The 60,948-nt window shown below is 40.4% G+C and overlaps 5 protein-coding genes and 1 long non-coding RNA gene across 9 annotated transcripts; 4 read left to right on the top strand and 2 right to left on the bottom strand.

The window, feature by feature from the left end:
* Positions 1-323: 323 nt before the first annotated feature.
* LOC139454156 (uncharacterized) lies at positions 324-17,395 on the top strand. Of its 2 annotated transcripts, none has more exons than XM_071235693.1 (9): positions 324-604; positions 1,811-4,023; positions 8,572-8,695; positions 10,079-10,243; positions 11,032-11,116; positions 12,487-12,618; positions 13,068-13,172; positions 14,529-14,708; positions 15,077-17,395. In XM_071235693.1, exons 2-9 carry the CDS (start codon positions 1,814-1,816, stop codon positions 15,265-15,267), a joined length of 3,192 nt encoding a protein of 1,063 aa, XP_071091794.1. In that variant the 5' UTR covers positions 324-604; positions 1,811-1,813; the 3' UTR covers positions 15,268-17,395. The 2 variants fall into 2 exon arrangements, with proteins under 2 accessions (XP_071091794.1, XP_071091793.1); XM_071235692.1 differs by having other exon boundaries at positions 11,005-11,116.
* On the bottom strand, positions 14,918-20,456 carry LOC139454157 (uncharacterized). Its single transcript, XR_011652443.1, has 5 exons — positions 20,426-20,456; positions 18,025-18,091; positions 17,271-17,368; positions 16,200-16,281; positions 14,918-15,310 (listed from the first exon to the last, which is right to left on the bottom strand). It is a non-coding gene; the product is annotated as an uncharacterized lncRNA (long non-coding RNA).
* A 6,607-nt stretch (positions 20,457-27,063) lies between these two features.
* Positions 27,064-35,270, top strand: LOC139447694 (alpha-protein kinase vwkA-like). Of its 3 annotated transcripts, none has more exons than XM_071229154.1 (2): positions 27,064-27,145; positions 32,146-35,270. In XM_071229154.1, the coding sequence occupies exon 2, from the start codon at positions 32,185-32,187 to the stop codon at positions 32,914-32,916; it is 732 nt and encodes a 243-aa protein (XP_071085255.1). In that variant the 5' UTR covers positions 27,064-27,145; positions 32,146-32,184; the 3' UTR covers positions 32,917-35,270. The 3 variants fall into 3 exon arrangements, with proteins under 3 accessions (XP_071085255.1, XP_071085246.1, XP_071085237.1); XM_071229145.1 differs by lacking the exon at positions 27,064-27,145 and adding an exon at positions 27,260-27,596; XM_071229136.1 differs by lacking the exon at positions 27,064-27,145 and adding an exon at positions 30,398-30,674.
* A 5,818-nt stretch (positions 35,271-41,088) lies between these two features.
* Positions 41,089-43,954, top strand: LOC139447685 (uncharacterized). The gene is made up of 3 exons (XM_071229124.1): positions 41,089-41,262; positions 42,866-43,557; positions 43,588-43,954. The coding sequence occupies exons 2-3, from the start codon at positions 42,871-42,873 to the stop codon at positions 43,726-43,728; spliced, it is 828 nt and encodes a 275-aa protein (XP_071085225.1). The 5' UTR covers positions 41,089-41,262; positions 42,866-42,870; the 3' UTR covers positions 43,729-43,954.
* A 3,862-nt stretch (positions 43,955-47,816) lies between these two features.
* LOC139447678 (alpha-protein kinase vwkA-like) lies at positions 47,817-50,603 on the top strand. The gene is made up of 2 exons (XM_071229111.1): positions 47,817-47,994; positions 48,977-50,603. The coding sequence occupies exon 2, from the start codon at positions 49,011-49,013 to the stop codon at positions 49,770-49,772; it is 762 nt and encodes a 253-aa protein (XP_071085212.1). The 5' UTR covers positions 47,817-47,994; positions 48,977-49,010; the 3' UTR covers positions 49,773-50,603.
* Positions 50,604-52,336: 1,733 nt separating this feature from the next.
* On the bottom strand, positions 52,337-55,744 carry LOC139453380 (uncharacterized). Its single transcript, XM_071235064.1, has 3 exons — positions 55,723-55,744; positions 54,660-55,207; positions 52,337-52,348 (listed from the first exon to the last, which is right to left on the bottom strand). Exons 1-3 carry the CDS (start codon positions 55,742-55,744, stop codon positions 52,337-52,339), a joined length of 582 nt encoding a protein of 193 aa, XP_071091165.1.
* Positions 55,745-60,948: the final 5,204 nt, after the last annotated feature.

The raw sequence follows: 60,948 nt of genomic DNA, 5'->3' as shown, positions 1-60,948 counted from the left end.
CGGGGACAAGAATCGGCTTCTTTACTACTCTTAATTCGTTGACACTCGAACCATGGTGTTTTGCGAGACCAAGAACAACACTAATGATTATTATATATTCAAAAACAATATTGATTTGATAAACAAGTAATTTCTCTGCAAATATACATGTTATAAGTACAGTTGTCATTCTGATAGACGTAGGTGTAAACACGGTTAAGTAAGACTAAAATAAACCGCAGACGACATATTCAACGGTGACAGTAATGGAGCGCTTTCTGTTCCATCAGTCGATTCCCATTTTGGCAGTAACCACACTTACAGTGCATTCTGGGATACTTGTCAAAATGGAGGAGGTTGTTGAGGAGGAAGAAGGCAAACACATTCGGCTGACTTGACCGCACATGACGCTGTACTCACAAAAAGACAGAGACAGCATTCATTGACACTGTTTAAATATTTACACGATAGTCTTTTTGAAAATGGTACTAAGCAGTCCATTGTTGACACAGTGGGACGAAGTGTCATGGTGGTTGACAAATCTCGTCCTCAGTACAGAATGTCAGTTTACGTCTTTGGATACAACGGTGATGTAACTCTTCACACTTGAGGCTGATGGTCTCTGGTAAGAACTATGCGGAGTAGTTCCATAATTACTTATTGTGTTTTTTGTAACAGAATGTTCATTGGAACATAATACACCAAAGAATAAGAATATTGACTCGTATTGTGACCTATCGACAAATCTTTCACAAAGTTTACACTTTTCGCTAAGTTTGAGTGCAAAAGGTGTGTTTTCTTTTGTATATTTTCATGGAAGTAGTGATAAATGATGCAATAGCCTTTGAGGTATTGGTCTAAGTTCTTGATATAAACATGATGCAAGCCCATTATCAGGTCCTACATGCTATTTTGACACATTCGAAAGTCTATCGCTTATCAAAAATAACTTCCAGACAGGTCCAGGAATACCTTGTGAAATGGCATACTTCATCAGGACACTAGTCATAGCAATCATATCAATTTCAAGCTAATGATTATGTGTTCACAAATGTCATGTAAAAAGATGACAACACCATTGTTTTATGACATTTGTGAACCATATATATATTGGTAGACTATTGATAGAAATGTCAGTTTGCAATGAGGAAAACATTCAGTTTATAGAAGGATTTACTGTTGACTCAAATGTTAAGACATGCTAACTATGCCATGATGTTTTTGTCCACTAATTATGAGTCAACAGGAATTAATCAAAGACTTCTTGCTAACATATTAGAACTTGTGGAATAACATTACACAGCTAGTTTGAACAAGGTGTATGTTATAATGTTTGATCAAATGAAGTATGCATTGTGATTGTGTATTGACTGATAGTAATACATTGATGACAAGTTGAATATTGATAGTTGTCACCAATAATACTTGACTTTATCAATGGTATCCAGTATGTGTTACCTCCAACAAGATACTCTGCAATACTTTCTATGTTCTGAAGGCAGGGTTAGACTTAACCATGTTGACACAATGTTTACTACATAGTAAAGACATGAAAGATGCTTAACTATTGATAAGTCTCAATGGTGCTTTAGATGACAAACCTATAATCTATGCTTATAATAACACGAATCTTTAGTTTTTGGTTTGAATCTAAAAGTTGTGAAGTAATTTGCACTTTGTTATTGGAAATGAATATCATCAACATGATAAATATCATGAATACAGACAGGATAGAAGTTAAGGAACTTTACAATTTCAACATGTTAAATAATATAATTTACTTTTTATTTACAATTTCTCCATGCTTATCATTCTTATACTTTTTCTTTAGGAAATGTCCAGTGGTGAAAACATTTCAAGCATGTCTGAGAGGGATTCCAGTGATGAAACTAGGCAGAACAGGAACTGTCTTGGCCACCAATTTGATCCAGGTTCAAATTCTAAACCCATCACCAGCCACATGAATCTTGTTGATGGATCACAGATGCCGTTGGGTGTTAATCTTTCTGACAACCACCAAGCAAATGGTTATGGGAGCATGTCAACATCCAGTGAAGACGATGATTATGTTGATGCAGTGGTCAATGGCAGTGTGTGCAATGGTTCAGTTCATGAGAATGAAAACCACTTGAACAGCAGACCATTAACTATGCTAACAAGTGAACCCAATTCTCAGTTGGAAGAACCAACAGATCATCGCTATCCAAATGGAATAGAAAGACATGGCTATATGTCTGCACCTAGTAGTGCTATAAGTGCTTCTTTTACAACATCTAATGGCAGGGACCGGAGTGTTAGACCTAAACAGCCAATACCACCTAGGCCGAAATCTGTTCAGAAAAGCAAGAAATCATGTGAGCGAGAAACATTGCAGAGTTTAACTGAGCCTACCTTCCAGAGTGGACACTCTCCCAGTCAGTCTATGCAGCAACATAATGTAAATCTGCATAATACCCACATTCGACCTCCTGTGTGCATGCTTTCTGATGTAAATAATCAACAAAATGGTTGTGTGGGCCATCCCACATCTAATGGTGTTTATCACTCTCCTTACATGCCCTGTAGCAGACCTCAGAGTCTTATGTTATCACACATACACATGGAAAATAGACCGGCTAATATTTGTGGCAATGGTGAGTTTGATGAACCTGACTTGTTTGATATGGTTGATGAAGGTGCTGTCTGTGATTATGATAAACTTCTATTAAGTGATGAACATAATTCTCCCTCCGAGAATAGTCGGAGCGAGGAAGCAGACAGTGAGTTTTTGAATTACCACTTTCCCAACACCCAACTGGACGGCATGGCTGTGAATTGCAGTCACTGTAACCATGGTACCGCAACTGAACATTGCCAGTATTCCACAGACTCCCAACACGGAGAGTCATTCCATAATTCTCAAGGACAGTGTATGTGCAGGTCCAATCTTTCAGCGTCAGGTGAAGTAGATTTTGACAATAGTGATTACTTGAAGCTGTTCGATGAGATGGATGGTGAACACTATTCGGCAGAGGATGAGGCACAAGAAACCTGGGAGGATACAGGGGACTTCATTGACACAGACCTTCCAGCACAAACTCCCGGAATGATGTCAAGTTCGGCTGGGTCCTCCTCCTCTTCTCTCAGTGAGGATGAAGGTGCTGGAGGTCTCTTTCATCAAGTGAGTCGAGATTCAAAAGAAAATGACCTCTCGAGCAACAGACTCAATTCAGACATTGTTCCATGTGGAATCCTTGGTGACAGGATGTATGGACATCTAAAGAAGGGAGGCAATTTGTGTTTTCCAGTTGATGCTTCCACGTGTCCTTCTCAAAGATTGGTCATGGAGTCCAGTCATCACCATGGTGTCAACAGTAGTGAGAGTGAAAATGGAGATGATTATCAAGTGGACATGGTTCTTAACTGTGATGCAAATGAAGTGTTTTACGAGGAAGGAGCAGCAAGCTTAGAAGCTGCTGCAAGTTCCCGGAACATTCGGCCAGCAGGACTTCATAATGGTGCTGGGAGTGGGTACTGTGTTCATAATGACAGTGTTAGACTTGAGCCTACAGGTCCTGTACACCATGAGCATGTTGGCGGTGTGACTGCTGACTGCGGTATCGGGCCATCGCTGTTGTGTGCAGATGAAACTGTTCCCCCAGGGTCAGCCAGCTGCCAGCATAGCTCCTGCCCTATGGCCGTCCCGGCTGGCTTGTGTGTGAACAACCTGAGCAGCAACTCGCCTCCCAATGTAGAACCATCGGCAGGGGGTTACCATGTTCCAGTGTCCAATTTCCAAAATGACAAAAGTAACAATCACCAAAAAGTGTTTATAAAATTTAATGTGACAAACCAAGAAAGGAAAAGAACAATAGGGCACATAAAGAGAGATTCCTCTCACCTTGGTTCCCCCATTTCCCCGGATGATCCGGAGTCTAGTCAGCTGGAAGATGAGGATGGGGACCTCGCTATAGATCAATATGAGTACCAGCATGTACCAGAGTATTTCCAGGAGCAGATGATGATGATTGCAGCCGAGATGGCCAGGACTCGAGTCAATGCTGAGTTAGTATTTACTTTCTTATACTTTGTAATCTGCACTGCAGTAAGACCATCTTACGCAATGGTTATGCATTATCTGTGGACTAATTTGTAGAATACTAAAACAGAGCTCAAGATAAGCTTTTGGTTATTTGGGTATTTTGCCCAAGGGTTTGATTTTGATTGGGTATCCACAATTTTTAGAGGGTATTCAAAAATATTTATACACTCATTTCTTGACATAAGGGTATTTTTACCTTTTTCCCAACAATCCCTGTAAATCAGTTAAAAATAAATGAATAGTATTAATACTAGTATACTGTCTGCATCTGCTTACAGCTACCTCTCCGGGAAACCTTTTTTTTTAAACACCTAGCATTGTAAGAAAGGCACTACTTTTTTAATCATGATAATCACAAATCTGTTTAAGATACATTGACTAGGCATGATGGGCTTTTCAATTGAAATCTATCTTTATTCGAGTTAGTTTGTTGCACAAGCTTTTCCGAATGTAACTATAGGTAGGTGAATTTCACGATCGGCTGATACACAATCATATATTCTAACAATTGGAATATACATGATATAATCGTCTCATATAGTTGTAATATACACATAACTTTTATTTCAAAAGCATATTAAACTGCATATTTCAGTTTATTTAATGCATATTTTACTCAAATATGTAGCTTACTTCGAGCTCTGCTAGAATGCTGATCGGTTGTCACAATGTGTGGCTGTGTGTGTGTGGTACCTATGAAGCCTGGATTGTTGCTTGTAGTATCAACTGTTGGTTTGCCCAGTCCACACTTGATTATTTACCATGTTTCACGGCTGCCATGATACAGCTTGAATATTGTTACCTACCATATAAACCAACATTTCGTAACTCAGATTATTTAACCATGTTAACCATGTTAACAGGTGCTCGATTTAACATCTTTAAGGAACTTGATTTAGAATAGAAACTGACCATTTTTATCCACTGGTCCTTATTGGGCATTTTGACAAGGACTATACGCAGTGATAGGACTAGTGCAAATTCTAACTCTGATGTTGCAACCTGGCCCCGTATAATTTACACACGTTAAGGCATAGACAAGACAGTTTGCTGCCAGTGTCACATAAATTGATGAAGCATTGCTGTAAAAGGCAATAGGCACATATACAGAACTTAAAATACCCTGTTTGATTACGTCAAACCCAATAAAATATGACAAATTTCATGTAACACAGGGATTAGCAATGAAGTATGGTAAATAAACTTCAGAGGTATTGAGTGTGTTCAAAGGTCAATTTTGTATAGACACATACTTGAAATTGTTTGACATGCACTTGGTGCATATTAGGTTGCATTCTTCAATAATAGGTTGCAATGGTGCATGTTTTATATTGCTAAACCAAGCTCTGTTTAAGCATGTTAAAGTTTCACAGTGTTAATAGGTAAAGTTGTACAGATTTGAAAGCAAACTGTGATCATGGCGAATGGGCCAAATGATTAAGGTAATTTGTTTCAAAATCAGCTGACCCTAACCTGTCTGAGACATAATCATGATGATAATTGTCAGTAGAGTTTAACATTGGACTTAAGGACTAGATGAGCTGACCACACTGGACATGCTAAAAGTAATAATTAGTAAACAGAAAAATGTAACTTGTCAAGGGCTTCAGGGTAGTAGCCAGCATGGGTGGCCCAGTTGTCTAAAGCGCTGTGATTCGCTGAGCAGAGTTGCGTCCCTTGGTTGCATCAGAGACCTATGATTGTGGGTTTGAATCCTGGTTTTAGCTGAACATCTCAGACCTGCATCACTTGAGGCTTTCCCTCCAACATCAAGCTGACACACCATGATGTAACATGATGTAACTGGAATACTGTTCAAAGTGGTGTCAAACCCAACTGACTCACTAGTGGATTCAGACCCCTGGCCATGCTGGGTGTTGGACAGAAATATTACCCAGCGATTGTCATGATTGCAGCCCTGATTAGGCCATCCACATATTTTTGTGTGTTTCTCATCTCCATCCTCAACCTGAAAATGTTTTTCACGAATTGTGCAACTTATTCCATGAAATTTTAGAGTTTAGAATACTTGCTTACAGCTCTTAAATTAATTTATGACATTGGAAATAAAGTTTAAATAGATATAGTCAAGGCAAGATCAAGCTGACCTGTTCTTTTTTAATGTGCAATTGTAGGAGTAATATTTTTTAGCACATTGGGACATACATTTCCACAGTGGCAGGGAAAATTGAGATAAGAAAACTTTTGATTAGATGGGGAACAGAAAGAAATATGGACAACCTTACAGTCTTGTTCACAGTCATGATAACTGGAACCATTTGATGCAGTTATCATGGTAATGAATGAGTAATGATGAACATCATGTAACTGATAAGCATGATAATATATCAGTGACCACAACCTTTCCTAATGTCACCATTGTACTCGGCATACGCAGGTTGTACCTGATATGTACTTGATGTATGGCACACATCAGCATGTAACTGGTGGTCAGTCAACATAGTACATCATAGTACATGATGTGATGAACAATGATAGATTAAATAGGAGATAAACATATTATGGTTTCAATGTTGAGCTAGGTTACCTGTAGGTTTAACCGCGATAAATTGAACTTGTAACTGAATGCGCATAAACATACAAGCACAGCAACTTGGTAAGCTAACAGAGGTGGGCACCCCGAAGCAAGACTGAGCAAGCTTTGCAAAGCTTTCGTTCTACACATCATGTCACCATTATCCTGATTATGGTTGGCTAAAAAGATAGATAATCGGAGTTATCGTCGATAGGAAGAAATAAGAACGATTATCAATAAGAACACTGAAGAAGTTGTTGTCATCAATAAAAATTCACGCAAACTATTGTGATGATAAATAGTTTACATCTGAGGGCTTTTATTGTGATTTGACAACCTCTGACCAATCATTTTACATAATTTCCAAATTCATAGTAGAATTAACATTCATCATGTTGATTGGGCTGATCATGATGAATCAATTGCGTAATCCTGTAAATGAAATGAAACGAAACTAAGCATGCTAAGTGCATGTAAAAAAAATTCTTCACTAACACTTCATTGTCAACACAACATCGATCTTTGAACACACTTAATACCTCTAAGCTTCATTTACCATAAGGGGGCACGGGTGGCCCAGTTGTCTAAGGCACCGTGATTCGCTGTGCAAAGTTGCGTCCTTTGGGCGCACCAGAAACCTGATTGTGGGTTCGAATCCCGGTTCGCCCTGATTATGTTCCTACATTTGTCAGCACCATACCCGTGCTCGTGGGTTTCACCGAAGTGGTAAACGTCGGAGACCTGCATCACTTCCAGCTTTCCTCCCACATTAAGCTGACATGTCCACACGTAACTGGAATACTGTTAAAAGCGGCGTTAAACCCAACTCTCACACTCACTCATTTACTATAATACATCACTAATCCCAGTGTTGTAATTTGTCTCGCTTTTTTGGGCCTGATGTCACTAATCTGTGGGTACTTCAAGATTATGTACTGGACTGTAGCTTCATCTTTCACTGAACTCTGTGTCGAGTATTTTAGTTCCTTAAATCGAGCCCTTGCTATATAGACCTTATTTTTGCTTATATACATGGTATAGTATCACCGAACACACTAAAAAATACTCAACATTATCATGATTATGCTAAGATGTTCAGGCTGTTAGATTTAAAACTTAAGATTGATTATCTGTTCACTAGTCACTAGTGTCGGCGCCATACCATTTTTGGGTTGCAACAGTGCCTCATCTTCCTGAGGCAAGGGAGTTAACTGTCTGTAGAAGTCCAGTTTCCACCCTTGCTGAACTAAGTTGGAATTTTGAGTGGCAATTAACAGTTATGTCCTTCCTATTAACCATGATTAACCAATCAGATTTCAAGTCTCATATCACTTGCAATTTTGTTTGCTTCAAATTGCCCAGTGAAGACCATCTGATTGATAATCAAGATCTAATTTGTAATTAAAGGGGGCTTACTTTCTGCTATTGACTGAAATCTGCGCGGCAGTTTACAACATGTACAAATAGGAGGTTGATTTCGTTACACGATTTTAGATCTGTCGACTATAGACCTGTTCATGCTGTTAGTCCAACCAAATTATAACTCCATAATTCCATATCTCCATACATTTGCCCCTTTTAAGGGTTTTGCTGTATGTTATCACTACAAGGATGAGTGGTATAACTCTGTTAGTTTCTATTTTTGAGCTGCCATGTTGGGTAATAACTTATATACTGCTGAAAGCTTTTCAGACATATTAAACATAACTGATTACCTCAAATTTATGGTTTGTGATGATCATGTCAGGGATACAAATGTCTTTCATTTCAAGTGTGCCACAGGGCACCTCAAGAAGATCTTAATGTGTGCCCTTTAGAATTTGTGCGCCCACACATGTTGGCTGAGTATAGTCAATAGATTACCCAAGTCACCAATTGGTCAAGGAGCCTGAGCTCCCACTTCTCACGTGTTACAGAGATTTTCTCTAACCAGTGCAGCTACCAGCTTTACTCATTGTCGTGTTTATACCTCAAGGTCGGGTGTCTCGGAGCCGATCTACGAGGACATTGAACCGCTGCCTGAGACCGAGGAGGCTGGCAACATGGCTGCCTCGGGCCTCCCGGCAGATGCTCAACAAAAAGAAGCAGCCTACAGAAAGGTTAGTAAACAAAAGTTGAGTTGGCCAGGGCAAACAGACAATACAAGTCACATTGCCTAGCTTAAGATGTGATCAGGATCATGCTCAGTTCACCAAAAAATTGTAAGGTTTGTTCGAGGCTAAATTCTGAGAGTTTGGTCCCTTTTTCATGTTCATTGTAGAATGAAGCGTAGACAAGAAGTCGACATTAGCCAATCAGAAGGTAGCTTTCACAAGCTTTGCAACACTAGTTTCACACTGGGGACTTCGCTTTAAAACTTAGTATGACTAATTCTCAATTAAAAAAATGAAAACTGAACAAGAGAACATTTTGGAATGGCTAATAGATGGCCCAGATTGTCTGGCAGTACTTACCACTGGCAATAAAACGTCTCTTCTGTTCAAATGTTTTTCCCCTTGAAGCAAGAGATAGCCGATGATTTTGACGGAATCAGTCGTAAAGCTTGGAACTGTCGTTCAAACACCCTGTGTTAAACGTTTGAGGTTGCATGATGATTAGAAAACATATTCCAACTGTCCCTTTCCTGATCTGGTAAGCAATGCTCTGATTGGTCGGATGAAAGGTCGTTCTGACGTGACCCGTAATGGGATGTCCTCAGAACTTTGTAAAGCAGTAGCCAGAACTAAGATCTGATTTTAATGAAATTGTGCTTGAGTCTAATTCTTGAGTGTTTATTATGCTTTATTCTACAATGAACTTGAGCAGGAACCTGAACAGTGTCATTTAGTAGCTAGAACTTTGATTCTGTAGATTGAGCCCACTTAGTACAGTGGATGGGTTGTTTCTGGCTCAGGTGTCTCTGAAAAGTGCTCACAGAATTAGGATGCAGTTTTTGTCATAGTGGACATGTCATGCATACCAGCTGAAGGGAAAATACCTCTTCCCAATTACTCATTGTTTCATTGAAAAGGTGTATGTGCAAGAAAAGTATGTTGTATGCATAATCATGATTATCATGTGAATATTTCTTGAACATTTGCTACAATTTGCTTTGATATTTGGCACATCATCATGGGCCTATATCCTGATGGCCTCCATGTTGAATATGTAGATTTTGGCTTCTGCATCTGCAATAATTAGTGTATCACTAGGCAATGAGTGATTCTATGTAAATACAATCAGGCTGTTTGTTGTGCAGAAACATGAGACTCTTTAGTGTTTTCTTGATTCCCCTTATTTGTACCCAACCTTGTTTATGAGGTAATGCTGGCAATATTATATGTGAATTTAGGTAAGCTACAGTGCCTTGTAGCTTTTGTTTTGTATGATTGATGGTCAGCATCCAAATGCTAGAGAAATCAATCATAAGACATCACACTGGAATATAGTACCTCTGCGTCCTGCAGTGCTGCCCAACTCCAGTGAGTTATCATTTGTTGTAGCCTCCCCTGAGATTGACTCCGAGACGGAAGGATCGGCGGTCCAGCAGTGGTGGCAAGTCCGGTATAGAGAAGGTCATGATATGGAATGAGTATGAGGCCTACGTGCTCCAAGTGAAGCAGATAGCTACATCAGCATGTGGGCCCACTGCCGTTCTCAATGTCTTGGTGAGAAGAATCTCTTGAACTTGGACTATCATTGGAAATTCTGTGTTGTTCATAGTGTAATTTTGTTATATGTTGTTATTGACATATATATGTATAAGAGAAATTGCATCGTTCCCCAAATAAGATTAAATCACCTGATATTTTATCAGATAGCTCATTTCTTACTCTTATGCATTTTTTTGAACATGTTGAATGCATGAAAAATTTAGTATGAATTTCAAAATTTGGTATCTGCATCAGCATAAATTTTATGTTTGTGCCATTCACAAGTAATGTGCAGTAGCTGCATATGGATGACAAGTAGTGAAAATATAGTGAGTCATCACTTCTAAGACGTTTGACATTACATTGCACGCCCCCCACTACACAGCTGTATTTTGGGGGAATACTGTGGGCAATATACTCAAGAAACCACATAGATGAGGGGACACAGGCTGACAAATCATCAGATAAACTTTTATGTGGTACATTTTATAGTTTTTATACCAGTAAAACTGGTAAAAATACCAGTATTTGCCCATTCATCTGATCAAATCTACATCAAGGAGAAGGAATCAAGTAAAAGGGGTAGTTAAATGATGCTGGTTTACCACCGATTCACCAAGGTTGGCACAGTCTGTGTTGCCCTTGTCAGATGGTCTGCTGCTGGCCTGGAATACATGTACTGCTTCCATTGCTGTACTAGGGGTTGCGTTTTGTTTGTGTAAGACTAAGAGAGTATTAAGCTGACTGTTTCGATCTATGTCAAAATGCCCTTTCAGAAAGCATTTGATGTGTGTGTTGACAAGGATGAAGTGTGTAAGAAGATCCACACCAACCTGAGAGATGAGCTTGGCTCCATTCCCACGTACTTGTTCTCAAGGGCTGTGGCGGGTAAGGATGCTACTTGGTCTAAGATTTTGTTTAACAGGACTTGATGACGTATTCTGCCTAATGTTTAGATTGCTCATATTTATCTACCCAGTTAGGTGATGTAGTGCAGAGATGCCAGCCATTACAATTTTGTCAGAATCGTTTGCTGCCAGAGCGTTTAAGTGAAATGTCTTACGAAGTTTGTCAAAAACACATCACCTGTAATTAACAGGATTAGATCTAGTTTTGACCTATTAGTATGGTCACATATAGAACCGATTACTAATCACATAATAATTTTTTCGCTTGTGATGGTTTGAGGGATTTTGGGGTATAAAATGCCATGCAGTAGATGATATATTTGTATTCAAATCATGCAGTCAATCATACAAATGATAATTACCTATTTTCAACAAATGTGCCACATATTTCTAATGGCCTCAATTTAGGATTGGCATCTCTTGTTGGTTCTTATATCGCGCAGTTCATAAAAGGCAAGTTTTTGTTCGGATGGCCAAAAATGGCTGCTGAAGATGGCCTTGGTTGATGTGTTCAGACAGCTGGCCAGATGAAGGCCTGATTACACTCTGCAGAAAGCATAGCTGGGATATTGCTGGCCACAATGTGAACATATGTCCGCTCACAAACTAGGTATTGCTATAATGTTTACAGTGACCCCATGGGGATTCTGGGTTAGAACAGTGTCCCAGCATCCTATGCTTATAGGAGGCACCAATGGACTAGGTGGTCATGATATCAACCACTGGTTTGTCTTGTCCAGACAGGAATATCACAAACCGCTATCCCATCGCTGGAGTTGACAGGAATAGCTGGAAAATTGCTGATGCAGCGTAAAGCAACATTTATTCTTCAATCAAACAGCATTCTATAGAATCAATCCAGAGCTAGAGATAAGCTGCATATTTGCATAAAATACCCCCCCAAAATATTCAAAACACAATTACTTTCAATTAACTTGGGTACAGAAACGCATGCATTAAATGAAAAACTCAAATGTATTAAAACGGCATGCGTTAATACCCAATGAAGCATTTCAGCATGCGTACAATGGAGCTAATTTCCGAAACACAATTGCAAGCTAACTTACTTTCCGAGTCAAGCCTTTTGTTAGAACCCTTATATACATCTAAAACATTATTTTATTTTTTTGAATTCTCAAAATGTTGGCTCATTTTGGGAAAAACCCAATAGAGTGATGAATAAATGAGTGAAAAAATATTAGTTACCTAATGAAAAATGTAATAACCCAATTAAAATAGAAATATTCAAGTAAAAACTCAATTGCTCAAAAAGTTATCTGGAGCTCTGCAATCCAATGAGCATTAGACAGCAAACAAACAAAGCTTCTACAATGAATGGTCTGTTGCCAGGCACCACGGCTGAGGATTTGCTGCATGGTATAGAGAGTCTGACTCAGGGCAGGATACGTGGTCGATTCTTCCACTTCTGGCCATCCAGGGATGTGCATCTGCTCAAATGGCTGGGGCAGTGGATGAAGAAAGGTCTGTACATCTCAGCTTAAAGCATACTCTATGTCACCAATTTATTGTCATATTCAGGGCTATGAAAAAAGAAGTACATATAAATCAACAACTTTCCATCCTGCAGCAGTGGGGCTTTAGTCGTTCAGTACACATCATGGAGCCAAAACTTTGTGAGATTGTTACAAGACTGCTAAAATCTGAGTAAAAGAAATACTCATTTTCTAAAAACTCATTCCTCTGTCTAATTGGTGGATATTTTACTGTCTTTCATATTCTCCTCAGACTTGTTTGTAAGGGAACATGTGTCACGGTCCCAGCGGATTGGAAATGTTTCCATGTTAGATTTGAAATCCAAACTTTATGTCTGATTTTCACTGTTTGTAGTAAAGGTGGTTAATTTAGATGAAACCGTATACTTGAAGTATTGTAGATGATCAGGGTGATGATGTGATGTATTGTGAACCTAGGTGCAGTCCCTCTGGCTACTCTGAACCTACAGAAAGGGGTCAAGGCGGGCTGGACGGTCCCCGATGCCTGGCACCATCAGATGGTCTATGGTGTGAGCTCTAAAGGTATTGTGTTAGAGGAAGATATGTGTTTTAGTTTGCTTCTGATTTCTTTTGAATGTGATTGCTCCAAAATGAGACTCCATAGGTCAAAAAGGACTTTACGTCGTTTAGTTTGGATTGTTTTGTTATCACACAGCCATGTTATCTGATAGTATTAAAGTTTGTTTTCGTGACTCAACATAGTTATGTACCCAATATGCAATTATAACCACTCGTCCAAAGCCTGTCTAGTACAAATTCATGCTGTCCAGTTTGCTAAGCTCATCATAGCGTTGGAATAACACTAGTGTATACTGAAATTAATGCCAGAAGATAGGTTTGGGACAGTACATATAGCAGATACAAAGGCCAATGCCTGGGCTGTAAGCCCTTTTAAATGATTTGGATGTTGCTAGGGCCATGTTAACATTGCTTTATGCCATGGACATTGCTTAATGTACAACATGATTTTGGCCTTGTTGGTTTTTATGATGCCATGTTTGCTCCTTTTTCGGGGACTTAGAGATCTAGTGCACTGGGGTGTCGTTACTCGCTGTGCAGAGTTGCCTCCCTTACCTGACTCAATCTTGTCATGGCTTTGATTCCACCAGTCATCCTGACTTAGGAATCTTGGTCTGTCAGCACCATACTCATACACCATTCTTTTTTAACTAAAAGTCAAATTCTACTATGACTTCTGATTGGTCAATCACAGGTTTGAAATCACTATAACAACCTCTGATTGAAACAACTAATTTGATAGGCACATCACCAGGGAAGCTGATACTTATATGAAATAACATTGTACTTCATTCTCATTGATTGTTGGCAGGCATTTTATGATAATATACCAGTATTATATTTGCAACACAAAATGAGGAGTTGCAATTCCAAGAATATTCAAGATATGTGTGATTTTACATTTTAAGCAGGAACTATGATAGAAAATAAGGGGGAATGATTGACATGACATTCATTATGTTACAGTATATGTTCTGACTTTTTATGTGTGCACAATGGAAATTTCACTTCATTTTCTTATGGGTTAAGGACATATTTTGTCCAATGGAAATAATCAGTGATTCCTTAATTCAATTAAGCAGCCTTCTCCAGACATTAGTGTCTCGTCACTCAGTATCTCCTCACCACAGATATAACTATGAGTTTTGTAATGGTAGAATGTAGAAATATATAGATAATATTACAGTGTGTTCGAATGTAGGGCTATTTTACCTGTGGATGTCATTGTGCTGTGTTAAACACTGAGAGCTTGGTTCCACCAATTCAGCACTGTCAAGTCTACAGGTTTCATAGCTCTAAGTTGAAAAGACAGTAGGTTTATGTTGTAATTTGCCTGACCCCTACCATGTTCATGTACAGGTGTGTACCTGACGAATCCCCTGGAGAACGTGGCGGAAGAGACTGTACTCGAACAGTTGGTCAGTGATTCCATTCTTCTGGTAAGACGCCAGGATGTAGTCAACCGTTTCCGTGACAACACTGACCTAGGGGAGATTATTCGACATCCAGACGACAGATGGCGAACTCTAAATGTTCTAGGTACAGAAATTGACTTTATTATTGATGATAGTAAGAATATTAAAATGCTTAAGATGGTTTATTTATTATGTTAAGAAATTTTTTCAATACAATTGTTTTTCCTTGGATTTTTTGTCCTTACTTGATTCAATGGTAATAAATAGTCACTGAACTGCAAAGCAGCCCTGTATATTCATGTGACTGAGCAGCAGTGTATACAATCTCCTAAAGAATTATGAAACCTAAAGATATAAATTGTCATGCCAAAAATATGACTCATTGCATCATGACTTAATCTGACTTTAATAGGGAGAGAGCATGTAGGCATGATAGAATGGGGAGGCACACTTTTTCTATGATTCTTGATGTGAAGTTTTCCACCATTTCAGGACAAGTTGTGAATGTACTGCGTGAGTCCAACATGCCGCACCCCGTGTACAGAGCTCAGTTGACCTCCCACATCTCCATCCCCGCTGTGTACAAGGCTGGCATCACCCTCTTCGTCCAGGGAGAGTCGGATCTGTGGCAGGAACTGATAGCCACATCTGACTTGGCTCCCCGAGATTCCCCACACACTTAACACCCGACAGTCTCCACTACACGTCCGCCTCTTGTAGTACCACCTGTGAATTGAAGGAAATCACTGTTACTTGAAACACTTTCTGATTTCTATAAGCACTTTTGAGAATTGAGTGAATATGTCAAGATGTTTGCATAAAGGAAGAGTATGCATTTGTGAAGCATGGGCCTTCGGAGGGTTAGAAGAATCTGTACCTGGATACTTCGGCATTTTCAGAGTTATCGTAGTCCTTTCATAATAATATACTGACAAGATTAATTCTATCTTAGTGTACATGGGCAATTATGCCAATCTTATTACAGTCAGATATTAGTGCTCGCTAAAACTACACAAAGATCTGAGGACACCCTATTACAGGTCACGTTAAAACACCTTTTGTGAAGTGCCTAACAAAAAGTTAGCCAATCAGAACGCAGCTTTCTCGAGCTTTATGCACTAGTTTCAGACTATGCTTTGAAAAATATTGATTCAAAATTTGTAAACTGAACGAAAGAAAATTCTGGAATGTCAAATAGATGGCTGAGATTCACACGGGCAATGAAAAGTCTCTTCTGTTTCAAATGTTTATCCCATTGAAGTGAGATGGAATCAGTCGACCAGCCGTAACTACTGTCCCTGTGTTAACTTTTTATGGTTGCATGGTTAGAAAACACATTCCAACTTGCAACTTTCCCAATCTGGTAAGCGATGAAAAGCTGGTCTGATATGACCCGTAATAGGATGTCCTCTGATTGTTGTTTAGCGGAAGCGAGAACCAAGATTTGATTTTAATGAGATTGCAATTATGCAAGCTTTAGGCCGGTTCTATGCAGTTCACCTTAAACTGGCATTTTTGCCATTCGTTTAATCTGCTACAAATTACTCATTGGCATGTAGTTGAAGTACATATTGGCTGATTGGTGTTAGGTATGAAATGATATGTGCATACTTGCCTCCTGATTCTTTTCCTGTATAAACCAGGTAAAGTTGCCACTCCATCTGGTGTGGTTGGCAGGAATCGGTCATTAGATGATGCTTAAACGTTCATCAGGATCATCGAGGAGGGAGGCATGGAGATAATTCAGATGGTTAGTAACAATGACAACAGGTTATGAAGCATAATGCTGCTATCGAGGAGGCTTCAGCTGATCTCAGCCTTACAGAGAACTATGTCCTGGGTGATATACATCCACAGCTGTGGCAGAAACAAACCAATGTATATGTACGGAGCAGAGAATACGTAGATAGCTTATGAGTTACTTTGAATGTTCCATCAGTGCACTGTCGGATAAATTGATTACAGAGTAACCTTCTTAATCTGGACCTTGTAATTCTCAACCTCGGCCACTCGGAATAAATTGTCATTTTCAATTTTGATAGAAAGTGAACATTCTGGTTCAGTGTGGTTCCACTGTTTTCCTGTTTGTGTTGGTAGAATAATTGAATAAGGGTGTAAAATGAGGCTTATGTTCTAGCTGTAAGGTCCAGGTTGATGCAGGCACTTGACCAAGGTACCAGGTACCACAAACGATGATAGTGTTTGACTTGAAGAAAATGAACTTTCTGTTTATTTTTTATAAAAACTTGCTTATGTAATGTAGGGCTGGTAAACGGTGTGGAAAAAAACTAATTGTAAAGATTTTGTTTTGTATTTATTTTGAAGGGGCCCAATTGTGAAAATATATACTGGTACCCTTGTGAAACAATAGTCAAGTATGGTTCTGATATTCATATGAATAACAAACTAACAGATGTTTTCTCTTATATAGTTAGTAAACTTGTTCCGATTCGTGTATAACAAATTTGATACTTATGTTGCATTTGTGGCCCATGTGTTTATCATATCCAAACTTGACTAAGCATTGGTGCTGTCTTCACAGAAATCATGGAAAATTATCTGATTGTTGAAGAAAATGTGAGTGATCTTCGGAGGAGGAAAACAGAACCTATTTTATGTGTACATTTGACTTCTGCTACTAGTGTGAATGAGACTTGTGAATGTGCTGTTGTATATATTGTTTTACCCCTGTTACACTGTAGACCTGCTGTTGATCCTCCATGCTGTGCCCTGCTGGATCTGATCACCTTAACTTCTCCCTCACCGCCACCTTTTGTCCTCCGTCTGGTGTAGACAAGAACACTTGACATACTTCTATAACAAATTGGAAATGGAAAATTTAATCAAAAGCACTCCATTTTAATCTGCTGTATGCAAATATACGCTGACCACCAAAACACATTTAGTTAAACAAGAAGACACTAATAGGTTAAAATGACAAGAATTATTTAGTAACATGGAAACACAGTAGGAAGTTAGAAACATGTTCAGATAATGTTTTGAAGAACAAGTGGAAATCTGAAATGTGTTTTGGTTTTGTTATACACCTACTGGCTAGGCTAATAAGTCAACCTCTTTCTTAACCTTCAGAGATATAAGTATTAATATAAAGAGATTATGATATTGTGTTGTATATAACAAGGTATTGAGTTGGTTTCTATCTAGATTTACATGGGCTGGATCATGAAACAAGGAATGTTTTTGGATATTGCAAGGGATGGTCTGTGTTGACTGTCACAGGAACGCGTCACAGGAACACATCACAGAAACACATCACAGGAACACATCACAGGAACAAGCAGCCAATGAGCAACTGTCAACCTTGAATGGTGGAAGATGTCTGTTTCACCTGGCACGTTTAGTATCTCATGAATCTCAACCAAAATATATTTGTCCAATATTTATCTTGAATTCCATCATGATGTATTATGAAAACTTACGTGAATCGAGACCCGATCTTTGCCTGGTCCTTAACAGTTGTTGGGGCTAGTGCTGGTCCTGGGCCTCCTGGAACAAAGCTGTCTTAGTGATACGGCTCTCAAAAGTCAATGTGAAAGAACTGTTATGGTAACAGTAATATCTATCCAGTACATCAAGGTGTCTCTGAGTCCCTGCCTGTGATGCTTTTGCACACTGTTCAGTACAGATGTACCAAGCAGGGTCCCACATGAGGAAGCAGCTACTACAAATGCTTGATGATGAGGTCCTCATAATATTCCGGAGATCTATTTTTGTCCAACTGTGTAACAGACTACAATAGGCCAGTATTCTTTCTAGTGACATCAAGGTCACATTCTTGCTGTACTGAATAACACCCCTTGTTTTATTTATTATGAAAAGTGTTTTTTCCCCCTCACATATATGACTATTTGATGTGTATTTATATCCTACAGTTGAAACTCACTTGAAAAACCATGGAATGAATACTGTGAATGAGTGTGAATGTTTTTATTTGCTTTCTGGAAATGTAGCGAAGTAAATATCCACTTACTGATTCTCAAGGATGCAGCATACGATGCCAAGCGTAAATGTGGTGATAGAACTTAATATGCTACTGTTAGCCTGTGTGGCCAAAAGATGACTATTGCTTTTGTTAACACAATTATTTAGCATAATACTGGTATTACTTCTGTGTGCTTGCTCCAATTGATCACGACTCGTCTGAGCGGAGGCTGGCATTATTCTGTGAGAAAGTGTGTTTAATTCATCACAGATCACATAAATGTGTTAGAGATGTACATTTAATCCAGATACTTTGCTATGTACATTGTGAGATACATAATTGATGGAGTTGTTTGACCTGTGATTTTACTGTTTTGTCTGCAAAAACCAGTGGATTAGAAGCAGTAGTATTCAAGTTTGGTAGTATGGGTATTTTTTCGTCAGTTCAGTAGTTTTAGAAGTTATTCTCAATTTTGTTTTTCAAGGGTCTTGTTCCCTAAACATGCTTAAAGTGATGGAGAGATTCGTTTGACATTAACCATAAGGGTGAAGGTCAAGTGTAATAACCTTCTGAAATTTGCATTTTTCTTCTATCATTTTAGAGATTTTATTTTGAAACTGAAAAATCATGGTACACTGTATTTAGATGGGGGGAGTGGTAGGGAGGTGGCGGGACGAGTTACCCAATCTTGATTAATTATGTATAGCTACCAGGAACACTGATAACTTCTGAGTATTGGTTTCTCAGCAGTTGTGGTTTTCATCAAAGTGGTAATTGTCGTTGACCTGTGTTCAGTTTAACTTTCCTTACACTTAATGCAACAGAAATACCCGTCAAAGCCAGCTCACTCACTAAGTAAAGAAACAATGAACCACCATAATGACTTGTATACTGGTGCGGAGTTTCCTAGGTTTTTGCAGACAAGATACAAGTGTGTATGAGCTACTGAGGAAGTCGGCTGTTGCTGCAGTGGTGTGACCATCTTGGAGATGACAGCATCTTATGTACAGTGTGTGGTAGACAAGGAAGCCGAGAGAATGTGTATAAATATTGGTGGCCTATTTCTTGTTGCTGGGGCAACATCCTCTTGCTTTCAACATAATATGTATTTAACATACATGTAAATGCATTATTTATGAATAAATGATTACCTGAATACCACTACATGCGTTGCTATTTTATACTTGCAATATCCTAAGGCCTACTCACAGACCACCGCGGATCATAACTTCCCCTGTCGTCAAGTGGTCAAGCATGCGCCCTGAGAGCAGTGGTTCTATCCCCAGTATGCATCATACCAAATGGTACATGTTGTTATCCTGCCTGGTGCAAGATGGTACTTGTTGTTACCCTGTCTGGTGCACAGTGACACACACACACACATGCACACACACTGTGACATGTTGACTTAATATCGGATTTCATTTTGAGTAAGGGGCGGTCGGGTAGCCTAGTGGTTAAAGCGTTCGATCGTCACGCGACCCGGGTTCGATTCCCGACATGGGTACAATGTGTGAAGCCCATTTCTGGTGTCCCCCGCCGTGATATTGCTGGAATATTGCTAAAAGCGGGCGTAAAACCATACTCCCTCCCTCCCTCAGTTTGAGTATTCAACAAATGACAAGTTATCACAAAAATGCATGACACTAATTACATAGTTTACAACGAACACCACATATAGCATACCATATCACATTCTCTTATTCCTTTGTGTGCAGTATCTTAGATACATTGAAACAAAACCCATAAAGTCGTATATTTGTAGTGTTTAGTATGTTACAAACTTAATCATAGTTATTTCTGAGGAGTAAGTGAGTGATTACTGCTTAACGCCGCACAAGACGTTGATGTATTGATATTTGATTTTACACAAGTTTTATCTGAATAAGCTTGCTCACTCTCCCAGTCGCGAACGTCCGAAGAACTTGTGAAGGGATTTGATTAAACTGCAGACCTAAGTCAAGTTCATTCTACAAATACCAGTGTGCAAATACATAGAATTTGAATCACATGACATTTTGATTTTGTTGATTGGCGCTATCTGTCCACGTCAGGAACTGCAATAAAGGGACATAACTCTATTAAGCATACCGCACACTCGGCTTGCCACAGCCTGGTTCCCTGGATATGCTGGCGCAGCATTCCCCGGGAACCAGGCTGCAGGGGTATTATGCATTCGTGACTAACTCGTGTTATTCCGGGACAAGCCGAATAGCTCTTCTTGCAGGTGACGGAAAGGGGCGAGTGGTGACGAATGATCTCGGAATGGCAAGATTTGGCCACGAATGTATAACTAGATGTCCATACAATGCTTAATATAGACTCCCTGTTACTCCGTGAGTTATTTTTACAGAAGGTTGACATGCATGAGCTTAATAAAATTCACCTGGCTGAGGCAAAGTCCATTGTCATTCTGTTATGTTTTGATTCCCAAATTGAAACAATATGTTAACCCAAAATCTGTACGTAAAAGAATTTAGTGTGAAACAAACAAACAAACAAACAACAAATGGTATTCAATCAATAATTGTATTACAAAATTAACTAGGTTTATAAATCAATACAATTACTGCACAGAAATGACAATGGCAGTACACAATAGAGTGGTAGTACAATATTCAATGTCAGAGCAGTTGAAATGACAAAGACAAGAATAATAATCAACTCACCGCAACAGTGGTCCAGCTTCCGAGATAGGCCTAGGCTGTCCAGGATGATAAGTGATCTTCACACGAAAACTGGTCTTGATGTAATGTCAGATGAAATATGAGATGAAATGCGAGATGACGCGCCCGCTCCTCCCACATAGTCCATCTAGCCTCCAGCACTCTCCACACAGTGCCTGACCAGCCCATTGCCACCAGAACATGACAGAACACTCCACACGTTTCCACAACGCTTGACATCCATGTCATTCCAGAAGCCCACAGACAACTCGAGCATCCAAACACAACAACTTCCTCACCACCGCCTACATCAAACAGCACCACACTCCCGACAACCAATCATTGCGCAAATACAATCCAACGAACCTCCACCGAATCCCAACAGAAACAATGCAACAGAGCCAAAAGCATTGTTCAACAATAAATCACACCACATAGAACAATGTACACATACCAAGAAGTCTATATGGGTGTTCCGATAATACTTTCTAAATAACCCGTGAAAATGCGGGTTAGAATTGGTCTTCAGCAACCCATGCTTGCCGTAAAAGGTAACTATGCTTGTCGTAAGAGGCGACTAACGGGATCGGGTGGTCATGCTCGCTGACTTGGTTGATACATGTCATCGTAGCCCAATTGCGCGGATCGATGTTCATGATAACAGTGACTGGATTATCTGGTCCAGATTCGATTATTTACAGACCGCCGTCATATAGCTGGGATATTGCTGAGTGCTCTGACGAAGCTTTATAACTTCTATAATTCTGTTAACAATTATAATACTAAATCAAATTCAGGATATTCGAAAGGGGATCAGGGCTAAGAATGGCCCAAATAAGAAACTAATTTATGAGGGTGTGAATGTTGTTTTTACGCCGTAGTTAGTATTACTTTATCTATAGCGCTGCGCCCTGACGTAAAAAACGACACTGGGAGAAATAAACCAGTGGTTGACAGCATAACCAACGAATCGCTGCCAGGGTAGGCTAGTATGACAGTTACGTTACAGTGCCGGATCTTGCGATTTATGTCCTCCAGAATCTTCACTCCAGGGTGATATAATGTACTGTGGATAATGCAAACCGATGCAGGTGATATGGCTTCACAAACGATTTTTTATTACCCACGTGGTGAAGATACAGGTGGTAAGATACTAAATCCGTACGTCACACGTGTGTCGTACAAGGTTGACCTAGTTTTATTCGTTTTGATTGGATAACCGTGACCTCTGTCACACCGGGACTACTTTTTTCATTCATAAAAAATCGCGAGACGTCATTCATTTTGCGATTACAAGGCAGAACTGAAGAAATTCATGAGAACGAGAGATATTTACAAACACTTTATTAAACCAAACAAGATAGTCACACGCATCAAATTCGGTTTGCATTCTATATAAGTTATGCATAGAGCTCCTACAGACATATAATCGAGCTAGATCTATAAATCGATTTACAATGTACGACTGCCGATCGAGCGCGTCCCTTGAGCGTGACGCACCCGACCATTTTCGCAACTTTCAATTTGATTTAACGTAAAAGGATAAGCGTGGTGAAATGAAGTCTGTTTAAACTATCTGGACAGATATCTAGACTTACTTGGGATGATCCGGTTGTGCCATCCGTTCCCCTTTGAAACGTATTTTGTGGCGCTGTTTCGGGAGGTGTTGTTCATGAATGAACGAACACGACAGCACGACCAGATCACTTAAAGTTCACAGTTCCGATACAAATCATTCGAAAACTCCGTGGAAGTGTGCTTGACTTCTGATTTTGTTGCCCCAAACATCCCAAAATGTGAACAGTAACATTCCCTATCTCTAGCGTAAAACGCTGTGAGTGGATCGCGGTTGTCTTTTCTTATTCCGGTGGCGACCTTGCCCTTCGATCGTTCGAAGCTGTCACTGACATGCAAGCAGATTTGAGTTTGTTGATTTTCACGTCTTCAGTATATAGGGTGGTACAGTTACTATGAATGTCTTTGGCGAACAATCTGATTTCCCTCTTCCAAAATGGTACGGACATGATATAAATTCAGCTGATAGATCAAGGAAACCGAACCATTTTGATTGCACAGACGGGACCCCGGCAGTGTGATGCGTGTGACTGATGGTCCGATATTCGGAGCACCTTTAGAATACAATACCACAACTTCTCGTGAGGACGATCTCTGCCGAAGGTCACATGTCACAAGACACGCAACTAGTATTAGTGTGAATCCGTCGGACGCGAACCCGCGACCTTCGAATTGTTAGCCTGACAGCTAACCGACTGAGCTACGTCCACACTATTAAACTTAGTGCAAATTTACCTAGTCATGCCTATGACCTTACGGAACTGAACGAAAAGGGTCGAATAGGTGACGGACACTTACGAAGATTACGGGTGGGCATGGTGTCTCGTGACTTTAGTCTACGGACACTTACGGATGATCCCGTGCCATTTGGCACACTCGTCACATTCCGTAATCTACAAGATACCGGGTGGTGAGGAATGAGCCGATATGCCGCGAACTGAAAACGGCTCCAGGCGTCAGACGTCAGACGTCGAACTCGCGAGTGCGCATGAATGATATGGTATTTGATAATTCGTAGGGTGATTTTTGTGACAGAAAAGTGTGGTAGGGAACACTGTAAGGATGATGTGGATAAAAGTAAGGAACGATGGAGGAATAAGCATGACTAGTGACGACACAACGGTGAGTTCGCTTTTGAATCAGTACTGAAAAATGTAGCCAGTGAAAGTGGCTTGTGTGAATGTTCCGGGACAGTTTCCAGTTGCCAAAATATTCGACACAAAACCATTTCATCCTTTTTACTCGACGTTTTTGTGGGAAGAATATAAGGAGCCTCTAAATAATCTATAATAGCCACTAAACGAGTACCTAGCCCCTAACCCTAATGATCGTAAAGGGGTGATTGATCGTAAAGGGGATCCAAGGGTTAAGGATAGACTTAGGGTAATCTAATAGACACTAAACGGGTTCCTAACCCTAATGATAGTAAAGGGATGAATTATCGTAAAAGGGATCCAAGGGCTAAGGATAGAGTTCGGGGTAACCTACCCTAACACTGGCTACATTTGGATGTATTCAGCACCACTAAATATCCCTAACAAACTACATTCTTTTGCATAATAATGAAAATTAATGCACCGAAAAAATAATATATGTGTATTAGTTCCCATTTATAACCCTTTTAGCCACTTGAATTACGAGAAAAACGAAATAAAAAATAAATAAAAAATAAAAGTGCTTTCGTAAACTAGCGCTTGCTATAAAATGCGCCGCCGCAGGCTAGTAAACAAATATTCAAAACTCTCCACAGCGCTTGGCATATTCAATGACATTTCGTGTAGAGAAGATAGATCACTGGGAGGAGCTTATGCACACTCGATGACCCCTGACGTCACAGGGCATTGTTTCGCCGGTGTGACTGGCAACAAATTACGTCATAGGGTATGATCACGTGTTTGAAAAGTTTGTGGTACTGTATTCTAAAGGTAGATCAATGTGACATTTCAAATTTTCTTATCGGTTTCCTGCGTACTAACAACATGGCGCTTGAATTACCATAAGTTGAAGACTTTCTTCCAAAAGGATCTTGAGCGTCGGTGCTGGGTTGTTTGCAAACAGAACAGCAGGCGCATGTTGTTAATGCGTATGCATAAACATATCAACAATGCCCATATTTGGTCATATATCAATATTCATGCGCAACCAGATTTTGCAACCGGTTTCAGTTTGGTCTGTCAACGAACGAAAGTTGTTATGTATTTACACTTAAATATATATTTAACGTGGGTAATAAATAAAATACCACACTCATTCTCGTTAGATACCATTTTTACGAAACTCGTGATGAGATGATGTCTACACATTGTCTCAGAAAATAAAAAGAAATGCCAGACTGCCGTCAGAACGCACAGGCTTTAGAAGCAGGCCCCAACTAAGCTCTTAAACCCTCATTCAAAACACTGCAGCTTATTGTGACAAATAAATCAACACATAAATGTACTGCAGGTCATAAGGACTCATACAAAATTGAAACGACGAACCCAACACAAGATCTATCTGCCACAGGCCTACGGGCAGGCGCTTTTTTCGAACACTGCTAAGGGTTACATAAAGAATAACCGATTCGCGACTCGTACGAGTTCTGTCTCTATACACATACCAACGTAATTCACCACTTGACATAGATCTATACCCGCACATTCGATGTTAATATGCCTGACGGCGCTTCAATGATCACGCGAGAACATATAAATAGAAACCTACTCCTGGCATTAATGCGCTTACAATTCGTCGTATACATGGGGCTGACTGTCTATATAAAGGCGCGGACACCGATGATGTGCGTAGAGATTATCACCCTCTGTTTTCCATATCATGCCCCGTATCATCTCAAGACATCCTTATTCTGAGGCCGCGAGGCCGAGGTTTAATACTTGTCGAGGGGTGATAAGCGGCATGCTATGGGAAACAGAGGGTCATAATACATGTATGTCACTTAATACTAACCGAACTGTTATAAAAATCTTGCCATCAAGAGTTTTCCTGTCCATTTCCAAAATGTCCCTCTCTGCGCCTTCCATCAGCCATTTTAATATCTGAATCAGTCTTCCTTTTCGTGTCCTCGTCTTTCATACAGTCCACGTGTTTCAAGTCACTGATTTTTCTTCATTTTCTGTTAAAGAATTGAGTTCCATTACTCTTGAGGACAAGGAAGCAAGTGTGCGTTCACGTACATCGTAGATCAAACGAGTCGCCGAAAACAACATGACGTCATCTAATAAATGACGACATCTTTATTGTGACGTCATAAACGTTCCATGACGTTGCGTGCAAAACACCGAGGACTGATACGAGTGGTCAGGCCTGAGGCCTGATATGTCTATATCCTGATGTGGACACTGACGTTTTGTTATTATCTGGGTGGCAAAAAATACATATCAAGACTAATACATAGTGTACTAAGTGATACAATATATTCTCGAACGGACATCATGCAAACAATAGATATACTTTCTGATATATATTGTAAATAGTAGGTGAGTGAGTTGAGCTTTACGAAGCTTAATAGCAGTATTTCAGCAACATCACGACAGGGACACCAGCAATATGCTCGGATATTGTACCCATGTGGGGAATCGAACCTGGGTCTTCGGCACGACGAGCGAACGCTTCACCCTCATAGATAACCCTCTCTAGTCCTCGTTTCACAAAGCGATCTTAGTGCTACGATTGTCAGAAGCCTATGCTCCAGGGCCCACTTGCACAAAGTGATCTTAGTGCTACGACTATTGTAAGCCTATGTTAAAGTATGGTAGTTGCGATCATCTTAGCGCTAAGATCCCTTTGTGCAAGTGGGCCCCTAACGTGATTTACGATAATCTTAGCGCTACGATCGCTTTGTGGAACTGGGTCGGGTTTACATTAAATACCGGTACTGTTAACGGTCAAACCTATTACACCTCTCGACGTCATTTTGGAGGAAATACGGTAATTCTGAAAAATATACATGACTATCTTTTTAAAAATTAGAAATGAAATGACATCAAATCATTTTCCAGTTTGGGTATTTCTGGCTAAGGCAAAGGTATTTCAACAGCTGACGTCGCCCGGGTGGTTTTGACCCTGTGTCAGCGAAAGTGGAAACCCAGGTTGAATCATCACACAGAAAATTAACGCCTATACAATGACCGCACGTACTTCATACTGTGCTTACCATAAGCAAACAGGCGCGTCTTTTGGCAGGTTAGTTTATTTGAAGTCTGACCGTGCCGCTTGGGCACATCACTATAATGACAAGCTTGTCGCCACCATCACGTGACCTCAATCTGTGCTACCCTTTTACATTTGAAACCAGCGTTTTTTTAAAATGAATTAATAATAACGAAAGATCTGGTACGCGAGCCACGTTTGTGAATGGATTATATTCCGCACCAAAAGGTATGTATCCTTGAATTGAATGTCACGCCCCGTCAAACATCCTAGAGTGTGTGCTTCAAGGAATATCAACAATAACGGTATCGGACACGGCGAAGTAGGCTAGTTTGGGAACGTTATCATGAGAGAGTGACCCACTCGTGGTGTCATGCCGCTTGGCTGGGTGTGCTGTGTGTGATCGAAGTGTCAAGGAATGTCATTGAGGCGCCCACCCCCACAAGGAACGCTGGTTGAATGCATAATGTTCTGCTTGGGCACCCGGGGCTGGTCTAGCCTCCAGCTGGTTGGTGATAATATCCTTGGCGGTTGGTGAGATATGCGGAACTCTTATCGTAATAATACTGCGTGTTGCGCCAATCTACTTAACTGCCTAATTAGACTTAACTGCTAGCCGCGTGATTCCGTGGTGTTCCGAGTTGTGAGGGACTTGGTGGGATGTATTCTGGAAAGAAAGGTAAGAAAAGGGTGAAGTTATGACTCTTGTATCTGCTGAATGGGAGGGTAGGGAGGAGGACATTTTCAAAAGGAGATTATTAATACTTGTTTTGAAGCAGCCACGGCAGCCACTTGTATAGTCATGGGAGGTTGTATGTATGGTGTAGTATCAGGTGATGTTTGTTTGTTCGTTGTTGCCACACTCAGCAATAGTCCAGCTATATGGTGGCAGTCTGTAAATAATCGACAGTCCTGTGTTGTATCAGGCGATGTAAGGCATGGGTTGTATAGTGTTGTATCAGGTGGTGTGGTTGTATAGTGTTGTATCAGGTGATGTGGGCTGCATAGTGTTGTATCAGGTGGTGTGGTTGTATTGTGTTGTATCAGGTGGTGTGGTTGTATAGTCTTGTATCAGGTGGTGTTGGTTGTATCAGGTGATATAGTGTGTAGTTGTATAGTGTTGTATCAGGTGGTGTGGTTGTATAGTGTTGTATCAGGTGATATAGGGTGTGGTGTTATAGTGCTGTATCAGGTGGTGTGGTTGTGGTTGTATCAGGTGATGTAGGGTGTGAGTTGTATTATGTTGTATCAGGTGGTGTAGGGTGTAGTTGTATAGTGTTGTATCAGGTGGTGTAGGGTGTGGGTTGTATAGTGTTGTATCAGGTGATGTAGGGTGTGGTTGTATAGTGTTGTATCAGGTGGTGTTGGTTGTGGTTGTATCAGGTGATGTAGGGTGTGAGTTGTATTATGTTGTATCAGGTGGTGTAGGGTGTAGTTGTATAGTGTTGTATCAGGTGATGTAGGGTGTAGTTGTATAGTGTTGTATCAGGTGGTGTAGGGTGTGGGTTGTATAGTGTTGTATCAGGTGATGTAGGTTGTGGTTGTATAGTGTTGTATCAGGTGATGTAGGATGTGAGTTGTATTATATTGTATCAGGTGGTGTAGGGTGTAGTTGTATAGTGTTGTATCCGGTGGTGTTGGTTGTGGCTGTATAGTGTTGTATCAGGTGATGTAGGGTGTGGGTTGTATAGTGTTGTATCAGGTGATGTAGGGTGTGGTTGTATAGTGTTGTATCAGGTGATGTAGGATGTGGGTTGTATAGTGTTGTATCAGGTGATGTAGGGTGTAGTTGTATAGTGTTGTATGGGGTGGTGTTGGTTGTGGTTGTATAGTGTTGTGCTATCAGGCGATGTAGGGTGTATAGTGTTGTATCAGGTGGTATGGGTTGTATAGTGCTGTATCAGGTTGTGTGTGGTGTAGGTTGTAAAATGATGTATGAAGTGATGAAAGGTGTAGGTTGTATAGTGATGTATGAAGTGATGCAGGGTGTGGGTTGTATATTGTTGTATCAGGTGATATAGGCTGTAGGTTGTATTATGCTGCATGGTATATGTCGTATTATATTGAATCAGGTGATGACCCAATCATTTTCATTCACTACCAGATTCATACCAATGTCTCTGGATATCGATACATTCCCTGACTACACCGCTGTTGTCGTCATCCACCAAATGTGGCGTCTAGGTTTAAAGCGTGTGCTGAAGCTGTACAAACTCTTGAAGCAGATGGATGATGACATCATGTTCGCACTGTTCCGCCTTCAGCAGATGTATACAGGAGGCATACATATGATACGTGTGACAAACCTGATAGTGTCCTTGTCCCTTGGCAGTTGGAACACAGTTTATGACATAGGCATGTCGGAACCCAGAGCGAGGTCGATGGCACAGTTCTATTATTTCAAATAAACTAGACATTTAGTTCCCCCCCCCCCCCCCCCTCCCTTAAAATCATATCTACGTTACTGATTGCTGAATGTTAAAGTTAAGTTATTTTAGAAATAATAAGTGAATACTGGTATGTTTTTACGCCGCTTTTAGCAATATTTCAGCAATATCATGGCGGGGGACCCCAGAAATGGGTTTCACACATTAAACCCATGTTGGGAATTCAACCCGGGCCTTCAGTGTGACTTTATAAACCACGAGGCTACCCCACGGCCCCCTTTATAAATAAAACACTATATAATCATGATATACAATACTGCATACACAGCTGTTTTTTACCCTGTCTTATTAGAGTAGACCGAGAATAGAGTAGACTGTAGTAACCAAACAAAATCCAAAAAATATATCTTGAAACAAAATCATATTTCCTTAATCAATTGAACTACGTAGATAAAGACCGGAAGAATAAACGGAATGTGTATTTTTGTCACATGTAAATACAATATTATGAGTGAGTGGGTGAGTTGTGTTTTACGCCGCATTTAATACTATATCAGCCATATCACGACGTGTCAGGTTGATGTGGATGGCAAGCCCAAACAAGTTTCATGTCAAGGGCCCTCTTGTGCACAAAGAGCATAATGATGATGATGATGATGATGATGATGATGATGATAACGATGACGACGGTGATGCTGCTGCTGCTGATGATGATGTGCAATATTTATAATGCGCTTAAAGCGCTAAATTATTACCCCGGTCAATGGATGAGTGGGCAGTCCCCTGGAAGTAATCAACCCAAGCTGCGTTACATTACGTCATTGGTGTCACAACTTTCTGCACTGAAATATACATAACTTTCACAATAAGTTGACAAACATGAATGACCCCTATGAACACAAATCGATAAAAAGTCTATCAAATGTTGTATGTAAATCAGGCGGATGCGACTATCGGTTACATGTAAACAGAACTTACTATTTTCGGTAGTGACTCAGAAAGAGAAACCGAAACGCGAAACCGGCGGATGCGATCAACGGAAAGGTGTTAGCAAGAACATTAACAGTTCGGGCGGTAAATATTTTATGGCATCGAACATACTGCGAGAACGTACAGTTTTATTACTCGTGACAACGGCGTGACAGCTTATCCTCATTTGTGACAGCCGGCCTAGATCGCCAACCCTTAGGTCTTATTTGCATAACGCAACCATTGAACTCGGGAACTGTTGTGCTATAAGTATTGTTTGTAAACGACATGGCACACGTCCAACTTTGAAATCATTCGATCATACAGCTTCAACATTTATGACGCAACAGACATAGCGACACGATATCATTCAAGGACCTGTGCTTTTTAATCTGTTCGTGGTAAGTCTTGGTGGGTTATTTGTTTTTAACGCTTTGCCGTTTATTTTTATGCATGTTAATCAAGACGTTAATAGTTCTGCGTTGTGATGTGACCGCTACTTGAATGTCATATGAGTATTGGAATTACCCGAGCGTGGTTACCCATTCCGCAGGTGCGTGGCTGCGGTTTATGTCAAATGTTATGACTGCTGTATGGTGTGGCTGGCATTGACGTGTAGCAATACATGTATCATAAATGATCTATATTAATTCATATAGCGATATAGGATTTACACAAAAGAATTAACACGACAACAGGGGGGGGGGGGGGGGTTATACTAATTTGTGTAAAGAAGAATTGTTGTGTTCATGTAAATTATTGTTACTTGTCAGTGGCGTTGCTATGTTCGTTTTTTAGGAGTATACTTTTGGATGTATGTTTAGTGTACTGTAATGTCAGTTAGACTTTCACTGTCATTTGCGTGTTTGGAAAGATTTAATTTCGTATTTCTTATAAACAACTGGGCAAAAGAAAGTATGCAGTTGAAAATTGGATTTTACCGAAGAGTTACAATCGTAACCAAAATGGTACTATTGGCAGACCTGTTGTGTGATACTTATCGATATGATGCATGTAATATCGCCTACGATACCCGTATCAAATACATCACCATCGAATAACCATTTCTTGTTTGTTTCATTCTCGCCACCATCAAACATGGGTGTATACTTTCTTTTGCCCATCAGTGTATTATTGAATGATGAGATAACAAAACGTTGTCAGTTCAATTAACAGTTTTTAGACTCGAAATATAAACCAGTTATAATATAAAGCTGTTTTAAGATCGTGAATGAATTTAATAAAATAGATGCAATGATAGTTGTTGTTTAAAACACATATAGAATCTTAAGTATTAAGCTACTTATCGACCATGACCTAGACCTACGACTGCCATTGTGCATGGACTGAAGTCCATGTGACCTTAATCTGATTTCTCTTCCGACAACGGAGAAAATTACACATATAAGCGTTTGACACACTTCCTGTCGTATTTACAGTCATTCAGCTCTGCCGGATCATATTATCATTCCCGCTCACATTGGAGTTGCCTCCCTTCGCTAAGGTCAGCAATGCAGGTTGTGTGTGATGAGATTAAGTTGAAATATTTAGGACCAATACGTCAATCAAAATATGACCTTTATCCGCAGAAAAACTAGCTTGAATAATTGGCTATCTCAAGGCGCGCGTGCACTGCAAGGTTGTTGTCTGGTGTTAATGTTTTATTTGGATTGTCTGACCAGTACATCTTAGGAATTAGACCAGCGCCGAGTTCGATTCCCTGTAAAGGTGTGGAATGAGTAATCTTTTGCTCTGTTTCACTCTGTGGTGTTGACGATGGTTTGTTAAAAGCAGCTTAATCTTTAAACTTTACATAACATATATTCAATATTTTTTATATACAACCAAGTAATATTTTGGATTTCGTTTCAGTCTGGTGCGCATGTGACTAAAAAGTGATCTCGTGACGTCATGGGAAGCGGCGCCACAAAAACTCTCACCACCTCGCCGGACGAGCGCGGTATGGTGCATCGCGTCATCATTGAGGATAACGTCGTTTCGCGTGGAAAACGGAAGTTCACGTGCCCAGGTCGTCTGGTCGGGAGCTGGAGGGCGGGAGATGAAGTCGTAGTGAAAGTGCTGGAAAAATCCGTACCAGATGAACACTATTGGGATGAGGAGATCGAGAAGTGCAGACGGCTCAGAGAACACATCATTTCCTTTGGCAAGACCGTAAACCTACAGATAAAAATTCACGTCGAATACCCAATGACTGCCTACGTGGACAAAGTATCTAAATGGATGAAGGCGAAGATGAAACTAAAAGAAGGTGAATTTGTGCTTGTTGAGGAACCGCTTGGGAAGGACTATGCCGAACTGTTGAACTCGTGTGGTAAAGTAGAACCTAAACTGCCCCAAGCTGTTGCCGACCTTTTGGGCGAGCTGATGCACTTCACCTATCACGAGTCTTGCCGGAAGGAAATATTTTGTGGATTTCAAGGAACAGTTTCAGGGAATGTTGTGTCCCTTTCCGAACCGACTGTCCACTCAGTGGACACCAAATACAGGGAAGCGGACATGGGGCTGGAAGGCATCATAACAGCATTCGAAAGTCACAGGTGCACGGCAAGGTGTCACGGCTGGCTTAAGCCTGGCGGTGTCAATCACGAGTCCAAATTCGAGTCCATATGTACTACGGTGTAGGGCTGTTTTCTTTGCCTATTGTGTCGTTTGACAGGGAACCTGGATACTCACAGATCATTCAGTGTGCAGCTGTAGTCATGGCGTCATGTCGGAAGTGACGTCAGCCAAGGTCAAGGCCATCTGCTTTACGGCAGGTGGCTTCTCTGTATATATATATGTCAATCGTGTTATAAGCTGTTACGTTACTTCAGACTGTTGAATTATGGATTTTTCGAACATTTTGTGAGCAATGTTCAGCAATCGAAGTTGACATTCTTAGTATTGTCATTGTCACTTTATTGCTGAGGTGAAAGATTCACGTTATTTTTTACCACAAATGGCGTACTGTTTCCGCTGTGAATGCGGTGTTGTGAATAGAGCAATTCCATACATTCCAAGGTCATTGGAGTCTGGAATGACCGTTTCAGTCAGGGATGAAGGAAATATGTATTGAAAACACACAGCGTCTGGGAAACTATTAGATCTGGTTTGAATTCTCCGCTTTATAAGATATGATATTGTTATACACGTAGTTCAATTGCATACATTTTCTATACTTACATTTAAACTAACGCCTTTCAGAATTCCAATGTCAGGCGAAGTTTGCAATTTTGTACAGTGCAAAACAGATAACAGATTGTTAATGGATTTCTTTATTAACGAATCATGGGTGGCGTAATGTTCATTTGTTTATGAGGGCACGGGATGCCCAGTCGTCTATGGCGTCGCAATTCGCTGTGCAGAGTTACATCCGATGAACACGCCAGAAACCCATGATCGTGGGTTCGAATCCGGGTTTATGTTTTTAGGTTTGTCAGCACCATACTCGCGCTTGTCGGTTTCAACGAAGTGGTAAACGTCTGAGACCTGCATCACTTCGGGCTTTCCTCCCACATTAAGCTGACACGCCGTGATATGACTGGAATACTGTTAAAAGCGGCGTTAAACCCAACTCACTCACTCACTCTGAGACCTGCATCACTTCAGGCTTTCCTCACACATCACGTTGACACGTGGTATGATTGGAATACTGTTAAACCCAACTCACACATTCATTTGTATTTATCATCCCACACTTATAAGGTTTGACCATATACTTTTACCCACCATGCAAATCGTGGTTCTTTTGAGGTTATATAACACAGTATACATTGGTGCTATGTCATACAAGCCAAAACATGACACAATTAACATCTGGTTTGTAATAAATATATATTGCAATCATATTCTATCCCACCAATCGCCAAGCATGCACCAGATCAATGCACTGTGCACAATAGATTTATCAGCACGATGTTGTAACGATTAACTTTATACTTTAAGATTTATTTCATTATCCCCCGCCTTTGCCATACCGTCACTACAGTAACACAGGCCGAAGTGTACATGAAATATACTTACTATCGCCAATGTTAATCCTACCCCAGTATTACTATGCCTCGTTGACTTCAGTCAGCTCACGGGTTGATAAGTGCAATAAACACTGATCTCAGACTATGTTGTTATTATGTCATATATAGACTTTATTACTTAGAGTATAACCTACACTCTACGGGGGATTATGGAATATCTGTTTTAAGGGAATTAAGATCAGAGTCTTGGCGAGGGACAGTTAATCCGTAATTCCGAGTCAAGAGTAGGCATATTACATGTATATATAAAAATGTACATAAACTGGAGATCCATGGAGACATCAGTTGGCCTAAATGTCCTTTTTGAGGTCATGAACAATAGCTAACGTCAAAATCATTACGTCAATAAATTTTAAATGCTCGGTGTGAATTACTGAAAAGCGCGTCCCTATGGATACTATTTATGAAATAAACGGCGAGAGGGAGCTGTTTATCGTACTATAAAACACACACGTTATTTTTTAGAGGGGAGTGTCAAGTTTGTCGTTCCCATTAGATGTATCTTGGCAACGCAAATAAACGCAGTGGCCGAGCGATCGCATCCAAAAGCGAGGGAGATATGACAATCGTCATTGGGAGAAAAGGTACAGGTAATGGACGTGAGGATTGTGCACGTGAGAATATGCGGGAAATATCCATCTGTGCATAAAATGGACTTGTCCGACTTTGCCGATGTCGGATTCTATTGAGGGAGTCATCATTATTAAAATAAGGATAAATATTATTGAAGCTTGTGTATTTCATCGTGCATTATCCTTAAAGAGGTTGTACATAATGTTGATATCTCATTTAAGAAATAACCGACTCGTGGTCGTTGTTTATCGTACAATAAAGCGTCCCTCATGATTTATTCTACCTGCAGTGTTTTTTTTATGATAAACAACTCCATCTTGTCGTTAATTTGTTAAATAACCCGAACACTAGCTATGGTCATAGCCTTAAGATGATGTATATGTATGTGTTCATCATCTAGATTACGTGTGAGTGAATCCCGCAAAGAACGTATGTTGTACCATCTTCCCGAGGCAAGGGGAGCTGGAGTATTGTCCAATCAAAATCGTGTTGCAATGAATCGACATCCGGTTCATAAACAACATAGCGACTGCTGTGCAGATTTGGGTCGATTGCAGGATTTGCAACGCATATGTACCGTCAACTGGGCGTCGACAGATATTATCCAAATCTTTTCATGTTTTTAATCAAGGTTCCAAAGTGATTTGATGCACTTCGCGAGGTAAGACCCGTTTTATTACAATTTAGATCGTGATTATCGATCGGATCGTCTTGACAGGGGGCCGCAATTTTGTTTGAAACAAATGCAAATGATATGAGAGGTGGAATCTGATTGGTCATTAGGAGGGACACAGAAGGGACATAACTAGTACTAGTACGATCGAGCAACGAAATTTCAGTCTAGTTCGGCAAGGGTGTCTTGGTGGTTGTCACTTGATGACAGGATGTATTTAAGTACTGTGAAATGTATCACGTCAACTGCATGTTTACACAGACGCCAGTAATCTTTGACCTGACCAGCAGCATATGTACTCGCCGTGACACCATGATCACCGTTATGTTGCTAGTACAAGCAGTTATTAGAGAGACAACGTTTCGAGGCTCCTCCTGGGGACGCCGGTTAGCATGCCGTTGCTTTTCTTACGAAACGACAGATTTGGATCAGGTGATTTGGCTGATAGCGTCTCATCGGTGTCGGACGTTGTTGTGAATATCAAACACTGGTTTGTGACTCGATCATTTACAGGACGTCGTGATATACACTTAAATGTATTATGACTGCCGCGTAAAACAAACATCCTTCTCTAAACAAACATGGCTGCAACTCATGTAGCACTATATCATACATGGGGCGTTTTACTCAGGCAGTGTATTCATACGCGGCTCGGAAGTTATTTTAGTGAACGAAAAATAACACGTCTCAAACATCGATTGTTTTAACAATGACTTTATCTGACAGAACATTAAACAACCTTGTTTCAAACAGCACAGGCAATCAAAGAAATCACGGGGTTGTTAAATAGGGTTAATTAATTTACTTAACTGTTTGGACTAGGGTAATGTTATATGTCTCACCCATAAAAGTCACCCATCTCAATTTGTGTATTCACAAAATTTTACACGTTTCGTAAACATTGGCGTTCATCATGTACCGAGTAAGACCAGGTCTATTTCTCTCCAATACCAAAGTTAATGTCAGAGCCTGTATAAGAATAAACACTATGTATTTAGCTCGCCAAGGCTCGCTAAATACAATGTTTATTCCTAATGCAGGATATTTACCATCCCCAAACACACTCGCGTGATAACCTCGATATACATAAAGATAATAATACAGCGCCACTCATATAAAGTTATGAGAAACGATACACAGAACTCGATGATACACCGTATATACAGATACAAAACGTTTTACCCATATAGCAATAGTTATCTGCGTTGTAATATTAAAAAGCAGGTTTTGGCAGTGACATATACCTCATGTTTAAAAAGGACACACAATTTCTCATTGTTTGATAGGTTTAAAAAGTTGGACATTTTAGTCGTTATACCCGTGAATAATGTGGATCTTAGATCATCGTATAGTGGACATTCGAATAAAACACGTTTTTCATCTTCAAGATGATCATTACAATTAAAGCACACTCTGTCTTCAGCCTTTAAATTTATAGAAGCAATGACGTGAGTGTGTTTAGGGATGTACCATAAACATTGTCTAAAGCCAGACTTGGGGAGCTAAATACGTTGTGTCTATTCCGGATATGTACAACCTCAAAACCCACAAGCGTGACAACCTCTTAATATATAATGTCTGTATTGTGTCGTCGAGAAACCTGTTCTCATCTCCCCCCAAACTGTACCTGAACATTGAAAGTTTTCCGACAATGTGCGCATTCATGTCCAACGGAGGTGGTAAAGAATCAGCCATCTATAGACATTTTAACCCGTTTTTACAATGTGATCTTTAAATCAGGTCTGGTCTCCAGTATTTGGAAGAAGGGAGTCATTAATCCAATCCCCAAATCTGGGGCAGGAGACCCAAGATTACCAACTAATTATAGAGGCATCACTCTTCTCTGTGTGACTTATAAAGCATATGCCAAGTCCTCAACAACAGAATCAGCACCTGGCTGGAGACTAATGATCTGCTTACACCTTACCAAAATGGTTTCCACAAGGGTAGATCATGTCAGGATCACCTAGAAACTCTCACTAAAATAATATACAATAGGAAGATGTCAAAACTATCTACTTATGTATGTTTTGTTGACATGCGTCAAACCTTTGATTCTATTCTGAGAAATATGTTGTGGCATAAACTACAACATCAATTTGGAGTTCAAGGATATATTTTGAGATCTATTCAATCTCTCTGCCAGGATGTGCAATGTTCTGTCAAGGTGAATACTGACAAACTGACTGGTTTGATGTTACTGTTGGGGTCAAGCAAGGCTGTTGCTTGTCACCCACACTATTTTCTATGTATGTGAACTTCAGTGTGGAATAAACATTGACTCTTTCAACATTTCATTCCTAATGTATGCGGATGATATTGTCCCCATCGCACCTAATGAAGATAACTTACAAAAGCTACTCGATTGTTTACATCAGTGGTCTACCAAATGGAAGCTAGCAGTGAATAGAGACAAAACAAACATCATGCACTGTAGAACAGCATCAACGCCTATATGTGATATTCAGTTCAAATGTGGAAATGTCAATATCGATTATTGTACAGAATATAAATATCTAGGAATGTGGATCAACGAACATTGTGACTATAGGAAAACAGTTAAAGAAATATGCAAAGCGGCAAACAGAGCACTTGGAGTTATTTTCAGTAAGTTCAACCATTTGGGAGGTTTAAGCCATGCAGTGTACACAAAATTATTTGATAGTTATGTGCAACCAGTTATAGTGCAAGTGTGTGGGGCGTAAATATGTACAAAGAAATAAGTTATATTCAGAAAAAACCCTCAAGATTCTTCTTGGGAGTGAGAAAGAATGCCTCTAATGTTGCCGTCAGAGGAGAGATGGGGTGGAGAAGCCAAGATACTAAAATTAAAATTGAAGTTCTTCGAAGTTTCCATAAAATCATCACCTCCTGTGAAACATCTGTGTGTGCCATAGTCCATAAATGGTCATTTAAAAGAAAACCCTCCTGGGATTATAGGGTGTGTGAATTTGTGAAAAAAATAGATATTCATGGAAATATGGACGTTTTAGATTTTTGTGTCAAGGCTAAACGTGCCTCATTTCTCAAAACATGCCTTGAAGTGTTAGATACAAGAGACATACAAAAGTGGCTCTCGGATATATTTAATGACAAAGGTAATTGAAATGGAAATAAATTACGAACATATAGGAAATATAAAGAAACTATCCAAACTTCTCACTATGTGAAAATGTCTCTACCCAGACAACAAAGAGGTATATTAGCCTCATTACATTGTGGAAACCTTCTGTAATGTAGAAAGTTGCAGGTATACCAAGCCTGTGACTCCTTTGGTAAATAGACTTTGTCAACTATGTCAGGAACAGTTAATCGAAGATGAAGTACACTTTGTTGTGGTGTGCAAATTCTACAATGATTTAAGGAAATGTGCAGTCGAAAGGGTGCACGGGAATCACGCACGTTGAGACGCCCACGGCTAACACCGTATTCGTGCGTGCGTGATTCCCGTGCACCCTTTTGAGTTGAGTTGATTGGTTCAACTGTGTATCCGTATATGACTCCACCGGATACCGTTTTTACCCATTGCTCGTGAAATCTGTGTCTCAGTGGGCTAGCACCAGTAAACCAGCATTTATATGTCCGGACGATACAAGCAGCCACATACACACGTGCAGTCACGTCGCTGATATAAGTGAAAACATCTTGAACGCGATGTTAAACTCCATTCACCTGATCTCAAACTACGAGGGACACAGGTGTGTGTAGGTCCGGTGGGAATAGTAGTTTGTTTATTTGTGTGTTTGTTGTTATACCAGCTATATGACGGCAATCTCGCCTTTTAATGCAAACATGGGTTGCTGAACACCTATTCTACCCCGGATCTTCACGAATAGCTCTTAGGTTTTTTGGGACGGTCTGGTAGCCTAGTGGTTAAAGCGTTCGCTCGTCACGCCGAAGACCCGGGTTCGATTCTCGACATTGGTACAATTATTACTAAAATATTGCTAAAAGCGGTGTAAAATCAAACACACTCACTCACTCACTCAGGTTGTGGAGATCACTCGGTACATGATGAACGCCAATGTTTACTAAACGTGTAAAATTCCGGTGGTGCCCTCAGTGTGAACGTGTATCAGTAACTAGACAGCGGAATGAATAGTTTCAATAGATCACGAGGTTTATATATATATGCCCAGGTGTGTGTAAATTCTTTGAGAAATGAGCGTCTGGAAGACATATTTTTAAAATCGTGATTTGCTTTTGGTTTTAGTGTTTAACGCGGCAGTAAGAATTATCCCAGCTGAATGACTGCGGCCTGTAAATAATCGATTGATTCCTATTGTGAGTAAGTGAGTGAGTGAGTGAGTTATGTTTAACGCCGCTTTTAACAGTATTCCAGTTATATAACGGCGTGTCAGCTTAATGTGGGAGGAAAGCCCGAAGTCGTGCAGATACCTGACGTTAACCACTTCGATGAAACCCACGAGCACGGGTGTGGTACGTGCTGACAAGCCAAGAAACATAATCGGGTCGAACCAGGATTCGAACCCACAATTAGAGGATTCTGGCGCGACCAAGGGACGCGACTCTGCACAGCGAATTGCGGCGCCTTTGACGACTGGATGCCTGTGCCCCCGATTCCTATTGTGAGCAACGACCCACGCCGTCGTGGTTTGTTTGTTTGTTTGTTGTTTAACGCCGCACTCAGCAATGTTCCAGCTATATGACGGCGGCCTGTGAATATACGTGTCGGGACCAGACAATCCAGTGATTGATATCATGAGCATCGATCCAAGCAATTGGGACCGATGACATGCATCAACCAAGTCACCAGGCCTGACTACCCGATCCATTTGGTCGCCTCGTATGACCAGCATGGATTGCTCGGAACTTATTCTCTCCCGAAATGGGACACGGATGGCCTAGGCGTCTTCGGTGCCACAATTCGCTGTGCAGAGTTGCGTCCCTTTGTCACACCAGACACCTTTGATCGTGGGTTCGCCCCGAATATATTTCTATGTTTGTTAGTACTATACGCATGCACGTGAGTTTCACTAAAGTGGTAAACATGCAACACTTCCCCCCACATTAAGCCGACACGTACGCCGTAAGATATCTGAATACTGTTCAAAGCGGCGTTAAATCCAACTAACTCACTCCCACGAGGAAGTAAAGATATTTCTATGTGTATTCTTATAATTAGTATAGATATAGTATCCCTCTAAAGATATTATCACACAATACTCCACTCCTATTCCAAGAAGTGCATTTACTTTTACACGAAACAGAAGTAAGTCAAGGGAGCCCGGTCGACACAAAACATCTTCATTCTCGAGGAAAGCGATGAACAACTGTCACGAGGCCGGCCTGCATTCATTGTCCCACTGCTCGTATGTATGTTTACAGGCTGAGAATGCGAGGTCACATTGTCGTTTCGGCGTAAGTTTTGTACGTTGTAAATACCCAAGCTCGTTCATGCGTCTCTAAGAATCTTACTCCACGACAGCAGTTACGCCCCTTAGGCGTGATAAAATATCTCAAGCTTCATGTAATGTAGTGCAGAATCATTCGAGTTACAAGTTTACACACACCTTAATACGAGGTACCCAAGTCGATGTTGTGCGTCGGGATGATCCGAAAGACATGCGGCTAGTAACATGCATATAGTCCTACACAACAGTGATTTGCACAGGTGGGCTGACTGGTAGACATTGTCGTACTTAAGGAAGTTATCTACGGCAAACCATAAGAATTAACCTCAAACAGGTAAGGCAAGAGGTTTTTTTTCAATGGCTGGCACAATCACGTTATTGTTGGCTGGTACATGACTCATGGCTGGCTTTTCACAGCAATCAACACGTATAAGTTGCATGCGTACAAGTTACATAGATTCCTCTTTAATATTCGATGCTTTGTATTAGAGGACGAGTGACAGTATATTGCCGGATGTAAATAAAACAAGGAAAGAAATTCCGCCTGAAGGACCTGCCATTACAATATGGGAGGGGGGGGGGGGGGGGGAAGGGGGATCAGGGGAGGTCACCCCAAACCATGACAGCTTCTAGGGGAGAGTCGAGTCATTATAAATAATACACATATTTGGGGTGGGTCATGAATAATATGTACAAGCACATGGAAAGGGTCATAAAATGATGACAAGCATTATGGGAGGGTTATTAGGTCATTATTATTTTCAGTACATCAGTGCATCTCACACACGCACGCACGCACGCACGCACGCACACACACACACCAAGCGAGCCCTCGAGATATATTAAATCAAACCAGAAGACGTTTAGCTGGAATAATAGAATCAAGACAGGGAATGGAAGTCCTTATGGTTCAAATCATTCCGCTAGGAATTGAGACGTCTGGAAATGTCGAGCTTAGTACAGACGTCCAGGGTAAATATCACACTAGAATGGAGGGATGATGTACTGGATAATCGAGTATGCTAATGAATGAAAATAATATTTGCTGAAATATTTCATTTCAGTTGATTTTGATTGTCACGGAAAGAGATAGGGTCATCTTTTGTCATAAGACGCCATTTCATTGTTACGTTCTCCCCTCAACTATATTACACTGGACCTCAATCTAGACCCTGACTGAATCTTACATGATTGAATTAATTCAGGACATCTCACACCGCACCTTATCTCGACACCGACTGAATCTTACTTGATTGAACTAATTCAGGACATCTCACACCGCACCTTATCTCGACACCGACTGAATCTTACATGATTGTATTAATTCAGGACATCTCACACCGCACCTTATCTCGACACCGACTGAATCTTACATGATTGTATTAATTCAGGACATCTCACACCGCACCTTATCTCGACACCGACTGAATCTTACATGATTGAACTAATTAAGGGCATCTCACACCGCACCTTATCTCGAAACCGACTGAATCTTACATGATTGTATTAATTCAGGACATCTCACACCGCACCTTATCTCGACACCGACTGAATCTTACCAAGCTGTCTTTTATAACAATGAGTGAATTATTAGTGTCAAACGCCGCTTTAGATAGTAACGACTGAGCTTAAAGATGCCCGGTACAGTCTAGATGTTGTAGTTAGTGCCTTGTGTGAAACTAAGACACTATTTTTGTATGTAACTAGGGTTAGAAGTAACTGCTTTTGATCTACATTATAATATTTGACACGCAAAGTGGGTTCTGAATAATCTGAATCAAACGTGCCAGGATAGCCACTTAACGCAAGCTAATATATCGAAGATATATGCAGGGGAAAAGATGTCGAAGTTTGCACATTTACCTCCTCTGTAAAACTAGTACAGCTTAACGAGTTGTTTTTGCAATACTCCAGTAACTATTCTTGTACTCTCACAGGTACCATGGGCGCCGTTAACACGACCCTCACCTCGGAGGACAAGGATGAATATGGATGCGAGTATTTCGCCAGCTTTGAACACTTTCCCTACTCGGAAACGTCCCATGAATCCTTCTACCTCGGCCGCTATTCCCGTGAAGGCAAATTCAGCTACAAACACGACGACCTTTGCCGCATCCGAGCCAAGAGGCACAAGATTGGACGCCACCGCCACTGGGAGAGTCAGGTGAGGATTGGCCGGGTGGCCCAGGAAGTCGCCAAAGACTTCAACAAGGCGGTGGTCAAGCAGAAGGACACGATCACCATCTCAGTGCCTATCCGAGCCGAGATGTCCAGCGTGTTCAACGAATGGGCGCCAGTTGGGATGTGCCTGAGATGTTGCAAGCCTCACAAGAAGAAGCTTGTGGTTGGGGAGGTGGTTCTTCTGGAACCCTACTTCAGCAGTAGGGAGAACGAGTATTATAGTGACTCCACGGGGTGCTGTGAGAACGAGAACCTTAGTGATGTAGACAAGGATATAACGCAGGCCTTCTCTCATTACTCCTGGGAACACAGTGGTGGGAAGTTTGTCATATGTGGACTAAAAGGAAGGAAGATGGACAAGGAGTATTATTTCCGTGGCCCCACTGTTCACTCCAACCCCGTGGCAGGTAGGGGCCGAGATGAGGGCGGAGATGAGGGCGAGGGCGATGTGGAGGGAAAGGGGGAGGGGGAGGGAAAGGGCGATGTGGAGGGAAAGGGGGATGAGGAGGGCGAGGAACACGAGGATTTCGGAGACAAGGATGAAGGGCTCCTTGGAATCCGGAATTTCTTTGTGAATCACGAATGCAACCAACTTTGTGAGAATTTCTCCAAATTATGAATCAAGACGAAGTCTCATAGGTATATTCAGACTCGAACTCAGACAAGCATGACTCCTTTCGAGTTCAGTGGTAGGATATATTCAGTGGGGCGCACGCTGATGTCAGATATTGACCTCTGAATCATCACATTCCATCACCAGCTCATGTTGTAAATGTGTATTATGTCATCTAAACATCTCGGGTTTCAAGATATCAATGTTTAAAAAATACATGATTGAATTTGTCCTTTTTTTATGAAGTAAAAATACTGTATAACATGTTAGGCTCATAGTTTGAACAGAAAAGATAAGTTTTGTTTCCGTAGTAGAGAAAATATCTAATCTTCAGGCCACCACCACCCCTACCCTAATATCAAAATAGTCGGTACCCTGGGACCATTGACCTGCCACGCCAAGTGGGGATCGGGTGGTCAGGCTCTGTGACCTGGCTGATTGCGCGTCATCGTACTCCCTGTTATGTAGTGATTGATTCACAGATGGACAGCAAGGGTATAACTAAACTGATACCACACTCTTGGCAATTACTGTTCATCACCTATTTGAGACGTCGTCATTATACAACCGAACTCAAGTACTAAGCACTTATTGTTCATCACCTGTTTGAGACAGTCATTATACAACAGAACTCAAGTACATTGTACTAAGCAATTACTGTTCATCACCTATTTGAGACATAGTCATTATACAACATAACTCAAGTACTAAGCAATTACTGTTCATCACCTGTTTGAGACAGTCATTCTACAACAGAACTCAAGTACATTGTACTAAGCAATTACTGTTCATCACCTATTTGAGACATAGTTATTATACAACAGAACTTAAGTACTAAGCAATTACTGTTCATCACCTGTTTGAGACAGTCATTATACAACAGAACTCAAGTACTAAGCAATTACTGTTCATCACCTGTTTGAGACATAGTCATTATACAACAAAACTCAAGTACTAAGCATTTACTGTGCATCACCTGTTTGAGACATATTCATTCTACAACAGAACTCATGTACTAAGCAATTACTGTTCATCACCTATTTGAGACATATTCATTATACAACAGAACTCAAGTACTAAGCAATTACCGTTCATCACCTGTTTGAGACGTCGTCATTGTACAACAGAACTCAAGTACATTGTACTAAGCAATTACTGTTCATCACCTGATTGAGACATATTCATTATACAACAGAACTCAAGTACTAAGCAATTACTGTTCATCACCTGTTTGAGACATAGTTATTATACAACAGGGGCGGTATTCATGAACATTCTTAGAGTGCTAAAGCCGCCTCCGCGGTCTTGTGGTACAGCGTCCGCACGGAGAGCGGAAGGTCCGGGGTTCGATCCCCGGCCGCGTCATACAAAAAGACGTTAAAAGATGGTACTTGTTGTTACCCTGTCTGGCGCTCGGCATTAAGGGGCTTAAACAAGGACTGTCGGCTCGGAGTCAGTATACTGTGTCTGAGCGGGGTATTCATGTTAAACTGCGGCATGGTATCTCAGTGAGCTAGCACTACAAATCGGCCTCAGTCCGGACTAGTACAAGCAGCACACACACACACACACACACGTGCATGCACGTCGCTATATAAGTGCAATAATCTTGGACGCGACGTTAAACCCAATTTCACCTCACCTTAGAGCGATAAAGAAGTCTTAAGTCTGAGAAAATTCTTAGAAATACCAAAAGTTACTCTTAAACCTACAATTTTAATCTTAAATCTTAAATTTTCTTAAGTCATATTCATAAAAAAAACTTTGACCACTAAGCGTACCCTAAAGTTAAGAGTACTCAAGAGGGCTTTTAATTACCTAAGAATGTTCTTAAGTATCTTCATCCGCGACGTAACTCCCGGCCCAAACTTGCCCTTGATGATAGCCTTCCGCTCATCGACAAGTTGGACCAGGAGCAAGGTCTGGTCAGATGACCAATTCGGTTTGCGCTTCACTGCAATCATTTGTGCTGAATCCATCGCGCGAAGTGTTGACAGATGCACGTCTGCGTGTTGACATCACGTGACAGTCACGCGATACTAAATCATGCCTCTTAAACTGAAGAGTGCCCGGAATTCTAAATTTAGCACAGGGATTTCACTGGTTACGACCAATGTCCGACCTAAGAGTTACTCTCAGAGTTTCACTTAATTCTTAGCTAAAAGTTACGCTCAGGGTCATTATGATTACACTCCTAAGTGTAGCTCCTAGCTAAGAATTAGAGTTAAAAGTATTCTTAAGAAAATTCTGGGAATGTTTATGAATACCGCCCCAGAACTCAAGTACTAAGCATCCCAAAGATAATTGCTGTTTCTCTGGGATTCGTAAATATTTTGGACATTTCCCGATGCACAGATATACTTATGGTATACTACATTATACAATGAGTGGCTACATGGCCCAGCAATGAGTACCCTACGTGTGTTTCCGGGCACAGAGTAAACCCATGTCGACAGCCTGTCCCCGGCTTCTACCCCATGTCCGGCACTGCCCGCCAGAACTCATCAGCTGCCGTGACCAGAAAGTAATGTGGTCTCAAACAATATGTAAATTGTCAAACAGATTCACCGCGTTTAACGCCGTACATAATAGTGATTGGCATCATGAGCATCGATCGACGCAATTGGGATACGATGACATGCATCAACCAAGTCAGCGAGCCTGACCCAGCGATCCTTTTAGTCGCCTCTTACGACCAGTGAAGATCCGGGGTAGAATAGGTCTTCAGCAACCCATGCTTGCCGTAAAAGGCGACTGTGCTTGTCGTAAGAGGCGACCAACGGGATCGGGTGGTCAGGCTGGATTGTCTGGTCCAGACTCGATTACTTACAGACCGCCGTCATATAGCTGGAATATTGCTGAGTGCGGCGTTAAACAACAAACAAACTGAAACAAAACAGTCGCCTCTTACGACACGCATAGTAGTTTTTTATGGCAAACATGGATTGCTGAATACCTATTCTACCCTGGATCTTCACGGTCTAACAAAAGAACAATGCTCAAAGCAATTCACTTATTACAACGTGTAATTTAAATTTCTTTCATTTAAGGAGTCCGAAGACAGGATGGCCGAACATCTTTGACCCGAAGATCCTGCTTACACAACGTGTTTTTGTCTGTTCAGCAAAATATATACAGCCATACCAACTGTGCGAGCTTCACGACCGCTTTTGAGCAGTCAGTCTGGAAACTAGCGCTATATAAATACCAAATTAATAATAATAATGTGCATTAACGCTGATATCATACCGATAGTAGAATTTTCATCCCGGGTTTCTGAAGAAATTGCAAGTCGTAGACATTTACAACTCGAATGTAGCCAACGAACCCGGGGGTGGTGCTCATAGACCAAGACCCCTAATATTCGAACCCACGGCCAGAGGATCCTGGCAACTAAGGGAGACAACTCTGTAAAGCGAGTTCCGCGCCTGATATAAATGTGGATTATAATTAATATGTTGTACCGACGCATAACTATAAATTCGTGTATACAACATAGACCTGATCATTTAAAAGACACCCGTGCATAGGTGGAATAGTAATAATTTTGCCGTTAAAAGATAACCGCATTGCAATGTGAAATACAACACACGACAACATTTCAACATTCTAGGTACGTTTTACACAGAGCGACACTTCGATAACTCGAGACTGTAGTGAGACCGACGCAACTAAATCGGGTTATCCATAGATTAAGACACACGGGTGCTAATATTAAACCTTGAGACCGACAAGCATTCTACTTTATCCATACCGTGCTAAACAATATATAGAGTTGAAGGAGTTAAAATATATCTGGCTATTCCGACCAAATCCATAAACCACTACTGTTCATTGACTGTTTCACAATCGTTTGATAATTATGTATTGATGTGTTCAATATATTTTTAGCAAGGGGCTTGCCGCATAACGCCATGTTGGTGCATGATGTGCACCCTTCACTAGGACGTGAACACAGACAATAAACTATAACGTGAGTTGGTAGTATAATGCACGCCACGGCATGTAGGAACATGACACATGCACTACATACACAACCCGAGACAAAATTCAAGGTACTAACATTTCCCTGTTTCGTCGACTCTTTTCCACAAGTGATTTATCTTTTATTAACAGTGCAACGTCATGTGCAGAATATTTCCAGGAAATGTACGTGTTTCCCGGAGAAAGATAATGTCACGCCGTTACGTAATTATTGGTAAGACGATATTTATCCTGACGCTGTAGAGTGGGGCCGCCCGTGCAGACAGTGTGCTGGGACGTCGCATACAGGTAGGGCGGATAACATTTATCATTAATCTGTGATATGCATTTGATTTCTGCAGTCAAGTAACGACGTAGTTGTATTCTGTACAGTAGCAGAAGTAGTTGTAAGTGTGGTACAAGTCACAGGTAGAAGAAGTAGTTGTAGTAGAAGTGGTTGTATTAGAAGTAGTTGTGATAGAAGCAGTGATAGTAGAAGTAGTTGTGACAGAAACAGTGGTAGTAGAAGTAGTTGTGATAGAAGCAGTAGTAGTAGAAGTATTTGTGATAGAAGCAGTAGTAGTAGAAGTATTTGTGATAGAAGCAGTGGTAGTAGAGGTAGTTGTGATAGAAGCAGTAGTAGTAGAGGTAGTTGTGACAGAAACAGTGGTAGTAGAAGTAGTTGTGATAGAAGCAGTAGTAGTAGAAGTATTTGTGATAGAAGCAGTGGTAGTAGAGATAATTGTGATAGAAGCAGTGGTAGCAGAGGTAGTTGTGATAGAAGCAGTGGCAGTAGAAGTAGTTGTGATAGAAGCAGTGGTAGTAGAGGTAGTTATGACAGAAGCAGTGGTAGTAGAAGTGGTTGTGGTAGAAGCAGCAGTGGTAGTAGTCGTAGTTGTGATAGAGGCAGTGTTAATAGTACAGTTGGCAGGCATTCGATAGTAATAGACGTAGTTAATGTATGATCTGTGAAGTGACTGTGGGAATAATATGGTGTCATAGCGGAAACAGCTGAAACAGGTGTAGCAACAGTAGTAGCAGTAGTAAAACAAGTAATCGCCTATACAACAGTAGTGACTGTGGTACTGGTTGTATAAGGAAAATATTTTGTAGTGGTAGAAGCAGTAGTAAGTGTAGTTGAAGATAAAAAAAATGGACGTTTTAGTTTTAATAATCCTCGACGTAGTAGTTGTCAAAGTAATAGTAGTCGTAGAAGTAGAAAGTGAAGTAGAAAACACATGACATTGATACCTGGTTATATAACGCGACCCTGGATACATTGTATTTTCAGGCAGAGAGTCGGGACAAATACATTACCCCCCAAAATGTTTGACGATAACGCGACTTTCCTGACAACGGATAGAGATGAGGATGGTTCCAAATATCGAGCTAACTTTGAGCTGTATCCTTATGTAGAGAGCGAGGAGTATGCTTTGTTCAAGGGAAAGCAGTTCGGTGAACATGGGGAGAAGGGTGCCAGACACGACGGAATTTGTACCGTAAGAACTTTGAGGAACAGTCACCCTCGCTTCCAAGATTGGGATTTCTACATGATGTGTTCCAAGGAAGCAGCTCTTCTTGCGGCGGAGTTCAACAAGCTGCTGATGCCTAGGACTGAGGTGAGGTTTTCGCTTCCTCTACGAGCTGAGATGGACACGGCGTGGAACGCAAATTCTTTAATAGGCTTTATCATTCTGGCTTTTAGGCCCCATCGGAAGCGCCTGAAGGAGGGTGAGGTGGTGGTGGTTGAGGACTTCCTTGGTAAAACCACTTCTCTCTACATAAGTGATTCTGGCTTTGTGGGTCCGAAGGAAAGCGACATTCTTCAAGCATTTGGACACTTTACCTGGAATTTCACCAATGAAAGGCTGGTCATTTGTGGACTAAGGGGTGTCAGGAGAAAGGGTCACTTCCGCCTCAGTGACCCAACCATCCACTCGGTCTCTTCAGAAAATGGTTCTGGTGTTGGGCAGGATTTTGGGCCAAGAGATAAAGGATTGGATGGGATTATATCCTTTTTCAGATATCACCGTTGCAATGACATTTGCAGGAACATGCCCACGCCGACTGCCTTGTATTATAGCTAAACGGTTTTCTACTACTGAGCCACCCTGCCCCCTCTAAACAAGAACACAAGTATTATGCTCATATATAAGCTGTCCGTTTACTTGGTGACGGGGATGTAAATACAACTAATCATGTTATTGCACTTTTATAGCTCCCACACTACACTGATTGAATATCTTCAATGACTCAGATTTCAGACTGCCAGACCCGTGAAGATCCGGGTTAGAATAGGTCTTCAGCAACCCATGCTTGCCGTAAAAGGCGACTATGCTTGTCGTATGAGGCGACTAACGGGACCGGGTAGGCGTGGTTGATGCATGTCATCGTATCCCAATTTCGTGGATCGATGCGCGTGATGTCAATCACTGGCTTGTCTGGTCCAGACTCGATTATTTACAGACCGCCGTCATATAGCTGGAATGTTGCTGAGCGCGGCGTAAAACAATAAACAAACAAACAATTCAGACTGCCTAACATTAGCCAAGTCAGAGCCATGAACACATGTCACTTATATCACTAGGGTGGCAGGACCTAAAATGGGTTTATTGGCTGTGTAAATGAAATATTCCAGAGGAATCGAAGAGTTGATTGGTCATGATCAACATGATGTGACGTGGAATTAAGATTGTCTCAACGATAACACTGGGGCATAATTGTGGCTTTGTTGGTTGATTGGTTGGTTTGTTGTTTAAAGCCTCACTCAGCAATATTCAAGCTATGTCACGTCTGTAAATAATCGAGTCTTGACCAGACAATCCAGTGACTGACATCATGAACATCGATCCACGCAATTGTAAAGACGTCGGGGTTTTCATGTTCATGTTTCCTGTTTCCACCCCTACACAGCTGTGATACCCGTCTTTGTAAGGTACTTAGAAGTGATACACACAAGGAAGAGAAGTTAGGGATGTCAACTTCTTTTTTATGAGGAACACAACGTTTCGGAGTATATGCTCACTCCTTCATCAGGGGAACGAGTAACCATATGGACCGTAACGTTATGTTCCTCACTATAAAGAAGTTGACATCCCTAAATTCTCTTCCTTATATCATACCGTTATGAAAAGCATAACCATCGTATAACCATTTCTTGTTTGTTTCATATTTAACCACAATCAAACATGGGTGTATACTATCTTCTGTCCGGCAGTGTAGAACATTGACCTTCCTTACGGACAATCAAATCATTAATTTCAGAGGAATTTAGTCGTGTGACTTGCATAGCCCGTGGGAAACAGTTTGAAACTAGTGCCGTATAGCTCAGGAAAGCTGCTTTCTGATTGGCTCGTTTGACGTCGACGTCTTGTTTATAATTTCATTTGTCGGTCAAAGTTCGTGAAAGGTCGTTCTGACTTGAACTGTAATGGCATGTCCTCGGATCTTTGTTTAGCCGTAGCGAGAACTGAGATCTGATTTAAAGTATTAATTAGATTGTTATGTATGGAAAAAGCCCGTGTTATGTTGTTGTTACATTGTATTTTGTGATATATGTACACAAATAAACTGTTGATATAGAACGATGACAGTATGTGATTTGTCTGAGTCGGGTATAAACCTAATAGCTAGTCAGTGCGACAATTTCAAGATGTTGACGACTCCGGCGTATTTTATGGACGCTTCTAATGGTAATAAGCTGGAGCCTCCGTATGATATATTACTGACAAGGTCATTCTCCATTCTGGGGTGCGTTGCAAAGCGCCAATCGCTTGGAAGCGATGTACAGAGATGCGCCTTACAACAGTGCGCTAACTTTCAGCCGCTTGCGAAACAATCGCTGGCTGAGGTCGCTTCGTTCTCAAACCCAAATGGCGGCTGACTTTGACAGCAAGATAAACAATTCTTGACTGGATCAACGGGGAATTGAACAAAGGCAGCTAACACCCCTTCATCCTCATCCACATCTTCAAAGTAGTCATAAATTTTATCAGCTCGTCATCGATCCTCTTCTATCATACGTTCTTCATTACGTCAAGGCAGCCACGCGGTAGTTGAGCCGCCACTTTGTCAGAGTGGGCAAGCTCTTCGAACTGTTGCAGACCCGGGATGAGCGATTAATTTGCTTTCTCTTAGCGAGTCGTGGCTTGCAGCGCGCCCCTGATTTGGTCTCTTGCTTACCACTGTTTACGTACATAAACAAAACAGATGACGTGTAACATATTTTATTACATACGTGATATTTCATGTACAAACATGCATGATAATAAAAGGTGTAAACGAATAAATAGTTTCACAAAAACGAAACACATTCTGAACAATATAAAATCCAAGATGATATAAGGCAGGATGATCCAATTAGCACCTTCTGTAGGCATGTGTCTACGCCTGCAGTCTTGTTCATCATGCCCTTAGACAGATCGGCCAGGAACATAGTACGCTTTTGATAGTACATATGGTCGCCAAATTTTGAGATTTAATACCTTTGCCAGTACGATTAGCGATTAGAATATAATGTTAGGATGTCAGGTCTTCCGCATCTTTAACAATAAAACAACATTTAAACATAAAACATGAAAACAACTCATTGAGATTATCCCTATAATTTATTTGGACCCAAATTATGAATTATATGATTCCGGTCCCAGCTCTACTCCAGACCCTAGAGAATAAACCAAAAAAGGAATCTAACTCAAGTCAAGGATGATTTGGCAAGTCTAGATTGCCTAAGCTATAGAAAGAAAGGACTGTTCTGGGCTCCATTTAGATATTATTTTTATCTTATCTTGTAGATATATATATTTTTAAATAAGATAACTTATTTCCGGTAATAAATGTCAGTCTCTTCTCTGGTGAAGAATAAAATAAGGGATTCTCGAATAAATATATAGAATAATATAACACACAGAAATATAACTCATTAACAAAGAGAAAAGCAAAACAATAAATTATTGCACGAAAACGATAAAATAATATGGGTTATACATATTCGTAACTTCATTTTGATTTGCGTATATTATTTTCTCATAAATTACAATGATTTTAATAATTCAACATTTCGAACAAAACACGGTCGTGGATGACATATGTATTTATGAGAAAACATGGTGTAAATATATGATATAAAATATTGGACCCAAACTGTGAAAATATTGTATAACACTCAAACATAAAAACGTGAAGTTTGAAAATGTTAAAAAAATCTAAGAAAATAAGAATGAACATGATCAACAGCCAAATGCCATAGGTAATGAAAACAATAATTAACTAAACGTAAACAAAACTTGAAGATTGTACAAACGATATGAAAATAAGACGTGAAAGTATACCATGAGCACATTCATCCAGCTAGAACCATCGCCATTGTAAACAGTTGAAAAACGATATAATAATGTGATGTAATTCTATAACTATAAAACTTAATTGTTCAAACTCAACTAGCCTTAAATCGCAAGGGCTCCGGCTCTCGATTTCGACTTATCAACTAATGCCTTAATGTCTAATAATTAATTCAACAGCGTTAACACGTTTGTCACTGGGATTGATAAAACTAAACTAGTTTTGAAACACATGTAACCGTTAAGGCATATATATCTTCTCTTATATCACAATACATATACTGCATTAGCGACAACTGTTAAACACACGCTTACACTATCAATTACATATAGTTAAACCCCATTCATCCGGTCAGCTCCGTTCCCAGTGAAATCGTCGGGGAATTACCAAATGCCTGGATTAACGAATCATGGGCGTCGATTATAATGGCTTTTTTATACATGTAGTTCCAGCAATCGTTTGGACGGTGGGAGTCCGGAATAACAAGGTTTCACTATATAAGGAATTCCTGCATCTATAGTTGCCGCAACAATGTAGAATATATATAATAGGATACCTGATATAAACATGTGAAGCAAATATGCTTCCGTTTGACATTTGGAGCTTGACATTTATAACAGTAAATAACATCAACATATAAATATGAATAAATAACTAATACCAACGTGACGTCATGAACGCATCGATACAATACATCGATACATTGACAAATCTTCCTTTTATAGAAGGTCTTCGAGTATCAATAAATACTTCCAGTTATAAATATTGTATAATCTCTGACAAGTAATGTATAAAATACAGGGTCATTCACGCATCAGTATAAATGCTTATTCCTTAATGTGGGTCTTCGAGAATATATAAAATCCTTCCATTTCTGAAAAGAGTTGTACTGTCAAAAAACACAATTATCACTGTAGCGCCATGCATGCGTGAATGCAAACAACCCTTTCTTTAAAGGATGCATTCGATGAGTGTCTATAAAATACTGACAGTTTTCAAAACGTGTATTATGTCTGGTAACATAAGTTAAACATAGCGCCATGCATCAATATAAATCGCTCTTTCCATAAAGGGGGGCTTCGAGGAGTATCTATGAAATGCTTCCAGTTTCCAAAACGTGTATAATGTGTAGTAACACACGTAGTCACGAACACAGCGCGATGCGTGCATCAACTCAAACGGTTCTTTCCATGAAGGGGGTATTCGAGTACGTATAACTTACTTCCAGTTTCAAACACTGCATTCTGTTCGTAACTCATTTATAGATATAGTCTCAAAGAGTAAACCATTAACTCCTATGTGTTTGAATAAAGAACGAGTATGTAATTCACATATTACCCATAATACATGTACTCCCTCGAAGAGCCCCTTTAACATGTATTATATAAGGGTGCTGTCGGGAGCAGAGACTGTGGCGGGTAGGTGTTCGGGAACGGTTGTGGATGACACGGTACTTGTTTAAAGGGGGCGTCCCAGTGGCAGCAGATATTGTTACAAATATGATGAGAGAAGAATTCTGAAATTCCAGGAAATCGACAATCATTATGGCCAAATCGACCGGATAATGAATGGATGGTTGGGGAAGTGAAATGATAGGCGTTGACATTACTAACACCTTGAAGCCCGCAAATCACGAGCTCTCTCGACTGGTGCCACGTGAAGTGAGAGAATGCTTGCGTCATATCCGCTTCCCCCACGTCAGTAGAAGCACCGCTGGCAGAACTGAATCTTTTAAACGTTCCCTCAATGAAATCTTCCAGAAGTACATATTCTTTCAATTTCAGTTTCTTCTCGTGAGGCTGGAATAATTTCATTACTCCACTGAAGTCGGACACTTTGTTCATTTGAGCGACGAGGGGCAGTGTAAAACGTACGACTTGGCGTTTGAGAACCTGGTTGAAGAGTGTCGCCATCTGTCGTCCGGTCCTCGACGCCTCCACGACGCTCCACCAGTCCGCCTCCCTGCCTGTGTGGGTGACACACGCCTTCACAGCACAGAACATCCCACGTTTTGGGCCTGTCCCGTTGAGCATGCCCTTGTAAACCGCATGGTCTTTTCCTTCGTGAAAGGGGAACAACTCGAAGCTTGATCGGTACGAGTTACCTGCCCCGTCGTCAAGTGACTGGAACGTTGTATTGTCCCGTTCGAGACATAAGATCTTCATTGTTGTAGAGTTCAGGTCTGAAATGAGATGAAAAAAGAGCCACATTCATAACAGTTCGCGTTCCACTGAGCCTATACACTCTCAAACCAGATCGTGTATGTAAACGTTAAGGACGAATAAGAGACGACGGGCAACTCTATTTATGTCTGCACATACACATATACACCATTGTTAACCTTGAAGCATCCGTTAACGATTTGATTAAGTAATCTCAATTTTCAAGCATACAAGATATTATTCTATCGACCCTGTACATTAGCTCGGTACAGTCAATGCCTGCATGACCAATGTCTTTTTGTCCAGGTTTGGCGGGAAGAGCCGAAAATGAGATTGCCATCTATCATCCAAAACTGGCTTCAATAGAAGCTATCGCTTGGGGGAGATACAGAGGAGATGTTTTGGGGTGGTAAATATCCAGTATTAGGAATACACATTGTATGTAGCGAGTCACTTTTATGAACAAGGGGGCTAAGTTTGGTACTTCCTGAATATTCTGACAAACACCAAACCTATGGGCGGTCGTTATCTGTACCTTTTCTCAGGCAGATTGCCATATTGCCACTTTTGGATGCGATCGTTCTGCAATTGAGTTTATCTGCATCTAAGGGGAATAACTCATTACCCTCTCAAAAAATAGCGTCGTCCTTGCGACGTCATGAAGTTGCGAATGTAGGTTCGAATCTCCAGAAATGACGTCACGATAGAACAATGTTTTATCTATGTCTTCGTTGTTCTTTGCGATTCATTGCATAGCTCTCTTATATATGAGAACAAGCTATGTATCCTAGGATATATCGCTATATTTTTTTTTTAATGTGAAGTTTACACGATATGCGGCTTTTCAGTTGGACGAGATGTCGGTCACATGACCGCGAAATTGACGTTCATACGATTTCATGAGACCATATTCTTGAAATGAAGTAAACACTTACGAATTACTTCCACATCCCTGGAGGAACCCCTAGGAATTCCCTAGCACGAATACATACAGAAGCGTTGTTTCTGACCATTTAGACCCTTTAATATTGAACTCAGTCTTTCAACATACATTGAGAAACATCAGAGAGTTTGACTGCATGATCGTCCACGATTATATTAGTGAACAAAACGAAGAAACGTACATATCCAAACTAGCGTAGTATCGACTCGGTCCGTGTCTTGACTTAAAGTGACAATCTACAGAAATCTATGAATTTTACCATCTTCATGATCACCTTGAAATGATCGGGCAATTGATCAGTGATGGCTAACACATGTAACCGCCACACGTTCATTAACATCTTCGGAAAGCTCTCCCGTCACGTTTATCGTATCAGACATTTTGGCGTCTTGTACGTGTATTTCGTCGCGCTGTCATTCTGACTGAATTATGGGTACTTGTAAGGCCCATTTCTGGTGTCCTCCGCCGTGGTATTGCTGGAATATTGCTGATAGCGGCTTAAAACCATGCTTACTCACTCACTCTGACTGAATTACTGAGGTAGCTCTTAACACACCTTTCTCATCCAATGATGATATTATTTGAATACATTTGTTGTAAACAACTACAATAGATGTTCCTGTAGATCAAGTACGTTGAGAACAAATATTTTCACGTCACCTCTCTTTTTGAGGAAATATATATTATTCCGCGACACCGCTAGCTGTTGTATGGCTGTCAGTGTAGACATGAAGTCATACGTACTAAATAAAACTGAGTATAGATCTAGACCTACATCCTTCTAGGTAAAAAATAGTGACATATGTTTATGATTATAAGAATTGTCTTTCACTTTGTGTGAGTTCATTGGAGTATGAACCTTCATAGAGAGAGGGCAAGCTCCGACGTTCATACAATGTTTGGCCCTCACTCTATGAAGGTTCATACTCCAATGAACTCACACAAAGTGAAAGGAAATGTATAACAATGCTTTGCAGACGAGTGTGCCGTCATCGGTTACCATGACGTCACAATCAAATAATATCACTATTGTACAAAACAGACAAAACAGAGTTCTAAGAATGATTTGGGGTTAAGATATACAGTAAACTACGGTTATAACGAACACGCGTATAACGAACTGACGGATATACCGAACTTACTCTTTGGTCCCGACTACTTGCTGTATATGAACTTATAACGAACTACGATTATAACGAACTAAAATTAGTAGTCCCTTTGAGTTCGTTATAACCGTAGTTAACTGTAGAATCTCACCCTCGTGTCTTTTGATACCAAATATATCAGCACTCGTATAAAACTCAAATGTTTCCTTCTTGGGAGAATTCTATCCATGCAGGTTATATACACAAATGCGAAGTTAGACAGACAGAATTGAAAAGTTCTGGAATGATATTTCGCCGCCATCATTCAAAGACATTGTATTGTACTTTCACAAACATGACCAGACGAGAGAATTCCTGTTTTGGCGGGAGGTAAACAGAAGTTTAACACTGTTTTGAAAAATGTTTTTGAGAATAAATAGACAAGGTCCGGAAACAATCAATCATTAGAGCGTAAAGTACTGTTTGTCCGAGCATGTGATAAGGTTGCAGTTTGAATACTTTTATCCGTATCATACGCCGATGTGGCATCTATCCGACACCGTTATGAATTTAATAACGGCCACGGGTATGTTTATTGCTATGCTATTGATGTCTCATGCATACATACCCATCACATCAATACATAGCAAGACTGTTATTGATTGCGCGTGATCTCATTATGTTTATTCACGTTTCCGGGTAAATTGTTACACATATAGTACAAGCGGCTGTAACAGCTATCGATAACAGCTCGTGGCAGCTGACTGACAATCACATATTAACACTGTTACCAGCAGCGAAATTGACGCACACATCGATACTTGCTAATTACACCATCTGTCCCGGGTCAAAGGTTACACATTTAATTACAAATTACGCAATTTACGAATCACACATTTTGACAAAGTCGAAGAATTTATGAATAGCATGTCAATCTTGTGTTAAATAGAGATTCAAGTATACTAGTATTCAAATTCTGTTTGGAATGATTGATCTATACATAATAGTATTGAAGTTCGCATCCAGTGTATTCTCCATACAGACCCTGAAATAAAACTATCCGAAAACTCTAAAGCAAGTCTACAATACTTTGCAAGTCTAAATTTCTTCAATTCTGAAATGAAAAGAGTTTTTGGTAAGCCGTTTGTTACATATTGAAAGAATACCTCACGAAATTTGACATTTATCTATTGCAATTCGGAGACCTAGAATATTAGTGGTCATGTGGACCGGAACACCTGATCCTTGCACACTTTAACACGCCTACTGACATTTAGTCCGAGATAAAGTTTTCTTATTTAAAAAAACCCATGTATATATCTACAAAATAAATAAAAACTCCAAATGGAGCCTAGAACAAATCATAATTTCACAGATGAGGCAGTCTAGAATTGCCAAATCATTCTAGACTTCAGTTGGACTTTTAAAAAAGTTTCTCCAGGGTCTGGGGGACAGACTACCTTGATTACTGCTTTGGGTTGTCATATAGTTGTATAGTTGACATTTTCCAAACTGAGGAACCTGTTTTAGTGTTTCAGTGTACAGATCCCGCGACAATATTGCACGATCCGGACGAGCCATGTTAGCACATACTCTGGACTGACACCACTGGAACAGTAAATTCACCTCTCAAAGTTAACCGACAGTTATACTGGTCATTTACATAATTCACATAAATATCTTCTACTGATAATTTCATATAATTTTAGTTTAAGTTCTTATTGATATTCGTCGCAATTTACTATGCATATAATAGCGTTCCGATGATAAATTCACTGACCTTAGATGCCATCTCCCCTTCGTCACCTGAATATAAAACTATTAGTCTGTCTCACAGTCTCTGGGCCATATTAATTTCCCTCTCCCCCAGCACGCACTGCAATACTACAGCTCTAAATGAAGCAAGTCTAGATTCTCCGCATTATCAGGTTCTGAATCGCCCGTCTCCCTGAGGCTTTTTTCAATTTAACTGGAGTTGTTTGTTTCTTTCAATATTATATATTTTCAGAGACTAAACGTTAGTTTTAAAGGCATAAGAATATCAGTCATTATTTTAAAGTAACGAGACTCAAATCAAATCTATCCAGCTCACACCCGCGATAACGTGTACATCCGTATTGCACTTACCTTGTTATCAGTCACGACGAGATATACAGTTGCACCCGTGTGGTATGTCTGTTGATAGCGTCAGTCACCGCACAACCTCTCGCGCCGCCGCACCTGTACACAAATACCAGATACAGTGGGAGATATACAAAACTCAATGATGAATGCGAGAAACGTGAACTATGAACCACTAAACCATGCACCACGTATACAGAGTTTCTATCTACACTTATACAGGGCCTCTATCTCGTTGCATTCACGCCTTCTGATGTAAACAAATGGGATGGGCGTTGCTTGTTTTGTTTGCCATGGCTAGTTTTAAAAAACCCGATAAATATTACGATATTTGAATGTATCTTTTCATAAATTAACGCTTAAATGTATATGTTTACAAAGAAAACCACTTGTACCTTCGTGTTTACAGTTTGATGTATACAAAGAAATGTGTAAGGTGATAAATTTACTTACAAAATGATACCACAAAATAACAGCATATTGATAAAAAACGAAAGACAAAAAACAAAACAAAAACAAATACGCACCCAGGACAAAGACAATAAACAACGGAACGTTGATAAAAGACCTTTTTTATATTTTGATATCGATTGTATCTAAAATGTAAAATGAAATAATTGTGATCTTTTTCAATAAAACTATATATGATGAACGATAAAAAAGCACAAAATGCGAGACGTATTCAATGGGACTATATTCACCTACCTTGCACATGCATGAACAAAATAACATACCTACACCACTGTCTACACTAGCTGCATCACGGCAGGGGAAATACTTCACGTGTATATGTGCTATGCATAGCACAGCCGGCATTCACAACATGTACATCTGTTCACGTGATACATTATACGGACGTGCATGCGTGACCGGCATATCAGCACGCCCCATGGCAGTTGCCTCCCTTCTGGAGGGCGCTACTGTTATAGCGGTTTCTAACAGTTAATTTATTCAGGTTGAATTACTAAAGCGAAGACTTGAGCAGTGAAATTGGATGCGATAGACAGCCGACGACCCTATTTGGAGAGAAGATGATAAGTGCGTGGTAGATATTTTTTTAAGGATTCTCGACTTCAAGAAAAAACAAAACAATATCAATACACACACATTTTCCTTGCAAGATTTACCAATATGATATAGACAATCCTATGTTTACGGATGCATACGTAATTAACTCCCTCTCGGTCCCGTCCTGATAAGTCCGGATTGAATGAAAATACCATTATAACCTATTTATGAGCACAGTCTGTATATTGTGCCCCCACAGAGATAAAATACACAGCCCCATGTGTTTCGCGAAACGTTCATTTCCGTAAATGGTGTAATTGTTGATATACACACGGCTGTTCGGTACATGCGTTATAACAGTAAATGCGCAGCAGATGGCATCCATGTATATTTCACCCCGTATTGATGGACAGATAATGGACAACGGATATAAGTGTCAGGACAGGAGACTGCAATATATATACATTTCCGTCATCAACAGATGCTATCTGTCTTCAAGCTGCCGATCAGCTGGGATATCGACATATACACAGCATGTACATTTCAAGATGATCGTGCTCATATGTGTCGGTCGTGAATATGGAAAAAACCAACAGTCACTCAC

Source organism: Haliotis cracherodii, unplaced genomic scaffold, assembly GCF_022045235.1.
Source record: "Haliotis cracherodii isolate W230 unplaced genomic scaffold, xgHalCrac1.p SCAF_10, whole genome shotgun sequence".
Classification (NCBI taxonomy): domain Eukaryota; kingdom Metazoa; phylum Mollusca; class Gastropoda; order Lepetellida; family Haliotidae; genus Haliotis; species Haliotis cracherodii.
This window is presented reverse-complemented; position numbering and strand designations above follow the sequence as displayed.

Excerpts from the sequence above, each read along its gene's own strand:
- LOC139453380 (XM_071235064.1), bottom strand. The coding sequence starts at position 55,744 with ATGGCAATCTGCCTGAGAAAAG. Across the intron at positions 55,208-55,722 it reads GGCAATCTGCCTGAGAAAAG|ACCTGAACTCTACAACAATG; the intron begins GTACAGATAACG and ends ATCTCATTTCAG.
- LOC139447678 (XM_071229111.1), top strand. The coding sequence starts at position 49,011 with ATGTTTGACGATAACGCGACTTTCCTGACAACGGATAGAGATGAGGAT.
- LOC139447694 (XM_071229154.1), top strand. The coding sequence starts at position 32,185 with ATGGGAAGCGGCGCCACAAAAACTCTCACCACCTCGCCGGACGAGCGC.
- LOC139447685 (XM_071229124.1), top strand. The coding sequence starts at position 42,871 with ATGGGCGCCGTTAACACGACCCTCACCTCGGAGGACAAGGATGAATAT. Across the intron at positions 43,558-43,587 it reads GAGATGAGGGCGAGGGCGAT|GGCGATGTGGAGGGAAAGGG; the intron begins GTGGAGGGAAAG and ends GGGGAGGGAAAG.
- LOC139454156 (XM_071235692.1), top strand. The coding sequence starts at position 1,814 with ATGTCCAGTGGTGAAAACATTTCAAGCATGTCTGAGAGGGATTCCAGT. Across the intron at positions 11,117-12,486 it reads GTTCTCAAGGGCTGTGGCGG|GCACCACGGCTGAGGATTTG; the intron begins GTAAGGATGCTA and ends GTCTGTTGCCAG. Across the intron at positions 12,619-13,067 it reads GGGGCAGTGGATGAAGAAAG|GTGCAGTCCCTCTGGCTACT; the intron begins GTCTGTACATCT and ends TTGTGAACCTAG.